This window comes from Drosophila biarmipes, unplaced genomic scaffold, assembly GCF_025231255.1.
Source record: "Drosophila biarmipes strain raj3 unplaced genomic scaffold, RU_DBia_V1.1 ptg000019l, whole genome shotgun sequence".
Lineage (NCBI taxonomy): Eukaryota > Metazoa > Arthropoda > Insecta > Diptera > Drosophilidae > Drosophila > Drosophila biarmipes.
Genome location: NW_026114537.1, coordinates 4,642,461 through 4,714,283, shown reverse-complemented (window position 1 = coordinate 4,714,283; position 71,823 = coordinate 4,642,461). Strand labels below are relative to the sequence as shown.

Genomic DNA, 71,823 nt, shown 5'->3' with positions numbered 1-71,823 from the left:
GGAGACCAAGGATGGAGAAAAAGAGAGCGGAGACTTGGCGAGAAGAGCGAGGGTGCCGTGTGCAAAAGGAAGTAACGGGACGCCGCCCGACTTTGGACGCGGCCGTGAACTTTGGACCGAGAGAGAAGGTGTCACATCTCGGCAGCGGAGCGGCACACAAGCATGCCATATGCGTCACGGGAATCAGCGGGACGACAGCATCAGGCTGGACATCGGCGGGAAAAAGCGCATGAAGGACAAGAGGGTCAAACTGGAGCCATGGACTTTGGACCCGGTGTGAAGAGTTTCGGCGGGCCTTCCGCAATAGGGGAATAACGGTTCCCGGAGGCCCTATATAAGCCCGCAGAAAGGCACGAACCAAGGTCTCCAAGGATTAGTTTAGTACTAACTGGAAACTCGCAGCAGCAGTCTGCCGAAGGAAGGGGGAAGTCGGCACAGCTAAGAGAGCTGTACCGAAAGAGGCCAAGCATCCCGGGGCATAATGCCCAGACGAGGAGACGGGATCGCCGGCCGTATCGGGGTCCAAACCAGGAAACACAGCTTCAGGAGTCTGAAAGGGCAATCATGGTCAACAAAGGCAACCTGCCAAGAGAAAATTAACTGATGAGCACATACAAGGAGTCGGGTGGGAGATCAGAGTACTTACGAAGTGGCAAGGACGAGTGGAAACGCCGGGCTGAGGGGTAAAAAAAAAAACTAAACTCCGGCCGACACGTGCACGGGCATAAACAATTTGAAAAAAACACCATATAACAGGGAAGGGTGCGCCTCAATAGGCGGTCGATTGGCACTGGATGATAGTGCGATCGATTGGCACAAGAAAAGAAAATAGAAATATCGGTGATGATAAACATCGCGGCGAGCAAGTGGCAACGCCGCACCTGCGATATCGATATCGTGAGCAGGCATCAGGCTGGACATCGGCGGGAAAAAGCGCATGAAGGACAAGAGGGTCAAACTGGAGCCATGGACTTTGGACCCGGTGTGAAGAGTTTCGGCGGGCCTTCCGCAATAGGGGAATAACGGTTCCCGGAGGCCCTATATAAGCCCGCAGAAAGGCACGAACCAAGGTCTCCAAGGATTAGTTTAGTACTAACTGGAAACTCGCAGCAGCAGTCTGCCGAAGGAAGGGGGAAGTCGGCACAGCTAAGAGAGCTGTACCGAAAGAGGCCAAGCATCCCGGGGCATAATGCCCAGACGAGGAGACGGGATCGCCGGCCGTATCGGGGTCCAAACCAAGAAACACAGCTTCAGGAGTCTGAAAGGGCAATCATGGTCAACAAAGGCAACCTGCCAAGAGAAAATTAACTGATGAGCACATACAAGGAGTCGGGTGGGAGATCAGAGTACTTACGAAGTGGCAAGGACGAGTGGAAACGCCGGGCTGAGGGGTAAAAAAAAAAACTAAACTCCGGCCGACACGTGCACGGGCATAAACAATTTGAAAAAAACACCATATAACAGGGAAGGGTGCGCCTCAATAGGCGGTCGATTGGCACTGGATGATAGTGCGATCGATTGGCACAAGAAAAGAAAATATAAATATCGGTGATGATAAACATCGCGGCGAGCAAGTGGCAACGCCGCACCTGCGATATCGATATCGTGAGCAGGCCCCCTGGGTATCGATAGCCGATTAGTATCGGTGCCATGCGGAGGACGACCAGCGCTGTGGAAACGTAACAGGGTAAAAGCTTCGAGGGAGCAACGAGGGAGCGCCGAGGTGATCGGGACGAGATGCGCCATGACTCAAGGGCTAGGATACACAAGGGAACGCCGCAGAGTGGGAGCGCTGATTTTTCTTAAATCTTTCCTGAAAGGGTGAATGTGAGGAGTTGAATAATACCACACAAATCCCAGCAGCAGATGGCCGGCTGCTCACCAGGTACGCGGCGAAGAGCGTTTGGAGAACGTGAGAGTTTAGAGTTCAAGAACGGAGAACGTGGGGGTTTGGAGATCAAGGACGAAGAACGTGAGAGTTTGGAGATCAAGGACGGAGAACGTGAGAGTTTGGAGAGCAAGAGAGTTTGGAGAGCAAGAGATTTTGGAGAGCAAGGGAGTTTGGAGAGCAAGAGAGTTTGGAGCGGGTTTGGAGACCAACAGAGTTTGGAGACCAAGGATGGAGAAAAAGAGAGCGGAGACTTGGCGAGAAGAGCGAGGGTGCCGTGTGCAAAAGGAAGTAACGGGACGCCGCCGGACTTTGGACGCGGCCGTGAACTTTGGACCGAGAGAGAAGGTGCCACATCTCGGCAGCGGAGCGGCACACAAGCATGCCATATGCGTCACGGGAATCAGCGGGACGACAGCATCAGGCTGGACATCGGCGGGAAAAAGCGCATGAAGGACAAGAGGGTAAACAATTTGCAAAAAAACCATATAACAGGGAAGGGTGCGCCTCAAAAGGTGGTCGATTGACACTGGATGATAGTGCGATCTATTGGTACAAGAAAAGAAAATGGAAATTTCGGTGATGATAAACATCGCGGCGAGCAAGTGGCAACGCGGCACCAGCGATATCGATATCGTGAGCAGTGCTTTATCGTAAACAATAAACAATGGAAAACCTGGGCACAGTTCATTGAGAGGTTCCATCTTTACTTTCTGCCTAGAGATTTCTTCACAAGGCTGTCGGATCAGGCAGGCAACGAAAACATGGTTTCAGTGAGTCAGTTAAAGACTACATGATCGACATGCAGACGATGTCGAGACCACTAAACTACTCTGCGAGAGACACCTTAAAGATCATCAAGGAAAATTGCACCCCAAGCTTAAGGATCTTCCTTAGGGCGTACAAAGTGCCGGACCTGAACACGTTGATTCTATTAGCTCAGGGATACGATGAAAAGGGTCCAAGGATAGCTCCAAGGATGCCCAAACGATACGAGGAAAAAAGCCCGAGGAGAATTCCAAGGATGCTCAGGGATACAAAGGGAAGAACCCAAGTATAGCACCAAGGATTCCCAAAGGACACGGAGAGAAGGAGCCCGAGGAGAACTCCACGGAAACTCAAAAGATACTGAGGAAAAAGCCCAAGGATAACTCCAAGGATCGCAAAGGATAAAGGGAACTAAAGAAGAAGCACAAGGATGACTCCAAGGATGCTCGAAGGATAATGAGGAAAGACTCCGAGGATCACTCTTAGGCTACTACGGGAAGACTCGAACGATTCTACAAGGCACTACAATACAACCATACATATATAGTACAAGGAACACGTCCAGGATAACGAACGCAGAAAGGCACGAACCAAGGTCTCCAAGGATTAGTTTAGTACTAACTGGAAACACGCAGCAGCAGTCTGCCGAAGGAAGGGGGAAGTCGGCACAGCTAAGAGAGCTGTACCGAAAGAGGCCAAGCATCCCGGGGCATAATGCCCAGACGAGGAGACGGGATCGCCGGCCGGATCGGGATCCAAACCAGGAAACACAGCTTCAGGAGTCTGAAAGGGCAATCATGATCAACAAAGGCAACCTGCCAAGAGAAAATTAACTGATGAGCACATACAAGGAGTCGGGTGGGAGATCAGAGTACTTAGGAAGTGGCAAGGACGAGTGGAAACGCCGGGTTGAGGGGTAAAAAAAACTAAACTGCGGCCGACACGTGCACGGGCATAAACAATTTGCAAAATCACCATATAACAGGGAAGGGTGCGCCTCAATAGGCGGTCGATTGGCACTGGATGATAGTGCGATCGATTGGCACAAGAAAAGAAAATGGAAATAGCAACGCCGCACCTGCGATATCGATATCGTGAGCAGGCCCCCTGGGTATCGATAGCTGATTAGTATCGGTGCCCAGTGGAGATTTAAAGGTGCTATGCGGAGGACGACCAGCGCTGTGGAAACGTAACAGGGTAAAAGCTTCGAGTATACGTCGAGGGAGCAACGATGGAGCGCCGAGGTGATCGGGACGAGATGCGCCATGACTCAAGGGCTAGGATACACAAGGGAACGCCGCAGAGTGGGAGCGCCGAATTTTTTTAAATCTTTCCCGAAGGGGTGAATGTGAGGAGTTGAATAACACCACACAAATCCCAGCAGCAGATGGCCGGCTGCTCACCAGGTACGCGGCGAAGAGCGTTTGGAGAACGTGAGAGTTTGGAGATCAAGGACGGAGAACGTGAGAGTTTGGATAGTAAGAGATTTTGTAGAGGAAGAGATTTTGGAGAGCAAGGGAGTTTGGAGAGCAACAGAGTTTGGAGACCAAGGATGGAGAAAAAGAGAGCGGAGACTTGGCGAGAAGAGCGAGGGTGCCGTGTGCAAAAGGAAGTAACGGGACGCCGTCGGACTTTGGACGCGGCCGTGAACTTTGGACCGAGAGAGAAGGTGCCACATCTCGGCAGCGGAGCGGCACACAAGCATGCCATATGCGTTACGGGAATCAGCGGGACGACAGCATCAGGCTGGACATCGGCGGGAAAAAGCGCATGAAGGACAAGAGGGTAAACAATTTGCAAAAACACCATATAACAGGGAAGGGTGCGCCTCAATAGGCGGTCGATTGGCACTGGATGATAGTGCGATCTATTGGTACAAGAAAAGAAAATGGAAATATCGGTGATGATAAACATCGTCAACAATAAACAATGGAAAACCTGGGCACAGTTCATTGAGAGGTTCCATCTTTACTTTCTGCCTAGAGATTTCTTCACAAGGCTGTCGGATCAGGCAGGCAACGAAAACATGGTTTCAGTGAGTCAGTTAAAGACTACATGATCGACATGCAGACGATGTCGAGACCACTAAACTACTCTGCGAGAGACACCTTAAAGATCATCAAGGAAAATTGCACCCCAAGCTTAAGGATCTTCCTTAGGGCGTACAAAGTGCCGGACCTGAACACGTTGATTCTATTAGCTCAGGGATACGAGGAAAAGGGTCCAAGAATAGCTCCAAGGATGGCCAAAGGATACGAGGAAAAAAGCCCGAGGAGAATTCCAAGGATGCTCAGGGATACGAAGGGAAGAACCCAAGTATAGCACCAAGGATTCCCAAAGGACACGGAGAGAAGGAGCCCGAGGAGAACTCCACGGAGACTCAAAAGATACTGAGGAAAAAGCCCAAGGATAACTCCAAGGATCGCAAAGGATAAAGGGAACTAAAGTAGAAGCACAAGGATGACTCCAAGGATGCTCGAAGGATAATGAATAAAGACTCCGAGGATCACTCTTAGGCTACTACGGGAAGACTCGAACGATTCTACAAGGCACTACAATACAACCATACATATATAGTACAAGGAACACGTCCAGGATAACGAACGCAGAAAGGCACGAACCAAGGTCTCCAAGGATTAGTTTAGTACTAACTGGAAACACGCAGTCTGCCGAAGGAAGGGGGAAGTCGGCACAGCTAAGAAAGCTGTACCGAAAGAGGCCAAGCATCCCGGGGCATAATGCCCAGACGAGGAGACGGGATCGCCGGCCGGATCGGGGTCCAAACCAGGAAACACAGCTTCAGGAGTCTGAAAGGGCAATCATGGTCAACAAAGGCAACCTGCCAAGAGAAAATTAACTGATGAGCACATACAAGGAGTCGGGTGGGAGATCAGAGTACTTACGAAGTGGCAAGGACGAGTGGAAACGCCGGGCTGAGGGGTAAAAAAAACTAAACTGCGGCCGACACGTGCACGGGCATAAACAATTTGCAAAATCACCATATAACAGGGAAGGGTGCGCCTCAATAGGCGGTCGATTGGCACTGGATGATAGTGCGATCGATTGTCACAAGAAAAGAAAATGGAAATATCGGTGATGATAAACATCGCGGCGAGCAAGTGGCAACTCCGCACCTGCGATATCGATATCGTGAGCAGGCCCCCTGGGTATCGATAGCCGATTAGTATCGGTGCCCAGTGGAGATTTAAAGGTGCTATGCGGAGGACGACCAGCGCTGTGGAAACGTAACAGGGTAAAAGCTTCGAGGATACGTCGAGGGAGCAACGATGAAGCGCCGAGGTGATCGGGACGAGATGCGCCATGACTCAAGGGCTAGGATACACAAGGGAACGCCGCAGAGTGGGAGCGCCGATTTTTCTTATATCTTTCCTGAAGGGGTGAATGTGAGGAGTTGAATAACACCACACAAATCCCAGCAGCAGATGGCCGGCTGCTCACCAGGTACGCGGCGAAGAGCGTTTGGAGAACGTGAGAGTTTGGAGATCAAGGACGGAGAACTTGAGAGTTTGGATAGTAAGAGATTTTGGAGAGCAAGAGATTTTGGAGAGCAAGGGAGTTTGGAGAGCAACAGAGTTTGGAGACCAAGGATGGAGAAAGATAGAGCGGAGACTTGGAGAGGAGAGCGAGGGTGCCGTGTGCAAAAGGAAGTAACGGGACGCCGCCGAACTTTGGACGCGGCCGTGAACTTTGGACCGAGAGAGAAGGTGCCACATCTCGGCAGCGGAGCGGTACACAAGCATGCCATATGCGTCACGGAAATCAGCGGGACGACAGCATCAGGCTGGACATCGGCGGGAAAAAGCGCATGAAGGACAAAAGGGTCAAACTGGAGCCATGGACTTTGGACCCGGTGTGGAGAGTTTCGGCGGGCCGTCCGCAAAAGGGGAATAACGGTTCCCGGAGGCCCGATATAAGCCCGCAGTGCGCTGGCAGGCGGATAAGTCAGTCGATTACGGTCAGTCGAGGAGTTAAGACAAGCAGTCGATCAAATACCGAGTAAACATAAACCCAACCAAGTAAACTACGAGGGAGCCACCACAAGGCGAGTCGTCGAAAGCAGCACCGTGGGAGCCTACAAGGAGCAAGATTGACACGTCGAGACGTTCGGGATCAGGAGTCTCCGGACTGAGACAAAGGTGGCTGAGGTCTGAAGGGGCACTACACGGCTAAGTCAAGGTGGTCTGCTTATTTCTGCCAACGAGGTCTTGGCGTTACGTCTGGAGGATCTACCAGACTGGGAGCAGTGAAGGCCGGCGACAAGAAATCGTGAGCTCGGTGGTAAGCCTGTCGAACCCCATTGTACCTCGCCCCAAGCACTACTTTGGCGTGTCCCGGCGGGAGCCCCGTGCGCCAAGTGGAGTTGAGCAAGTCCTGGCGCGACAAGCCAGAAGGGAGAGAAGTCCCGGATATGCCTACGAACCCAACACAGAAGTCCACCAGCCAGCTGGCAAGGAGAATCGAGCCCGCAGGAACGGCACGGACAGTACGCGAAAGGGTAAGGCTACGGTGGAACGTTCGTTTATACCAGGCGTAGAAGCGAAGTGAAAAGCGAGGCAGCTTCCTTTCAGATCCTGGAGAACTCGTCAGTCTGTTCACCCTAGTCTAAAAACGGTGACGCTACCCTTAGCCCGCACGGCTGACCCCATAACGAGTCTGAATCGTGGCCGAGCAGTCACCGAGCCAAACGCGTCAGGAACAAGCAGCGGACAAGGATCTTCAGGGAGCGACAAAACTGGAACACCGTGACAACGAGGCAAGCGAACATCGAGACAACCCATACCGGCGGAGACAGCGAGACAAGAAAATTATAAAGCCGACCGCAGTTATACCCGCAATGAACCCACTAGGAACCCGTGAATTCTGTGCTTTCTCAATGAACTATTGGGCGGTTACGTTTATACAAATTTGGTGGGACGAACACACACAATCTACTGAGCTAGCCGCACGAATCTCGTAGCGAACAGAAAGCAAACAAATCAGTTCGTTACATCTGGCGCAGTGAAAGCAAAATAAACATAATGGGAAAAAAGTGGATTTACCGCCTTAAGAAGGAGGTCTTCGCCCAGGTCACACAAAGACTTAATGACGCCCTGGACGGCAGATTAGAGGACATGAGGAAGATATTGTCGGAGTATTACTCCGAGACAGAGAATGACCCACAACTTGCCGACATCTGGGCTGAGCTGGAAGCTGTGTATTACGGCAGAGCCGTGCCGAGCATCACGCTAACGAACGCTGAAGGGGATAACCTAGTAGCAAGCTTGAGCGTCGACAACTTGCAAAGGGAGGCTTACAGGAGAGATTCAAGCCAGGACAGGAAGACAACAGTGCTGACCTCTAGACCCAGCCAGTCAGATTATGCAAGGGTCGCTAAACAAGTCCGAGAGTGGTTATTCAGGTTTGACGGGGCGGAGAAACCGTTCGAGTTTCTGGTACAAGTAGAATGGTCCGCCAACGCCTACGGTTTAGACCTAGACATGATCTCCCAAGCGATGCCGGAGTTGCTGAAAGGAAGGGCGTTGAAGTGGTTTATCGTCAACAATAAAAAATGGAAAACCTGGGCACAGTTCATTAAGAGCTTCCATCTTTACTTTCTGCCGAGAGATTTCTTCACAAGGCTGTCGGATCAGGCAGGCAACGAAAACATGGTTTCATTGAGTCAGTTAAAGACTACATGATCGACATGCAGACGATGTCGAGGCCACTAAACTACTCTGCGAGAGACACCTTAAAGATCATCAAGGAAAACTGCACCCCAGGCTTAAGGATCTTCCTTAGGGCGTACAAAGTGCCGGACCTGAACACGTTGATTCTATTAGCTCAGATACGAGGAAAAGGGTCCAGGGATAGCTCCAAGGATGCCCAAAGGATACGAGGAAAAAAGCCCGAGGAGAATTCCAAGGATGCTCAGGGATACGAAGGGAAGAACCCAAGTATAGCACCAAGGATTCCCAAAGGACACGGAGAGAAGGAGCCCGAGGAGAACTCCACGGAGACTCAAAAGATACTGAGGAAAAAGCCCAAGGATAACTCCAATGATCGCAAAGGATAAAGAGAACTAAAGAAGAAGCACAAGGATGACTTCAAGGATGCTCGAAGGATAATGAGGAAAGACTCCGAGGATCACTCCTAGGCTACTACGGGAAAACTCGAACGATTCTACAAGGCACTACAATACAACCATACATATATAGTACAAGGAACACGTCAAGGATAACGAACGCAGAAAGGCACGAACCAAGGTCTCCAAGGATTAGTTTAGTACTAACTGGAAACACGCAGCAGCAGTCTGCCGAAGGAAGGGGGAAGTCGGCACAGCTAAGAGAGCTGTACCGAAAGAGGCCAAGCATCCCGGGGCATAATGCCCAGACGAGGAGACGGGATCGCCGGCCGTATCGGGGTCCAAACCAGGAAACACAGCTTCAGGAGTCTGAAAGGGCAATCATGGTCAACAAAGGCAACCTGCCAAGAGAAAATTAACTGATGAGCACATACAAGGAGTCGGGTGGGAGATCAGAGTACTTACGAAGTGGCAAGGACGAGTGGAAACGCCGGGCTGAGGGGTAAAAAAAACTAAACTGCGGCCGACACGTGCACGGGCATAAACAATTTGCAAAATCACCATATAACAGGGAAGGGTGCGCCTCAATAGGCGGTCGATTGGCACTGGATGATAGTGCGATCGATTGGCACAAGAAAAGAAAATGGAAATATCGGTGATGATAAACATCGCGGCGAGCAAGTGGCAACGCCGCACCTGCGATATCGATATCGTGAGCAGGCCCCCTGGGTATCGATAGCCGATTAGTATCGGTGCCCAGTGGAGATTTAAAGGTGCTATGCGGAGGACGACCAGCGCTGTGGAAACGTAACAGGGTAAAAGCTTCGAGGATACGTCGAGGGAGCAACGAGGGAGCGCCGAGGTGATCGGGACGAGATGCGCCGTGACTCAAAGGCTAGGATACACAAGGAAACGCCGCAGAGTGGGAGCGCTGATTTTTCTTAAATCTTTCCTGAAGGGGTGAATGTGAGGAGTTGAATAACACCACACAAATCCCAGCAGCAGATGGCCGGCTGCTCACCAGGTACGCGACGAAGATCTTTTGGAGAACGTGGGGGTTTGAAGATCAAGGACGAAGAACGTGAGAGTTTGGAGATCAAGGACGGAGAACGTGAGAGTTTGGAGAGCAAGAGAGTTTGGAGAGCAAGGAAGTTTGGAGAGCAAAAGAGTTTGGAGCGGGTTTGGAGACCAACAGAGTTTGGAGACCAAGGATGGAGAAAAAGAGAGCGGAGACTTGGCGAGAAGAGCGAGGGTGCCGTGTGCAAAAGGAAGTAACGGGACGCCGCCGGACTTTGGACGCGGCCGTGAACTTTGGACCGAGAGAGAAGGTGCCACATCTCGGCAGCGGAGCGGCACACAAGCATGCCATATGCGTCACGGGAATCAGCGGGACGACAGCATCAGGCTGGACATCGGCGGGAAAAAGCGCATGAAGGACAAGAGGGTCAAACTGGAGCCATGGACTTTGGACCCGGTGTGGAGAGTTTCGGCGGGCCGTCCGCAAAAGGGGAATAACGGTTCCCGGAGGCCCTATATAAGCCCGCAGTGCGCTGGCAGGCGGATCAGTCAGTCGATTACGGTCAGTCGAGGAGTTAAGACAAGCAGTCGATCAAATACCGAGTAAACATAAACCCAACCAAGTAAACTACGAGGGAGCCACCACAAGGCGAGTCGTCGAAAGCAGCACCGTGGGAGCCTACAAGGAGCAAGATTGACACGTCGAGACGTTCGGGATCAGGAGTCTCAGGACTGAGAAAAAGGTGACTGAGGTCTGAAGGGGCACTACACGGCTAAGTCAAGGTGGTCTGCTTATTTCTGCCAACGAGGTCTTGGCGTTACGTCTGGAGGATCTACCAGACTGGGAGCAGTGAAGGCCGGCGACAAGAAATCGTGAGCTCGGTGGTAAGCCTGTCGAACCCCATTGTACCTCGCCCCAAGCACTACTTTGGCGTGTCCCGGCGGGAGCCCCGTGCGCCAAGTGGAGTTGAGCAAGTCCTGGCGCGACAAGCCAGAAGGGAGAGAAGTCCCGGATATGCCTACGAACCCAACACAGAAGTCCACCAGCCAGCTGGCAAGGAGAATCGAGCCCGCAGGAACGGCACGGACAGTACGCGAAAGGGTTAGGCTAGGGTGGAACGTTCGTTTATACCAGGCGTAGAAGCGAAGTGAAAAGCGAGGCAGCTTCCTTTCAGATCCTGGAGAACTCGTCAGTCTGTTCACCCTAGTCTAAAAACGGTGACGCTACCCTTAGCCCGCACGGCTGACCCCATAACGAGTCTGAATCGTGGCCGAGCAGTCACCGAGCCAAACGCGTCAGGAACAAGCAGCGGACAAGGATCTTCAGGGAGCGACAAAACTGGAACACCGTGACAACGAGGCAAGCGAACATCGAGACAACCCATACCGGCGGAGACAGCGAGACAAGAAAATTATAAAGCCGACCGCAGTTATACCCGCAATGAACCCACTACGAACCCGTGAATTCTGTGCTTTCTCAATGAACTATTGGGCGGTTACGTTTATACAAATTTGGTGGGACGAACACACACAATCTACTGAGCTAGCCGCACGAATCTCGTAGCGAACAGAAAGCAAACAAATCAGTTCGTTACATCTGGCGCAGTGAAAGCAAAATAAACATAATGGGAAAAAAGTGGATTTACCGCCTTAAGAAGGAGGTCTTCGCCCAGGTCACACAAAGACTTAATGACGCCCTGGACGGCAGATTAGAGGACATGAGGAAGACATTGTCGGAGTATTACTCCGAGACAGAGAATGACCCACAACTTGCCGACATCTGGGCTGAGCTGGAAGCTGTGTATTACGGCAGAGCCGTGCCGAGCATCACGCTAACGAACGCTGAAGGGGATAACCTAGAAGCAAGCTTGAGCGTCGACAACTTGCAAAGGGAGGCTTACAGGAGAGATTCAAGCCAGGACAGGAAGACAACAGTGCTGACCTCTAGACCCAGCCAGTCAGATAATGCAAGGGTCACTAAACAAGTCCGAGAGTGGTTATTCAGGTTTGACGGGGCGGAGAAACCGTTCGAGTTTCTGGTACAAGTAGAATGGTCCGCCAACGCCTACGGCTTAGACCTAGACATGATCTCCCAAGCGATGCCGGAGTTGCTGAAAGGAAGGGCGTTGAAGTGGTTTATCGTCAACAATAAAAAATGGAAAACCTGGGCACAGTTCATTAAGAGCTTCCATCTTTACTTTCTGCCGAGAGATTTCTTCACAAGGCTGTCGGATCAGGCAGGCAACGAAAACATGGTTTCATTGAGTCAGTTAAAGACTACATGATCGACATGCAGACGATGTCGAGGCCACTAAACTACTCTGCGAGAGACACCTTAAAGATCATCAAGGAAAACTGCACCCCAGGCTTAAGGATCTTCCTTAGGGCGTACAAAGTGCCGGACCTGAACACGTTGATTCTATTAGCTCAGATACGAGAAAAGGGTCCAGGGATAGCTCCAAGGATGCCCAAAGGATACGAGGAAAAAAGCCCGAGGAGAATTCCAAGGATGCTCAGGGATACGAAGGGAGGAACCCAAGTATAGCACCAAGGATTCCCAAAGGACACGGAGAGAAGGAGCCCGAGGAGAACTCCACGGAGACTCAAAAGATACTGAGGAAAAAGCCCAAGGATAACTCCAATGATCGCAAAGGATAAAGGGAACTAAAGAAGAAGCACAAGGATGACTTCAAGGATGCTCGAAGGATAATGAGGAAAGACTCCGAGGATCACTCCTAGGCTACTACGGGAAAACTCGAACGATTCTACAAGGCACTACAATACAACCATACATATATAGTACAAGGAACACGTCAAGGATAACGAACGCAGAAAAGCACGAACCAAGGTCTCCAAGGATTAGTTTAGTACTAACTGGAAACACGCAGCAGCAGTCTGCCAAGCATCCCGGGGCATAATGCCCAGACGAGGAGACGGGATCGCCGGCCGGATCGGGGTCCAAACCAGGAAACACAGCTTCAGGAGTCTGAAAGGGCAATCATGGTCAACAAAGGCAACCTGCCAAGAGAAAATTAACTGATGAGCACATACAAGGAGTCGGGTGGGAGATCAGAGTACTTACGAAGTGGCAAGGACGAGTGGAAACGCCGGGCTGAGGGGTAAAAAAAACTAAACTGCGGCCGACACGTGCACGGGCATAAACAATTTGCAAAATCACCATATAACAGGGAAGGGTGCGCCTCAATAGGCGGTCGATTGGCACTGGATGATAGTGCGATCGATTGGCACAAGAAAAGAAAATGGAAATATCGGTGATGATAAACATCGCGGCGAGCAAGTGGCAACGCCGCACCTGCGATATCGATATCGTGAGCAGGCACCCTGGGTATCGATAGCCGATTAGTATCGGTGCCCAGTGGAGATTTAAAGGTGCTATGCGGAGGACGACCAGCGCTGTGGAAACGTAACAGGGTAAAAGCTTCGAGGATACGTCGAGGGAGCAACGAGGGAGCGCCGAGGTGATCGGGACGAGATGCGCCGTGACTCAAAGGCTAGGATACACAAGGAAACGCCGCAGAGTGGGAGCGCTGATTTTTCTTAAATCTTTCCTGAAGGGGTGAATGTGAGGAGTTGAATAACACCACACAAATCCCAGCAGCAGATGGCCGGCTGCTCACCAGGTACGCGACGAAGATCTTTTGGAGAACGTGGGGGTTTGAAGATCAAGGACGAAGAACGTGAGAGTTTGGAGATCAAGGACGGAGAACGTGAGAGTTTGGAGAGCAAGAGAGTTTGGAGAGCAAGGAAGTTTGGAGAGCAAAAGAGTTTGGAGCGGGTTTGGAGACCAACAGAGTTTGGAGACCAAGGATGGAGAAAAAGAGAGCGGAGACTTGGCGAGAAGAGCGAGGGTGCCGTGTGCAAAAGGAAGTAACGGGACGCCGCCGGACTTTGGACGCGGCCGTGAACTTTGGACCGAGAGAGAAGGTGCCACATCTCGGCAGCGGAGCGGCACACAAGCATGCCATATGCGTCACGGGAATCAGCGGGACGACAGCATCAGGCTGGACATCGGCGGGAAAAAGCGCATGAAGGACAAGAGGGTCAAACTGGAGCCATGGACTTTGGACCCGGTGTGGAGAGTTTCGGCGGGCCGTCCGCAAAAGGGGAATAACGGTTCCCGGAGGCCCTATATAAGCCCGCAGTGCGCTGGCAGGCGGATCAGTCAGTCGATTACGGTCAGTCGAGGAGTTAAGACAAGCAGTCGATCAAATACCGAGTAAACATAAACCCAACCAAGTAAACTACGAGGGAGCCACCACAAGGCGAGTCGTCGAAAGCAGCACCGTGGGAGCCTACAAGGAGCAAGATTGACACGTCGAGACGTTCGGGATCAGGAGTCTCAGGACTGAGAAAAAGGTGACTGAGGTCTGAAGGGGCACTACACGGCTAAGTCAAGGTGGTCTGCTTATTTCTGCCAACGAGGTCTTGGCGTTACGTCTGGAGGATCTACCAGACTGGGAGCAGTGGTGGTAAGCCTGTCGAACCCCATTGTACCTCGCCCCAAGCACTACTTTGGCGTGTCCCGGCGGGAGCCCCGTGCACCAAGTGGAGTTGAGCAAGTCCTGGCGCGACAAGCCAGAAGGGAGAGAAGTCCCGGATATGCCTACGAACCCAACACAGAAGTCCACCAGCCAGCTGGCAAGGAGAATCGAGCCCGCAGGAACGGCACGGACAGTACGCGAAAGGGTTAGGCTAGGGTGGAACGTTCGTTTATACCAGGCGTAGAAGCGAAGTGAAAAGCGAGGCAGCTTCCTTTCAGATCCTGGAGAACTCGTCAGTCTGTTCACCCTAGTCTAAAAACGGTGACGCTACCCTTAGCCCGCACGGCTGACCCCATAACGAGTCTGAATCGTGGCCGAGCAGTCACCGAGCCAAACGCGTCAGGAACAAGCAGCGGACAAGGATCTTCAGGGAGCGACAAAACTGGAACACCGTGACAACGAGGCAAGCGAACATCGAGACAACCCATACCGGCGGAGACAGCGAGACAAGAAAATTATAAAGCCGACCGCAGTTATACCCGCAATGAACCCACTACGAACCCGTGAATTCTGTGCTTTCTCAATGAACTATTGGGCGGTTACGTTTAAACAAATTTGGTGGGACGAACACACACAATCTACTGAGCTAGCCGCACGAATCTCGTAGCGAACAGAAAGCAAACAAATCAGTTCGTTACATCTGGCGCAGTGAAAGCAAAATAAACATAATGGGAAAAAAGTGGATTTACCGCCTTAAGAAGGAGGTCTTCGCCCAGGTCACACAAAGACTTAATGACGCCCTGGACGGCAGATTAGAGGACATGAGGAAGACATTGTCGGAGTATTACTCCGAGACAGAGAATGACCCACAACTTGCCGACATCTGGGCTGAGCTGGAAGCTGTGTATTACGGCAGAGCCGTGCCGAGCATCACGCTAACGAACGCTGAAGGGGATAACCTAGTAGCAAGCTTGAGCGTCGACAACTTGCAAAGGGAGGCTTACAGGAGAGATTCAAGCCAGGACAGGAAGACAACAGTGCTGACCTCTAGACCCAGCCAGTCAGATTATGCAAGGGTCACTAAACAAGTCCGAGAGTGGTTATTCAGGTTTGACGGGGCGGAGAAACCGTTCGAGTTTCTGGTACAAGTAGAATGGTCCGCCAACGCCTACGGCTTAGACCTAGACATGATCTCCCAAGCGATGCCGGAGTTGAAAGGAAGGGCGTTGAAGTGGTTTATCGTCAACAATAAAAAATGGAAAACCTGGGCACAGTTCATTAAGAGCTTCCATCTTTACTTTCTGCCGAGAGATTTCTTCACAAGGCTGTCGGATCAGGCAGGCAACGAAAACATGGTTTCATTGAGTCAGTTAAAGACTACATGATCGACATGCAGACGATGTCGAGGCCACTAAACTACTCTGCGAGAGACACCTTAAAGATCATCAAGGAAAACTGCACCCCAGGCTTAAGGATCTTCCTTAGGGCGTACAAAGTGCCGGACCTGAACACGTTGATTCTATTAGCTCAGATACGAGGAAAAGGGTCCAGGGATAGCTCCAAGGATGCCCAAAGGATACGAGGAAAAAAGCCCGAGGAGAATTCCAAGGATGCTCAGGGATACGAAGGGAGGAACCCAAGTATAGCACCAAGGATTCCCAAAGGACACGGAGAGAAGGAGCCCGAGGAGAACTCCACGGAGACTCAAAAGATACTGAGGAAAAAGCCCAAGGATAACTCCAATGATCGCAAAGGATAAAGGGAACTAAAGAAGAAGCACAAGGATGACTTCAAGGATGCTCGAAGGATAATGAGGAAAGACTCCGAGGATCACTCCTAGGCTACTACGGGAAAACTCGAACGATTCTACAAGGCACTACAATACAACCATACATATATAGTACAAGGAACACGTCAAGGATAACGAACGCAGAAAAGCACGAACCAAGGTCTCCAAGGATTAGTTTAGTACTAACTGGAAACACGCAGCAGCAGTCTGCCGAAGGAAGGGGGAAGTCGGCACAGCTAAGAGAGCTGTACCGAAAGAGGCCAAGCATCCCGGGGCATAATGCCCAGACGAGGAGACGGGATCGCCGGCCGGATCGGGGTCCAAACCAGGAAACACAGCTTCAGGAGTCTGAAAGGGCAATCATGGTCAACAAAGGCAACCTGCCAAGAGAAAATTAACTGATGAGCACATACAAGGAGTCGGGTGGGAGATCAGAGTACTTACGAAGTGGCAAGGACGAGTGGAAACGCCGGGCTGAGGGGTAAAAAAAACTAAACTGCGGCCGACACGTGCACGGGCATAAACAATTTGCAAAATCACCATATAACAGGGAAGGGTGCGCCTCAATAGGCGGTCGATTGGCACTGGATGATAGTGCGATCGATTGGCACAAGAAAAGAAAATGGAAATATCGGTGATGATAAACATCGCGGCGAGCAAGTGGCAACGCCGCACCTGCGATATCGATATCGTGAGCAGGCACCCTGGGTATCGATAGCCGATTAGTATCGGTGCCCAGTGGAGATTTAAAGGTGCTATGCGGAGGACGACCAGCGCTGTGGAAACGTAACAGGGTAAAAGCTTCGAGGATACGTCGAGGGAGCAACGAGGGAGCGCCGAGGTGATCGGGACGAGATGCGCCGTGACTCAAAGGCTAGGATACACAAGGAAACGCCGCAGAGTGGGAGCGCTGATTTTTCTTAAATCTTTCCTGAAGGGGTGAATGTGAGGAGTTGAATAACACCACACAAATCCCAGCAGCAGATGGCCGGCTGCTCACCAGGTACGCGACGAAGATCTTTTGGAGAACGTGGGGGTTTGAAGATCAAGGACGAAGAACGTGAGAGTTTGGAGATCAAGGACGGAGAACGTGAGAGTTTGGAGAGCAAGAGAGTTTTGAGCGGGTTTGGAGACCAACAGAGTTTGGAGACCAAGGATGGAGAAAAAGAGAGCGGAGACTTGGCGAGAAGAGCGAGGGTGCCGTGTGCAAAAGGAAGTAACGGGACGCCGCCGGACTTTGGACGCGGCCGTGAACTTTGGACCGAGAGAGAAGGTGCCACATCTCGGCAGCGGAGCGGCACACAAGCATGCCATATGCGTCACGGGAATCAGCGGGACGACAGCATCAGGCTGGACATCGGCGGGAAAAAGCGCATGAAGGACAAGAGGGTCAAACTGGAGCCATGGACTTTGGACCCGGTGTGGAGAGTTTCGGCGGGCCGTCCGCAAAAGGGGAATAACGGTTCCCGGAGGCCCGATATAAGCCCGCAGTGCGCTGGCAGGCGGATCAGTCAGTCGATTACGGTCAGTCGAGGAGTTAAGACAAGCAGTCGATCAAATACCGAGTAAACATAAACCCAACCAAGTAAACTACGAGGGAGCCACCACAAGGCGAGTCGTCGAAAGCAGCACCGTGGGAGCCTACAAGGAGCAAGATTGACACGTCGAGACGTTCGGGATCAGGAGTCTCAGGACTGAGAAAAAGGTGACTGAGGTCTGAAGGGGCACTACACGGCTAAGTCAAGGTGGTCTGCTTATTTCTGCCAACGAGGTCTTGGCGTTACGTCTGGAGGATCTACCAGACTGGGAGCAGTGAAGGCCGGCGACAAGAAATCGTGAGCTCGGTGGTAAGCCTGTCGAACCCCATTGTACCTCGCCCCAAGCACTACTTTGGCGAGTCCCGGCGGGAGCCCCGTGCGCCAAGTGGAGTTGAGCAAGTCCTGGCGCGACAAGCCAGAAGGGAGAGAAGTCCCGGATATGCCTACGAACCCAACACAGAAGTCCACCAGCCAGCTGGCAAGGAGAATCGAGCCCGCAGGAACGGCACGGACAGTACGCGAAAGGGTTAGGCTAGGGTGGAACGTTCGTTTATACCAGGCGTAGAAGCGAAGTGAAAAGCGAGGCAGCTTCCTTTCAGATCCTGGAGAACTCGTCAGTCTGTTCACCCTAGTCTAAAAACGGTGACGCTACCCTTAGCCCGCACGGCTGACCCCATAACGAGTCTGAATCGTGGCCAAGCAGTCACCGAGCCAAACGCGTCAGGAACAAGCAGCGGACAAGGATCTTCAGGGAGCGACAAAACTGGAACACCGTGACAACGAGGCAAGCGAACATCGAGACAACCCATACCGGCGGAGACAGCGAGACAAGAAAATTATAAAGCCGACCGCAGTTATACCCGCAATGAACCCACTACGAACCCGTGAATTCTGTGCTTTCTCAATGAACTATTGGGCGGTTACGTTTAAACAAATTTGGTGGGACGAACACACACAATCTACTGAGCTAGCCGCACGAATCTCGTGGCGAACAGAAAGCAAACAAATCAGTTCGTTACATCTGGCGCAGTGAAAGCAAAATAAACATAATGGGAAAAAAGTGGATTTACCGCCTTAAGAAGGAGGTCTTCGCCCAGGTCACACAAAGACTTAATGACGCCCTGGACGGCAGATTAGAGGACATGAGGAAGACATTGTCGGAGTATTACTCCGAGACAGAGAATGACCCACAACTTGCCGACATCTGGGCTGAGCTGGAAGCTGTGTATTACGGCAGAGCCGTGCCGAGCATCACGCTAACGAACGCTGAAGGGGATAACCTAGTAGCAAGCTTGAGCGTCGACAACTTGCAAAGGGAGGCTTACAGGAGAGATTCAAGCCAGGACAGGAAGACAACAGTGCTGACCTCTAGACCCAGCCAGTCAGATTATGCAAGGGTCACTAAACAAGTCCGAGAGTGGTTATTCAGGTTTGACGGGGCGGAGAAACCGTTCGAGTTTCTGGTACAAGTAGAATGGTCCGCCAACGCCTACGGCTTAGACCTAGACATGATCTCCCAAGCGATGCCGGAGTTGCTGAAAGGAAGGGCGTTTAAGTGGTTTATCGTCAACAATAAAAAATGGAAAACCTGGGCACAGTTCATTAAGAGCTTCCATCTTTACTTTCTGCCGAGAGATTTCTTCTCAAGGCTGTCGGATCAGGCAGGCAACGAAAACATGGTTTCATTGAGTCAGTTAAAGACTACATGATCGACATGCAGACGATGTCGAGGCCACTAAACTACTCTGCGAGAGACACCTTAAAGATCATCAAGGAAAACTGCACCCCAGGCTTAAGGATCTTCCTTAGGGCGTACAAAGTGCCGGACCTGAACACGTTGATTCTATTAGCTCAGATACGAGGAAAAGGGTCCAGGGATAGCTCCAAGGATGCCCAAAGGATACGAGGAAAAAAGCCCGAGGAGAATTCCAAGGATGCTCAGGGATACGAAGGGAGGAACCCAAGTATAGCACCAAGGATTCCCAAAGGACACGGAGAGAAGGAGCCCGAGGAGAACTCCACGGAGACTCAAAAGATACTGAGGAAAAAGCCCAAGGATAACTCCAATGATCGCAAAGGATAAAGGGAACTAAAGAAGAAGCACAAGGATGACTTCAAGGATGCTCGAAGGATAATGAGGAAAGACTCCGAGGATCACTCCTAGGCTACTACGGGAAAACTCGAACGATTCTACAAGGCACTACAATACAACCATACATATATAGTACAAGGAACACGTCAAGGATAACGAACGCAGAAAGGCACGAACCAAGGTCTCCAAGGATTAGTTTAGTACTAACTGGAAACACGCAGCAGCAGTCTGCCGAAGGAAGGGGGAAGTCGGCACAGCTAAGAGAGCTGTACCGAAAGAGGCCAAGCATCCCGGGGCATAATGCCCAGACGAGGAGACGGGATCGCCGGCCGTATCGGGGTCCAAACCAGGAAACACAGCTTCAGGAGTCTGAAAGGGCAATCATGGTCAACAAAGGCAACCTGCCAAGAGAAAATTAACTGATGAGCACATACAAGGAGTCGGGTGGGAGATCAGAGTACTTACGAAGTGGCAAGGACGAGTGGAAACGCCGGGCTGAGGGGTAAAAAAAACTAAACTGCGGCCGACACGTGCACGGGCATAAACAATTTGCAAAATCACCATATAACAGGGAAGGGTGCGCCTCAATAGGCGGTCGATTGGCACTGGATGATAGTGCGATCGATTGGCACAAGAAAAGAAAATGGAAATATCGGTGATGATAAACATCGCGGCGAGCAAGTGGCAACGCCGCACCTGCGATATCGATATCGTGAGCAGGCCCCCTGGGTATCGATAGCCGATTAGTATCGGTGCCCAGTGGAGATTTAAAGGTGCTATGCGGAGGACGACCAGCGCTGTGGAAACGTAACAGGGTAAAAGCTTCGAGGATACGTCGAGGGAGCAACGAGGGAGCGCCGAGGTGATCGGGACGAGATGCGCCGTGACTCAAAGGCTAGGATACACAAGGAAACGCCGCAGAGTGGGAGCGCTGATTTTTCTTAAATCTTTCCTGAAGGGGTGAATGTGAGGAGTTGAATAACACCACACAAATCCCAGCAGCAGATGGCCGGCTGCTCACCAGGTACGCGACGAAGATCTTTTGGAGAACGTGGGGGTTTGAAGATCAAGGACGAAGAACGTGAGAGTTTGGAGATCAAGGACGGAGAACGTGAGAGTTTGGAGAGCAAGAGAGTTTTGAGCGGGTTTGGAGACCAACAGAGTTTGGAGACCAAGGATGGAGAAAAAGAGAGCGGAGACTTGGCGAGAAGAGCGAGGGTGCCGTGTGCAAAAGGAAGTAACGGGACGCCGCCGGACTTTGGACGCGGCCGTGAACTTTGGACCGAGAGAGAAGGTGCCACATCTCGGCAGCGGAGCGGCACACAAGCATGCCATATGCGTCACGGGAATCAGCGGGACGACAGCATCAGGCTGGACATCGGCGGGAAAAAGCGCATGAAGGACAAGAGGGTCAAACTGGAGCCATGGACTTTGGACCCGGTGTGGAGAGTTTCGGCGGGCCGTCCGCAAAAGGGGAATAACGGTTCCCGGAGGCCCGATATAAGCCCGCAGTGGGCTGGCAGGCGGATCAGTCAGTCGATTACGGTCAGTCGAGGAGTTAAGACAAGCAGTCGATCAAATACCGAGTAAACATAAACCCAACCAAGTAAACTACGAGGGAGCCACCACAAGGCGAGTCGTCGTAAGCAGCACCGTGGGAGCCTACAAGGAGCAAGATTGACACGTCGAGACGTTCGGGATCAGGAGTCTCAGGACTGAGAAAAAGGTGACTGAGGTCTGAAGGGGCACTACACGGCTAAGTCAAGGTGGTCTGCTTATTTCTGCCAACGAGGTCTTGGCGTTACGTCTGGAGGATCTACCAGACTGGGAGCAGTGAAGGCCGGCGACAAGAAATCGTGAGCTCGGTGGTAAGCCTGTCGAACCCCATTGTACCTCGCCCCAAGCACTACTTTGGCGTGTCCCGGCGGGAGCCCCGTGCGCCAAGTGGAGTTGAGCAAGTCCTGGCGCGACAAGCCAGAAGGGAGAGAAGTCCCGGATATGCCTACGAACCCAACACAGAAGTCCACCAGCCAGCTGGCAAGGAGAATCGAGCCCGCAGGAACGGCACGGACAGTACGCGAAAGGGTTAGGCTAGGGTGGAACGTTCGTTTATACCAGGCGTAGAAGCGAAGTGAAAAGCGAGGCAGCTTCCTTTCAGATCCTGGAGAACTCGTCAGTCTGTTCACCCTAGTCTAAAAACGGTGACGCTACCCTTAGCCCGCACGGCTGACCCCATAACGAGTCTGAATCGTGGCCGAGCAGTCACCGAGCCAAACGCGTCAGGAACAAGCAGCGGACAAGGATCTTCAGGGAGCGACAAAACTGGAACACCGTGACAACGAGGCAAGCGAACATCGAGACAACCCATACCGGCGGAGACAGCGAGACAAGAAAATTATAAAGCCGACCGCAGTTATACCCGCAATGAACCCACTACGAACCCGTGAATTCTGTGCTTTCTCAATGAACTATTGGGCGGTTACGTTTAAACAAATTTGGTGGGACGAACACACACAATCTACTGAGCTAGCCGCACGAATCTCGTAGCGAACAGAAAGCAAACAAATCAGTTCGTTACATCTGGCGCAGTGAAAGCAAAATAAACATAATGGGAAAAAAGTGGATTTACCGCCTTAAGAAGGAGGTCTTCGCCCAGGTCACACAAAGACTTAATGACGCCCTGGACGGCAGATTAGAGGACATGAGGAAGACATTGTCGGAGTATTACTCCGAGACAGAGAATGACCCACAACTTGCCGACATCTGGGCTGAGCTGGAAGCTGTGTATTACGGCAGAGCCGTGCCGAGCATCACGCTAACGAACGCTGAAGGGGATAACCTAGTAGCAAGCTTGAGCGTCGACAACTTGCAAAGGGAGGCTTACAGGAGAGATTCAAGCCAGGACAGGAAGACAACAGTGCTGACCTCTAGACCCAGCCAGTCAGATTATGCAAGGGTCACTAAACAAGTCCGAGAGTGGTTATTCAGGTTTGACGGGGCGGAGAAACCGTTCGAGTTTCTGGTACAAGTAGAATGGTCCGCCAACGCCTACGGCTTAGACCTAGACATGATCTCCCAAGCGATGCCGGAGTTGCTGAAAGGAAGGGCGTTGAAGTGGTTTATCGTCAACAATAAAAAATGGAAAACCTGGGCACAGTTCATTAAGAGCTTCCATCTTTACTTTCTGCCGAGAGATTTCTTCTCAAGGCTGTCGGATCAGGCAGGCAACGAAAACATGGTTTCATTGAGTCAGTTAAAGACTACATGATCGACATGCAGACGATGTCGAGGCCACTAAACTACTCTGCGAGAGACACCTTAAAGATCATCAAGGAAAACTGCACCCCAGGCTTAAGGATCTTCCTTAGGGCGTACAAAGTGCCGGACCTGAACACGTTGATTCTATTAGCTCAGATACGAGGAAAAGGGTCCAGGGATAGCTCCAAGGATGCCCAAAGGATACGAGGAAAAAAGCCCGAGGAGAATTCCAAGGATGCTCAGGGATACGAAGGGAGGAACCCAAGTATAGCACCAAGGATTCCCAAAGGACACGGAGAGAAGGAGCCCGAGGAGAACTCCACGGAGACTCAAAAGATACTGAGGAAAAAGCACAAGGATAACTCCAATGATCGCAAAGGATAAAGGGAACTAAAGAAGAAGCACAAGGATGACTTCAAGGATGCTCGAAGGATAATGAGGAAAGACTCCGAGGATCACTCCTAGGCTACTACGGGAAAACTCGAACGATTCTACAAGGCACTACAATACAACCATACATATATAGTACAAGGAACACGTCAAGGATAACGAACGCAGAAAGGCACGAACCAAGGTCTCCAAGGATTAGTTTAGTACTAACTGGAAACACGCAGCAGCAGTCTGCCGAAGGAAGGGGGAAGTCGGCACAGCTAAGAGAGCTGTACCGAAAGAGGCCAAGCATCCCGGGGCATAATGCCCAGACGAGGAGACGGGATCGCCGGCCGTATCGGGGTCCAAACCAGGAAACACAGCTTCAGGAGTCTGAAAGGGCAATCATGGTCAACAAAGGCAACCTGCCAAGAGAAAATTAACTGATGAGCACATACAAGGAGTCGGGTGGGAGATCAGAGTACTTACGAAGTGGCAAGGACGAGTGGAAACGCCGGGCTGAGGGGTAAAAAAAACTAAACTGCGGCCGACACGTGCACGGGCATAAACAATTTGCAAAATCACCATATAACAGGGAAGGGTGCGCCTCAATAGGCGGTCGATTGGCACTGGATGATAGTGCGATCGATTGGCACAAGAAAAGAAAATGGAAATATCGGTGATGATAAACATCGCGGCGAGCAAGTGGCAACGCCGCACCTGCGATATCGATATCGTGAGCAGGCCCCCTGGGTATCGATAGCCGATTAGTATCGGTGCCCAGTGGAGATTTAAAGGTGCTATGCGGAGGACGACCAGCGCTGTGGAAACGTAACAGGGTAAAAGCTTCGAGGATACGTCGAGGGAGCAACGAGGGAGCGCCGAGGTGATCGGGACGAGATGCGCCGTGACTCAAAGGCTAGGATACACAAGGAAACGCCGCAGAGTGGGAGCGCTGATTTTTCTTAAATCTTTCCTGAAGGGGTGAATGTGAGGAGTTGAATAACACCACACAAATCCCAGCAGCAGATGGCCGGCTGCTCACCAGGTACGCGACGAAGATCTTTTGGAGAACGTGGGGGTTTGAAGATCAAGGACGAAGAACGTGAGAGTTTGGAGATCAAGGACGGAGAACGTGAGAGTTTGGAGAGCAAGAGAGTTTTGAGCGGGTTTGGAGACCAACAGAGTTTGGAGACCAAGGATGGAGAAAAAGAGAGCGGAGACTTGGCGAGAAGAGCGAGGGTGCCGTGTGCAAAAGGAAGTAACGGGACGCCGCCGGACTTTGGACGCGGCCGTGAACTTTGGACCGAGAGAGAAGGTGCCACATCTCGGCAGCGGAGCGGCACACAAGCATGCCATATGCGTCACGGGAATCAGCGGGACGACAGCATCAGGCTGGACATCGGCGGGAAAAAGCGCATGAAGGACAAGAGGGTCAAACTGGAGCCATGGACTTTGGACCCGGTGTGGAGAGTTTCGGCGGGCCGTCCGCAAAAGGGGAATAACGGTTCCCGGAGGCCCGATATAAGCCCGCAGTGGGCTGGCAGGCGGATCAGTCAGTCGATTACGGTCAGTCGAGGAGTTAAGACAAGCAGTCGATCAAATACCGAGTAAACATAAACCCAACCAAGTAAACTACGAGGGAGCCACCACAAGGCGAGTCGTCGAAAGCAGCACCGTGGGAGCCTACAAGGAGCAAGATTGACACGTCGAGACGTTCGGGATCAGGAGTCTCAGGACTGAGAAAAAGGTGACTGAGGTCTGAAGGGGCACTACACGGCTAAGTCAAGGTGGTCTGCTTATTTCTGCCAACGAGGTCTTGGCGTTACGTCTGGAGGATCTACCAGACTGGGAGCAGTGAAGGCCGGCGACAAGAAATCGTGAGCTCGGTGGTAAGCCTGTCGAACCCCATTGTACCTCGCCCCAAGCACTACTTTGGCGTGTCCCGGCGGGAGCCCCGTGCGCCAAGTGGAGTTGAGCAAGTCCTGGCGCGACAAGCCAGAAGGGAGAGAAGTCCCGGATATGCCTACGAACCCAACACAGAAGTCCACCAGCCAGCTGGCAAGGAGAATCGAGCCCGCAGGAACGGCACGGACAGTACGCGAAAGGGTTAGGCTAGGGTGGAACGTTCGTTTATACCAGGCGTAGAAGCGAAGTGAAAAGCGAGGCAGCTTCCTTTCAGATCCTGGAGAACTCGTCAGTCTGTTCACCCTAGTCTAAAAACGGTGACGCTACCCTTAGCCCGCACGGCTGACCCCATAACGAGTCTGAATCGTGGCCAAGCAGTCACCGAGCCAAACGCGTCAGGAACAAGCAGCGGACAAGGATCTTCAGGGAGCGACAAAACTGGAACACCGTGACAACGAGGCAAGCGAACATCGAGACAACCCATACCGGCGGAGACAGCGAGACAAGAAAATTATAAAGCCGACCGCAGTTATACCCGCAATGAACCCACTACGAACCCGTGAATTCTGTGCTTTCTCAATGAACTATTGGGCGGTTACGTTTAAACAAATTTGGTGGGACGAACACACACAATCTACTGAGCTAGCCGCACGAATCTCGTAGCGAACAGAAAGCAAACAAATCAGTTCGTTACATCTGGCGCAGTGAAAGCAAAATAAACATAATGGGAAAAAAGTGGATTTACCGCCTTAAGAAGGAGGTCTTCGCCCAGGTCACACAAAGACTTAATGACGCCCTGGACGGCAGATTAGAGGACATGAGGAAGACATTGTCGGAGTATTACTCCGAGACAGAGAATGACCCACAACTTGCCGACATCTGGGCTGAGCTGGAAGCTGTGTATTACGGCAGAGCCGTGCCGAGCATCACGCTAACGAACGCTGAAGGGGATAACCTAGTAGCAAGCTTGAGCGTCGACAACTTGCAAAGGGAGGCTTACAGGAGAGATTCAAGCCAGGACAGGAAGACAACAGTGCTGACCTCTAGACCCAGCCAGTCAGATTATGCAAGGGTCACTAAACAAGTCCGAGAGTGGTTATTCAGGTTTGACGGGGCGGAGAAACCGTTCGAGTTTCTGGTACAAGTAGAATGGTCCGCCAACGCCTACGGCTTAGACCTAGACATGATCTCCCAAGCGATGCCGGAGTTGCTGAAAGGAAGGGCGTTGAAGTGGTTTATCGTCAACAATAAAAAATGGAAAACCTGGGCACAGTTCATTAAGAGCTTCCATCTTTACTTTCTGCCGAGAGATTTCTTCTCAAGGCTGTCGGATCAGGCAGGCAACGAAAACATGGTTTCATTGAGTCAGTTAAAGACTACATGATCGACATGCAGACGATGTCGAGGCCACTAAACTACTCTGCGAGAGACACCTTAAAGATCATCAAGGAAAACTGCACCCCAGGCTTAAGGATCTTCCTTAGGGCGTACAAAGTGCCGGACCTGAACACGTTGATTCTATTAGCTCAGATACGAGGAAAAGGGTCCAGGGATAGCTCCAAGGATGCCCAAAGGATACGAGGAAAAAAGCCCGAGGAGAATTCCAAGGATGCTCAGGGATACGAAGGGAGGAACCCAAGTATAGCACCAAGGATTCCCAAAGGACACGGAGAGAAGGAGCCCGAGGAGAACTCCACGGAGACTCAAAAGATACTGAGGAAAAAGCACAAGGATAACTCCAATGATCGCAAAGGATAAAGGGAACTAAAGAAGAAGCACAAGGATGACTTCAAGGATGCTCGAAGGATAATGAGGAAAGACTCCGAGGATCACTCCTAGGCTACTACGGGAAAACTCGAACGATTCTACAAGGCACTACAATACAACCATACATATATAGTACAAGGAACACGTCAAGGATAACGAACGCAGAAAGGCACGAACCAAGGTCTCCAAGGATTAGTTTAGTACTAACTGGAAACACGCAGCAGCAGTCTGCCGAAGGAAGGGGGAAGTCGGCACAGCTAAGAGAGCTGTACCGAAAGAGGCCAAGCATCCCGGGGCATAATGCCCAGACGAGGAGACGGGATCGCCGGCCGTATCGGGGTCCAAACCAGGAAACACAGCTTCAGGAGTCTGAAAGGGCAATCATGGTCAACAAAGGCAACCTGCCAAGAGAAAATTAACTGATGAGCACATACAAGGAGTCGGGTGGGAGATCAGAGTACTTACGAAGTGGCAAGGACGAGTGGAAACGCCGGGCTGAGGGGTAAAAAAAACTAAACTGCGGCCGACACGTGCACGGGCATAAACAATTTGCAAAATCACCATATAACAGGGAAGGGTGCGCCTCAATAGGCGGTCGATTGGCACTGGATGATAGTGCGATCGATTGGCACAAGAAAAGAAAATGGAAATATCGGTGATGATAAACATCGCGGCGAGCAAGTGGCAACGCCGCACCTGCGATATCGATATCGTGAGCAGGCCCCCTGGGTATCGATAGCCGATTAGTATCGGTGCCCAGTGGAGATTTAAAGGTGCTATGCGGAGGACGACCAGCGCTGTGGAAACGTAACAGGGTAAAAGCTTCGAGGATACGTCGAGGGAGCAACGAGGGAGCGCCGAGGTGATCGGGACGAGATGCGCCGTGACTCAAAGGCTAGGATACACAAGGAAACGCCGCAGAGTGGGAGCGCTGATTTTTCTTAAATCTTTCCTGAAGGGGTGAATGTGAGGAGTTGAATAACACCACACAAATCCCAGCAGCAGATGGCCGGCTGCTCACCAGGTACGCGACGAAGATCTTTTGGAGAACGTGGGGGTTTGAAGATCAAGGACGAAGAACGTGAGAGTTTGGAGATCAAGGACGGAGAACGTGAGAGTTTGGAGAGCAAGAGAGTTTTGAGCGGGTTTGGAGACCAACAGAGTTTGGAGACCAAGGATGGAGAAAAAGAGAGCGGAGACTTGGCGAGAAGAGCGAGGGTGCCGTGTGCAAAAGGAAGTAACGGGACGCCGCCGGACTTTGGACGCGGCCGTGAACTTTGGACCGAGAGAGAAGGTGCCACATCTCGGCAGCGGAGCGGCACACAAGCATGCCATATGCGTCACGGGAATCAGCGGGACGACAGCATCAGGCTGGACATCGGCGGGAAAAAGCGCATGAAGGACAAGAGGGTCAAACTGGAGCCATGGACTTTGGACCCGGTGTGGAGAGTTTCGGCGGGCCGTCCGCAAAAGGGGAATAACGGTTCCCGGAGGCCCGATATAAGCCCGCAGTGGGCTGGCAGGCGGATCAGTCAGTCGATTACGGTCAGTCGAGGAGTTAAGACAAGCAGTCGATCAAATACCGAGTAAACATAAACCCAACCAAGTAAACTACGAGGGAGCCACCACAAGGCGAGTCGTCGAAAGCAGCACCGTGGGAGCCTACAAGGAGCAAGATTGACACGTCGAGACGTTCGGGATCAGGAGTCTCAGGACTGAGAAAAAGGTGACTGAGGTCTGAAGGGGCACTACACGGCTAAGTCAAGGTGGTCTGCTTATTTCTGCCAACGAGGTCTTGGCGTTACGTCTGGAGGATCTACCAGACTGGGAGCAGTGAAGGCCGGCGACAAGAAATCGTGAGCTCGGTGGTAAGCCTGTCGAACCCCATTGTACCTCGCCCCAAGCACTACTTTGGCGTGTCCCGGCGGGAGCCCCGTGCGCCAAGTGGAGTTGAGCAAGTCCTGGCGCGACAAGCCAGAAGGGAGAGAAGTCCCGGATATGCCTACGAACCCAACACAGAAGTCCACCAGCCAGCTGGCAAGGAGAATCGAGCCCGCAGGAACGGCACGGACAGTACGCGAAAGGGTTAGGCTAGGGTGGAACGTTCGTTTATACCAGGCGTAGAAGCGAAGTGAAAAGCGAGGCAGCTTCCTTTCAGATCCTGGAGAACTCGTCAGTCTGTTCACCCTAGTCTAAAAACGGTGACGCTACCCTTAGCCCGCACGGCTGACCCCATAACGAGTCTGAATCGTGGCCAAGCAGTCACCGAGCCAAACGCGTCAGGAACAAGCAGCGGACAAGGATCTTCAGGGAGCGACAAAACTGGAACACCGTGACAACGAGGCAAGCGAACATCGAGACAACCCATACCGGCGGAGACAGCGAGACAAGAAAATTATAAAGCCGACCGCAGTTATACCCGCAATGAACCCACTACGAACCCGTGAATTCTGTGCTTTCTCAATGAACTATTGGGCGGTTACGTTTAAACAAATTTGGTGGGACGAACACACACAATCTACTGAGCTAGCCGCACGAATCTCGTGGCGAACAGAAAGCAAACAAATCAGTTCGTTACATCTGGCGCAGTGAAAGCAAAATAAACATAATGGGAAAAAAGTGGATTTACCGCCTTAAGAAGGAGGTCTTCGCCCAGGTCACACAAAGACTTAATGACGCCCTGGACGGCAGATTAGAGGACATGAGGAAGACATTGTCGGAGTATTACTCCGAGACAGAGAATGACCCACAACTTGCCGACATCTGGGCTGAGCTGGAAGCTGTGTATTACGGCAGAGCCGTGCCGAGCATCACGCTAACGAACGCTGAAGGGGATAACCTAGTAGCAAGCTTGAGCGTCGACAACTTGCAAAGGGAGGCTTACAGGAGAGATTCAAGCCAGGACAGGAAGACAACAGTGCTGACCTCTAGACCCAGCCAGTCAGATTATGCAAGGGTCACTAAACAAGTCCGAGAGTGGTTATTCAGGTTTGACGGGGCGGAGAAACCGTTCGAGTTTCTGGTACAAGTAGAATGGTCCGCCAACGCCTACGGCTTAGACCTAGACATGATCTCCCAAGCGATGCCGGAGTTGCTGAAAGGAAGGGCGTTGAAGTGGTTTATCGTCAACAATAAAAAATGGAAAACCTGGGCACAGTTCATTAAGAGCTTCCATCTTTACTTTCTGCCGAGAGATTTCTTCACAAGGCTGTCGGATCAGGCAGGCAACGAAAACATGGTTTCATTGAGTCAGTTAAAGACTACATGATCGACATGCAGACGATGTCGAGGCCACTAAACTACTCTGCGAGAGACACCTTAAAGATCATCAAGGAAAACTGCACCCCAGGCTTAAGGATCTTCCTTAGGGCGTACAAAGTGCCGGACCTGAACACGTTGATTCTATTAGCTCAGATACGAGGAAAAGGGTCCAGGGATAGCTCCAAGGATGCCCAAAGGATACGAGGAAAAAAGCCCGAGGAGAATTCCAAGGATGCTCAGGGATACGAAGGGAGGAACCCAAGTATAGCACCAAGGATTCCCAAAGGACACGGAGAGAAGGAGCCCGAGGAGAACTCCACGGAGACTCAAAAGATACTGAGGAAAAAGCCCAAGGATAACTCCAATGATCGCAAAGGATAAAGGGAACTAAAGAAGAAGCACAAGGATGACTTCAAGGATGCTCGAAGGATAATGAGGAAAGACTCCGAGGATCACTCCTAGGCTACTACGGGAAAACTCGAACGATTCTACAAGGCACTACAATACAACCATACATATATAGTACAAGGAACACGTCAAGGATAACGAACGCAGAAAGGCACGAACCAAGGTCTCCAAGGATTAGTTTAGTACTAACTGGAAACACGCAGCAGCAGTCTGCCGAAGGAAGGGGGAAGTCGGCACAGCTAAGAGAGCTGTACCGAAAGAGGCCAAGCATCCCGGGGCATAATGCCCAGACGAGGAGACGGGATCGCCGGCCGGATCGGGGTCCAAACCAGGAAACACAGCTTCAGGAGTCTGAAAGGGCAATCATGGTCAACAAAGGCAACCTGCCAAGAGAAAATTAACTGATGAGCACATACAAGGAGTCGGGTGGGAGATCAGAGTACTTACGAAGTGGCAAGGACGAGTGGAAACGCCGGGCTGAGGGGTAAAAAAAACTAAACTGCGGCCGACACGTGCACGGGCATAAACAATTTGCAAAATCACCATATAACAGGGAAGGGTGCGCCTCAATAGGCGGTCGATTGGCACTGGATGATAGTGCGATCGATTGGCACAAGAAAAGAAAATGGAAATATCGGTGATGATAAACATCGCGGCGAGCAAGTGGCAACGCCGCACCTGCGATATCGATATCGTGAGCAGGCACCCTGGGTATCGATAGCCGATTAGTATCGGTGCCCAGTGGAGATTTAAAGGTGCTATGCGGAGGACGACCAGCGCTGTGGAAACGTAACAGGGTAAAAGCTTCGAGGATACGTCGAGGGAGCAACGAGGGAGCGCCGAGGTGATCGGGACGAGTTGCGCCGTGACTCAAAGGCTAGGATACACAAGGAAACGCCGCAGAGTGGGAGCGCTGATTTTTCTTAAATCTTTCCTGAAGGGGTGAATGTGAGGAGTTGAATAACACCACACAAATCCCAGCAGCAGATGGCCGGCTGCTCACCAGGTACGCGACGAAGATCTTTTGGAGAACGTGGGGGTTTGAAGATCAAGGACGAAGAACGTGAGAGTTTGGAGATCAAGGACGGAGAACGTGAGAGTTTGGAGAGCAAGAGAGTTTTGAGCGGGTTTGGAGACCAACAGAGTTTGGAGACCAAGGATGGAGAAAAAGAGAGCGGAGACTTGGCGAGAAGAGCGAGGGTGCCGTGTGCAAAAGGAAGTAACGGGACGCCGCCGGACTTTGGACGCGGCCGTGAACTTTGGACCGAGAGAGAAGGTGCCACATCTCGGCAGCGGAGCGGCACACAAGCATGCCATATGCGTCACGGGAATCAGCGGGACGACAGCATCAGGCTGGACATCGGCGGGAAAAAGCGCATGAAGGACAAGAGGGTCAAACTGGAGCCATGGACTTTGGACCCGGTGTGGAGAGTTTCGGCGGGCCGTCCGCAAAAGGGGAATAACGGTTCCCGGAGGCCCGATATAAGCCCGCAGTGGGCTGGCAGGCGGATCAGTCAGTCGATTACGGTCAGTCGAGGAGTTAAGACAAGCAGTCGATCAAATACCGAGTAAACATAAACCCAACCAAGTAAACTACGAGGGAGCCACCACAAGGCGAGTCGTCGAAAGCAGCACCGTGGGAGCCTACAAGGAGCAAGATTGACACGTCGAGACGTTCGGGATCAGGAGTCTCAGGACTGAGAAAAAGGTGACTGAGGTCTGAAGGGGCACTACACGGCTAAGTCAAGGTGGTCTGCTTATTTCTGCCAACGAGGTCTTGGCGTTACGTCTGGAGGATCTACCAGACTGGGAGCAGTGAAGGCCGGCGACAAGAAATCGTGAGCTCGGTGGTAAGCCTGTCGAACCCCATTGTACCTCGCCCCAAGCACTACTTTGGCGTGTCCCGGCGGGAGCCCCGTGCGCCAAGTGGAGTTGAGCAAGTCCTGGCGCGACAAGCCAGAAGGGAGAGAAGTCCCGGATATGCCTACGAACCCAACACAGAAGTCCACCAGCCAGCTGGCAAGGAGAATCGAGCCCGCAGGAACGGCACGGACAGTACGCGAAAGGGTTAGGCTAGGGTGGAACGTTCGTTTATACCAGGCGTAGAAGCGAAGTGAAAAGCGAGGCAGCTTCCTTTCAGATCCTGGAGAACTCGTCAGTCTGTTCACCCTAGTCTAAAAACGGTGACGCTACCCTTAGCCCGCACGGCTGACCCCATAACGAGTCTGAATCGTGGCCGAGCAGTCACCGAGCCAAACGCGTCAGGAACAAGCAGCGGACAAGGATCTTCAGGGAGCGACAAAACTGGAACACCGTGACAACGAGGCAAGCGAACATCGAGACAACCCATACCGGCGGAGACAGCGAGACAAGAAAATTATAAAGCCGACCGCAGTTATACCCGCAATGAACCCACTACGAACCCGTGAATTCTGTGCTTTCTCAATGAACTATTGGGCGGTTACGTTTAAACAAATTTGGTGGGACGAACACACACAATCTACTGAGCTAGCCGCACGAATCTCGTAGCGAACAGAAAGCAAACAAATCAGTTCGTTACATCTGGCGCAGTGAAAGCAAAATAAACATAATGGGAAAAAAGTGGATTTACCGCCTTAAGAAGGAGGTCTTCGCCCAGGTCACACAAAGACTTAATGACGCCCTGGACGGCAGATTAGAGGACATGAGGAAGACATTGTCGGAGTATTACTCCGAGACAGAGAATGACCCACAACTTGCCGACATCTGGGCTGAGCTGGAAGCTGTGTATTACGGCAGAGCCGTGCCGAGCATCACGCTAACGAACGCTGAAGGGGATAACCTAGTAGCAAGCTTGAGCGTCGACAACTTGCAAAGGGAGGCTTACAGGAGAGATTCAAGCCAGGACAGGAAGACAACAGTGCTGACCTCTAGACCCAGCCAGTCAGATTATGCAAGGGTCACTAAACAAGTCCGAGAGTGGTTATTCAGGTTTGACGGGGCGGAGAAACCGTTCGAGTTTCTGGTACAAGTAGAATGGTCCGCCAACGCCTACGGCTTAGACCTAGACATGATCTCCCAAGCGATGCCGGAGTTGCTGAAAGGAAGGGCGTTGAAGTGGTTTATCGTCAACAATAAAAAATGGAAAACCTGGGCACAGTTCATTAAGAGCTTCCATCTTTACTTTCTGCCGAGAGATTTCTTCACAAGGCTGTCGGATCAGGCAGGCAACGAAAACATGGTTTCATTGAGTCAGTTAAAGACTACATGATCGACATGCAGACGATGTCGAGGCCACTAAACTACTCTGCGAGAGACACCTTAAAGATCATCAAGGAAAACTGCACCCCAGGCTTAAGGATCTTCCTTAGGGCGTACAAAGTGCCGGACCTGAACACGTTGATTCTATTAGCTCAGATACGAGGAAAAGGGTCCAGGGATAGCTCCAAGGATGCCCAAAGGATACGAGGAAAAAAGCCCGAGGAGAATTCCAAGGATGCTCAGGGATACGAAGGGAGGAACCCAAGAATAGCACCAAGGATTCCCAAAGGACACGGAGAGAAGGAGCCCGAGGAGAACTCCACGGAGACTCAAAAGATACTGAGGAAAAAGCCCAAGGATAACTCCAATGATCGCAAAGGATAAAGGGAACTAAAGAAGAAGCACAAGGATGACTTCAAGGATGCTCGAAGGATAATGAGGAAAGACTCCGAGGATCACTCCTAGGCTACTACGGGAAAACTCGAACGATTCTACAAGGCACTACAATACAACCATACATATATAGTACAAGGAACACGTCAAGGATAACGAACGCAGAAAGGCACGAACCAAGGTCTCCAAGGATTAGTTTAGTACTAACTGGAAACACGCAGCAGCAGTCTGCCGAAGGAAGGGGGAAGTCGGCACAGCTAAGAGAGCTGTACCGAAAGAGGCCAAGCATCCCGGGGCATAATGCCCAGACGAGGAGACGGGATCGCCGGCCGGATCGGGGTCCAAACCAGGAAACACAGCTTCAGGAGTCTGAAAGGGCAATCATGGTCAACAAAGGCAACCTGCCAAGAGAAAATTAACTGATGAGCACATACAAGGAGTCGGGTGGGAGATCAGAGTACTTACGAAGTGGCAAGGACGAGTGGAAACGCCGGGCTGAGGGGTAAAAAAAACTAAACTGCGGCCGACACGTGCACGGGCATAAACAATTTGCAAAATCACCATATAACAGGGAAGGGTGCGCCTCAATAGGCGGTCGATTGGCACTGGATGATAGTGCGATCGATTGGCACAAGAAAAGAAAATGGAAATATCGGTGATGATAAACATCGCGGCGAGCAAGTGGCAACGCCGCACCTGCGATATCGATATCGTGAGCAGGCACCCTGGGTATCGATAGCCGATTAGTATCGGTGCCCAGTGGAGATTTAAAGGTGCTATGCGGAGGACGACCAGCGCTGTGGAAACGTAACAGGGTAAAAGCTTCGAGGATACGTCGAGGGAGCAACGAGGGAGCGCCGAGGTGATCGGGACGAGTTGCGCCGTGACTCAAAGGCTAGGATACACAAGGAAACGCCGCAGAGTGGGAGCGCTGATTTTTCTTAAATCTTTCCTGAAGGGGTGAATGTGAGGAGTTGAATAACACCACACAAATCCCAGCAGCAGATGGCCGGCTGCTCACCAGGTACGCGACGAAGATCTTTTGGAGAACGTGGGGGTTTGAAGATCAAGGACGAAGAACGTGAGAGTTTGGAGATCAAGGACGGAGAACGTGAGAGTTTGGAGAGCAAGAGAGTTTTGAGCGGGTTTGGAGACCAACAGAGTTTGGAGACCAAGGATGGAGAAAAAGAGAGCGGAGACTTGGCAAGAAGAGCGAGGGTGCCGTGTGCAAAAGGAAGTAACGGGACGCCGCCGGACTTTGGACGCGGCCGTGAACTTTGGACCGAGAGAGAAGGTGCCACATCTCGGCAGCGGAGCGGCACACAAGCATGCCATATGCGTCACGGGAATCAGCGGGACGACATCATCAGGCTGGACATCGGCGGGAAAAAGCGCATGAAGGACAAGAGGGTCAAACTGGAGCCATGGACTTTGGACCCGGTGTGGAGAGTTTCGGCGGGCCGTCCGCAAAAGGGGAATAACGGTTCCCGGAGGCCCGATATAAGCCCGCAGTGCGCTGGCAGGCGGATCAGTCAGTCGATTACGGTCAGTCGAGGAGTTAAGACAAGCAGTCGATCAAATACCGAGTAAACATAAACCCAACCAAGTAAACTACGAGGGAGCCACCACAAGGCGAGTCGTCGAAAGCAGCACCGTGGGAGCCTACAAGGAGCAAGATTGACACGTCGAGACGTTCGGGATCAGGAGTCTCAGGACTGAGAAAAAGGTGACTGAGGTCTGAAGGGGCACTACACGGCTAAGTCAAGGTGGTCTGCTTATTTCTGCCAACGAGGTCTTGGCGTTACGTCTGGAGGATCTACCAGACTGGGAGCAGTGAAGGCCGGCGACAAGAAATCGTGAGCTCGGTGGTAAGCCTGTCGAACCCCATTGTACCTCGCCCCAAGCACTACTTTGGCGTGTCCCGGCGGGAGCCCCGTGCGCCAAGTGGAGTTGAGCAAGTCCTGGCGCGACAAGCCAGAAGGGAGAGAAGTCCCGGATATGCCTACGAACCCAACACAGAAGTCCACCAGCCAGCTGGCAAGGAGAATCGAGCCCGCAGGAACGGCACGGACAGTACGCGAAAGGGTTAGGCTAGGGTGGAACGTTCGTTTATACCAGGCGTAGAAGCGAAGTGAAAAGCGAGGCAGCTTCCTTTCAGATCCTGGAGAACTCGTCAGTCTGTTCACCCTAGTCTAAAAACGGTGACGCTACCCTTAGCCCGCACGGCTGACCCCATAACGAGTCTGAATCGTGGCCGAGCAGTCACCGAGCCAAACGCGTCAGGAACAAGCAGCGGACAAGGATCTTCAGGGAGCGACAAAACTGGAACACCGTGACAACGAGGCAAGCGAACATCGAGACAACCCATACCGGCGGAGACAGCGAGACAAGAAAATTATAAAGCCGACCGCAGTTATACCCGCAATGAACCCACTACGAACCCGTGAATTCTGTGCTTTCTCAATGAACTATTGGGCGGTTACGTTTAAACAAATTTGGTGGGACGAACACACACAATCTACTGAGCTAGCCGCACGAATCTCGTAGCGAACAGAAAGCAAACAAATCAGTTCGTTACATCTGGCGCAGTGAAAGCAAAATAAACATAATGGGAAAAAAGTGGATTTACCGCCTTAAGAAGGAGGTCTTCGCCCAGGTCACACAAAGACTTAATGACGCCCTGGACGGCAGATTAGAGGACATGAGGAAGACATTGTCGGAGTATTACTCCGAGACAGAGAATGACCCACAACTTGCCGACATCTGGGCTGAGCTGGAAGCTGTGTATTACGGCAGAGCCGTGCCGAGCATCACGCTAACGAACGCTGAAGGGGATAACCTAGTAGCAAGCTTGAGCGTCGACAACTTGCAAAGGGAGGCTTACAGGAGAGATTCAAGCCAGGACAGGAAGACAACAGTGCTGACCTCTAGACCCAGCCAGTCAGATTATGCAAGGGTCACTAAACAAGTCCGAGAGTGGTTATTCAGGTTTGACGGGGCGGAGAAACCGTTCGAGTTTCTGGTACAAGTAGAATGGTCCGCCAACGCCTACGGCTTAAACCTAGACATGATCTCCCAAGCGATGCCGGAGTTGCTGAAAGGAAGGGCGTTGAAGTGGTTTATCGTCAACAATAAAAAATGGAAAACCTGGGCACAGTTCATTAAGAGCTTCCATCTTTACTTTCTGCCGAGAGATTTCTTCACAAGGCTGTCGGATCAGGCAGGCAACGAAAACATGGTTTCATTGAGTCAGTTAAAGACTACATGATCGACATGCAGACGATGTCGAGGCCACTAAACTACTCTGCGAGAGACACCTTAAAGATCATCAAGGAAAACTGCACCCCAGGCTTAAGGATCTTCCTTAGGGCGTACAAAGTGCCGGACCTGAACACGTTGATTCTATTAGCTCAGATACGAGGAAAAGGGTCCAGGGATAGCTCCAAGGATGCCCAAAGGATACGAGGAAAAAAGCCCGAGGAGAATTCCAAGGATGCTCAGGGATACGAAGGGAGGAACCCAAGTATAGCACCAAGGATTCCCAAAGGACACGGAGAGAAGGAGCCCGAGGAGAACTCCACGGAGACTCAAAAGATACTGAGGAAAAAGCCCAAGGATAACTCCAATGATCGCAAAGGATAAAGGGAACTAAAGAAGAAGCACAAGGATGACTTCAAGGATGCTCGAAGGATAATGAGGAAAGACTCCGAGGATCACTCCTAGGCTACTACGGGAAAACTCGAACGATTCTACAAGGCATACATATATAGTACAAGGAACACGTCAAGGATAACGAACGCAGAAAAGCACGAACCAAGGTCTCCAAGGATTAGTTTAGTACTAACTGGAAACACGCAGCAGCAGTCTGCCGAAGGAAGGGGGAAGTCGGCACAGCTAAGAGAGCTGTACCGAAAGAGGCCAAGCATCCCGGGGCATAATGCCCAGACGAGGAGACGGGATCGCCGGCCGGATCGGGGTCCAAACCAGGAAACACAGCTTCAGGAGTCTGAAAGGGCAATCATGGTCAACAAAGGCAACCTGCCAAGAGAAAATTAACTGATGAGCACATACAAGGAGTCGGGTGGGAGATCAGAGTACTTACGAAGTGGCAAGGACGAGTGGAAACGCCGGGCTGAGGGGTAAAAAAAACTAAACTGCGGCCGACACGTGCACGGGCATAAACAATTTGCAAAATCACCATATAACAGGGAAGGGTGCGCCTCAATAGGCGGTCGATTGGCACTGGATGATAGTGCGATCGATTGGCACAAGAAAAGAAAATGGAAATATCGGTGATGATAAACATCGCGGCGAGCAAGTGGCAACGCCGCACCTGCGATATCGATATCGTGAGCAGGCACCCTGGGTATCGATAGCCGATTAGTATCGGTGCCCAGTGGAGATTTAAAGGTGCTATGCGGAGGACGACCAGCGCTGTGGAAACGTAACAGGGTAAAAGCTTCGAGGATACGTCGAGGGAGCAACGAGGGAGCGCCGAGGTGATCGGGACGAGATGCGCCGTGACTCAAAGGCTAGGATACACAAGGAAACGCCGCAGAGTGGGAGCGCTGATTTTTCTTAAATCTTTCCTGAAGGGGTGAATGTGAGGAGTTGAATAACACCACACAAATCCCAGCAGCAGATGGCCGGCTGCTCACCAGGTACGCGACGAAGATCTTTTGGAGAACGTGGGGGTTTGAAGATCAAGGACGAAGAACGTGAGAGTTTGGAGATCAAGGACGGAGAACGTGAGAGTTTGGAGAGCAAGAGAGTTTGGAGAGCAAGGGAGTTTGGAGAGCAAGAGAGTTTTGAGCGGGTTTGGAGACCAACAGAGTTTGGAGACCAAGGATGGAGAAAAAGAGAGCGGAGACTTGGCGAGAAGAGCGAGGGTGCCGTGTGCAAAAGGAAGTAACGGGACGCCGCCGGACTTTGGACGCGGCCGTGAACTTTGGACCGAGAGAGAAGGTGCCACATCTCGGCAGCGGAGCGGCACACAAGCATGCCATATGCGTCACGGGAATCAGCGGGACGACAGCATCAGGCTGGACATCGGCGGGAAAAAGCGCATGAAGGACAAGAGGGTCAAACTGGAGCCATGGACTTTGGACCCGGTGTGGAGAGTTTCGGCGGGCCGTCCGCAAAAGGGGAATAACGGTTCCCGGAGGCCCTATATAAGCCCGCAGTGCGCTGGCAGGCGGATCAGTCAGTCGATTACGGTCAGTCGAGGAGTTAAGACAAGCAGTCGATCAAATACCGAGTAAACATAAACCCAACCAAGTAAACTACGAGGGAGCCACCACAAGGCGAGTCGTCGAAAGCAGCACCGTGGGAGCCTACAAGGAGCAAGATTGACACGTCGAGACGTTCGGGATCAGGAGTCTCAGGACTGAGAAAAAGGTGACTGAGGTCTGAAGGGGCACTACACGGCTAAGTCAAGGTGGTCTGCTTATTTCTGCCAACGAGGTCTTGGCGTTAAGTCTGGAGGATCTACCAGACTGGGAGCAGTGAAGGCCGGCGACAAGAAATCGTGAGCTCGGTGGTAAGCCTGTCGAACCCCATTGTACCTCGCCCCAAGCACTACTTTGGCGTGTCCCGGCGGGAGCCCCGTGCGCCAAGTGGAGTTGAGCAAGTCCTGGCGCGACAAGCCAGAAGGGAGAGAAGTCCCGGATATGCCTACGAACCCAACACAGAAGTCCACCAGCCAGCTGGCAAGGAGAATCGAGCCCGCAGGAACGGCACGGACAGTACGCGAAAGGGTTAGGCTAGGGTGGAACGTTCGTTTATACCAGGCGTAGAAGCGAAGTGAAAAGCGAGGCAGCTTCCTTTCAGATCCTGGAGAACTCGTCAGTCTGTTCACCCTAGTCTAAAAACGGTGACGCTACCCTTAGCCCGCACGGCTGACCCCATAACGAGTCTGAATCGTGGCCGAGCAGTCACCGAGCCAAACGCGTCAGGAACAAGCAGCGGACAAGGATCTTCAGGGAGCGACAAAACTGGAACACCGTGACAACGAGGCAAGCGAACATCGAGACAACCCATACCGGCGGAGACAGCGAGACAAGAAAATTATAAAGCCGACCGCAGTTATACCCGCAATGAACCCACTACGAACCCGTGAATTCTGTGCTTTCTCAATGAACTATTGGGCGGTTACGTTTAAACAAATTTGGTGGGACGAACACACACAATCTACTGAGCTAGCCGCACGAATCTCGTAGCGAACAGAAAGCAAACAAATCAGTTCGTTACATCTGGCGCAGTGAAAGCAAAATAAACATAATGGGAAAAAAGTGGATTTACCGCCTTAAGAAGGAGGTCTTCGCCCAGGTCACACAAAGACTTAATGACGCCCTGGACGGCAGATTAGAGGACATGAGGAAGACATTGTCGGAGTATTACTCCGAGACAGAGAATGACCCACAACTTGCCGACATCTGGGCTGAGCTGGAAGCTGTGTATTACGGCAGAGCCGTGCCGAGCATCACGCTAACGAACGCTGAAGGGGATAACCTAGTAGCAAGCTTGAGCGTCGACAACTTGCAAAGGGAGGCTTACAGGAGAGATTCAAGCCAGGACAGGAGGACAACAGTGCTGACCTCCTGACCCAGCCAGTCAGATTATGCAAGGGTTACTAAACAAGTCCGAGAGTGGTTATTCAGGTTTGACGGGGCGGAGAAACCGTTCGAGTTTCTGGTACAAGTAGAATGGTCCGCCAACGCCTACGGCTTAGACCTAGACATGATCTCCCAAGCGATGCCGGAGTTGCTGAAAGGAAGGGCGTTGAAGTGGTTTATCGTCAACAATAAAAAATGGAAAACCTGGGCACAGTTCATTAAGAGCTTCCATCTTTACTTTCTGCCGAGAGATTTCTTCACAAGGCTGTCGGATCAGGCAGGCAACGAAAACATGGTTTCATTGAGTCAGTTAAAGACTACATGATCGACATGCAGACGATGTCGAGGCCACTAAACTACTCTGCGAGAGACACCTTAAAGATCATCAAGGAAAACTGCACCCCAGGCTTAAGGATCTTCCTTAGGGCGTACAAAGTGCCGGACCTGAACACGTTGATTCTATTAGCTCAGATACGAGGAAAAGGGTCCAGGGATAGCTCCAAGGATGCCCAAAGGATACGAGGAAAAAAGCCCGAGGAGAATTCCAAGGATGCTCAGGGATACGAAGGGAGGAACCCAAGTATAGCACCAAGGATTCCCAAAGGACACGGAGAGAAGGAGCCCGAGGAGAACTCCACGGAGACTCAAAAGATACTGAGGAAAAAGCCCAAGGATAACTCCAATGATCGCAAAGGATAAAGGGAACTAAAGAAGAAGCACAGGGATGACTTCAAGGATGCTCGAAGGATAATGAGGAAAGACTCCGAGGATCACTCCTAGGCTACTACGGGAAAACTCGAACGATTCTACAAGGCACTACAATACGACCATACATATATAGTACAAGGAACACGTCAAGGATAACGAACGCAGAAAAGCACGAACCAAGGTCTCCAAGGATTAGTTTAGTACTAACTGGAAACACGCAGCAGCAGTCTGCCGAAGGAAGGGGGAAGTCGGCACAGCTAAGAGAGCTGTACCGAAAGAGGCCAAGCATCCCGGGGCATAATGCCCAGACGAGGAGACGGGATCGCCGGCCGGATCGGGGTCCAAACCAGGAAACACAGCTTCAGGAGTCTGAAAGGGCAATCATGGTCAACAAAGGCAACCTGCCAAGAGAAAATTAACTGATGAGCACATACAAGGAGTCGGGTGGGAGATCGGAGTACTTAGGAAGTGGCAAGGACGAGTGGAAACGCCGGGCTGAGGGGTAAAAAAAAATCCCGGCCGACACGTGCACGGGCATAAACAATTTGCAAAATCACCATATAACAGGGAAGGGTGCGCCTCAATAGGCGGTCGATTGGCACTGGATGATAGTGCGATCGATTGGCACAAGAAAAGAAAATGGAAATATCGGTGATGATAAACATCGCGGCGAGCAAATGGCAACGCCGCACTTGCGATATCGATATCGTAAGCAGGCCCCCTGGGTATCGATAGCCGATTAGTATCGGTGCCCAGTGGAGATTTAAAGGTGCTATGCAGAGGACGACCAGCACCGTGGAAACGTGACAGGGTAAAAGCTTCGAGGATACGTCGAGGGAGCAACGAGGGAGCGCCGAGGTGATCGGGACGAGATGGGCCATGACTCAAGGGCTAGGATACACAAGGGAACGCTGCAGAGTGGGAGCGCTGATTTTTCTTAGATCTTTCTGGTCAGGCAACGAAAACAGGGTTTCAGTGAGTCAGTTAAAAACTACATGATCGACATGCAGACGATGTCGAGGCCACTAAACTACTCTGCGAGAGACACCTTAAAGATCATCAAGGAAAACTGCACCCCAGGCTTAAGGATCTTCCTTAGGGCGAACAAAGTGCCGGACCTGAACACGTTGATTCTATTAGCTCAGATACGAGGAAAAGGGTCCAGGGATAGCTCCAAGGATGCCCAAAGGATACGAGGAAAAAAGCCCGAGGAGAATTCCAAGGATGCTCAGGGATACGAAGGGAAGAACCCAAGTATAGCACCAAGGATTCCCAAAGGACACGGAGAGAAGGAGCCCGAGGAGAACTCCACGGAGACTCAAAAGATACTGAGGAAAAAGCCCAATGATAACTCCAATGATCGCAAAGGATAAAGGGAACTAACGAAGAAGCACAAGGATGACTTCAAGGATGCTCGAAGGATAATGAGGAAAGACTCCGAGGATCACTCCTAGGCTACTACGGGAAAACTCGAACGATTCTACAAGGCACTACAATACAACCATACATATATAGTACAAGGAACACGTCAAGGATAACGAACGCAGAAAGGCACGAACCAAGGTCTCCAAGGATTAGTTTAGTACTAACTGGAAACACGCAGCAGCAGTCTGCCGAAGGAAGGGGGAAGTCGGCACAGCTAAGAGAGCTGTACCGAAAGAGGCCAAGCATCCCGGGGCATAATGCCCAGACGAGGAGACGGGATCGCCGGCCGGATCGGGGTCCAAACCAGGAAACACAGCTTTAGGAGTCTGAAAGGGCAATCATGGTCAACAAAGGCAACCTGCCAAGAGAAAATTAACTGATGAGCACATACAAGGAGTCGGGTGGGAGATCAGAGTACTTACGAAGTGGCAAGGACGAGTGGAAACGCCGGGCTGAGGGGTAAAAAAAAACTAAACTCCGGCCGACACGTGCACGGGCATAAACAATTTGCAAAATCACCATATAACAGGGAAGGGTGCGCCTCAATAGGCGGTCGATTGGCACTGGATGATAGTGCGATCGATTGGCACAAGAAAAGAAAATGGAAATATCGGTGATGATAAACATCGCGGCGAGCAAGTGGCAACGCCGCACCTGCGATATCGATATCGTGAGCAGGCCCCCAGTGTATCGATAGTATCGGTGCCCAGTGGAGATTTAAAGGTGCTATGCGGAGGACGACCAGCGCTGTGGAAACGTAACAGGGTAAAAGCTTCGAGGATACGTCGAGGGAGCAACGAGGGAGCGCCGAGGTGATCGGGACGAGATGCGCCATGACTCAAAGGCTAGGATACACAAGGAAACGCCGCAGAGTGGGAGCGCTGATTTTTCTTAAATCCTTCCTGAAGGGGTGAATGTGAGGAGTTGAATAACACCACACAAATCCCAGCAGCAGATGGCCGGCTGCTCACCAGGTACGCGACGAAGATCTTTTGGAGAACGTGGGGGTTTGGAGATCAAGGACGAAGAACGTGAGAGTTTGGAGATCAAGGACGGAGAACGTGAGAGTTTGGAGAGCAAGAGAGTTTGGAGAGCCAGAGAGTTTGGAGAGCAAGAGAGTTTGGAGCGGGTTTGGAGACCAACAGAGTTTGGAGACCAAGGATGGAGAAAAAGAGAGCGGAGACTTGGCGAGAAGAGCGAGGGTGCCGTGTGCAAAAGGAAGTAACGGGACGCCGCCGGACTTTGGACGCGGCCGTGAACTTTGGACCGAGAGAGAAGGTGCCACATCTCGGCAGCGGAGCGGCACACAAGCATGCCATATGCGTCACGGGAATCAGCGGGACGACAGCATCAGGCTGGACATCGGCGGGAAAAAGCGCATGAAGGACAAGAGGGTCAAACTGGAGCCATGGACTTTGGACCCGGTGTGGAGAGTTTCGGCGGGCCGTCCGCAAAAGGGGAATAACGGTTCCCGGAGGCCCTATATAAGCCCGCAGTGCGCTGGCAGGCGGATCAGTCAGTCGATTACGGTCAGTCGAGGAGTTAAGACAAGCAGTTGATCAAATACCGGGTAAACATAAACCCAACCAAGTAAACTACGAGGGAGCCACCACAAGGCGAGTCGTCGAAAGCAGCACCGTGGGAGCCTACAAGGAGCAAGATTGACACGTCGAGACGTTCGGGATCAGGAGTCTCCGGACTGAGACAAAGGTGGCTGAGGTCTGAAGGGGCACTACACGGCTTAGTCAAGGTGGTCTGCTTATTTCTGCCAAGACCTCGCGTTACGTCTGGAGGCTCTACCAGACTGGGAGCAGTGAAGGCCGGCGACAAGAAATCGTGAGCTCGGTGGTAAGCCTGTCGAACCCCATTGTACCTCCCCCCAAGCACTACTTTGGCGTGTCCCGGCGGGAGCCCCGTGCGCCAAGTGGAGTTGAGCAAGTCCTGGCGCGACGAGCCCGAAGGGAGAGAAGTCCCGGGTATGCCTAGGAACAAAACACAGAAGTCCACCAGCCAGCTGGCAAGGAGAATCGAGCCCGCAGGAACGGCACAGACAGTACGCGAAAGGGTGAGGCTAGGGTGGAACGTTCGTTTATACCAGGCGTAGAAGCGAAGTGAAAAGCGAGGCTGCTTCCTTTCAGATCCTGGAAAACTCGTCAGTCTGTTCACTCTAGTCTAAGAACGGTGACGCTACCCTTAGCCCGCACGGCTGACCCCATAACGAGTCTGAATCGTGGCCGAGCAGTCACCGAGCCAAACGCGTCAGGAACAAGCAGCGGCGGAGACAGCGAGACAAGCAAATTATAAAGCCGACCGCAGTTGTACCCGCAATAAACCCACTACGAACCCGTGAATTCTCTGCTTTCTCAATGAACTACTGGGCGGTTACGTTTATACAAATATGGTGGGACGAACACACACAATCTACTGAGCGAGCCGCACGAATCTTGTAGCGTGCAGAAAGCAAACAAATCAGTTCGTTACATCTGGCGCAGTAAAAGCAAAATAAACATAATGGAAAAGAAGTGGATTTACCGCCTTAAGAAGGAGGACTTCGCCCAGGTCGCACAAAGACTTAATGACGCCCTGGACGGCAGATTAGAGGACAAGAGGAAGACATTGTCGGAGTATTACTCCGAGACAGAGAATGACCCACAACTTTCCGACATCTGGGATGAGCTGGAAGCTGTGTATTACGGCAGAGCCGGCCCGAGCATCACGCTAACGAACGCTGAAAGAAATAACCTAGTAGCAAGCTTGAGTGTCGACAACTTGCAAAGGGAGACTTACAGGAGAGATTCAAGCCAGGACAGGAAGACAACAGTGCTGACCTCTAGACCCAGCCAGTCAGATTATGCAAGGGTCGCTAAACAAGTCCGAGAGTGGTCATTCAGGTTCGACGGGGCGGAGAAACCGTTCAAGTTTCTGGTACAAGTAGAATGGTCCGCCAACACCTACGGTTTAGACCTAGACATGATCCCCCGAGCGATGCCGGAGTTGCTGAAAGGAAGGGCGTTGAAGTGGTTTATCGCCAACAATAAACAATGGAAAACCTGGGCAAGGTTCATTGAGATCTTCCATCTTTACTTTCTGCCGAGAGATTTTTTCACAAGGCTGTCGGATCAGGCAGGCAACGAAAACATGGTTTCAGTGAGTCAGTTAAAGACTACATGATCGACATGCGGACGATGTCGAAGCCACTAAACTACTCTGCGAGAGACACCTTAAAGATCATTAAGGAAAACTGCATCCCAAGCTTAAGGATCTTCCTTAGGGCGTACAAAGTGCCGGACCTGAACATGTTGATTCTATTAGCTCAGGGATACGAGGAAAAGGGTCCAAGGATAGCTCCAAGGATGCCCAAAGGATACGAGGAAAAGAGCCCGAGGAGAATTCCAAGGATGCTCAGGGATAAGAAAGGAAGAACCCAAGTATAGCACCAAGGATTCCCAAAGGACACGGAGAGAAGGAGCCCGAGGAGAACAAGGATAACTCCAAAGATCGCAAAGGATAAAGGGAACTAAAGAAGAAGCACAAGGATGACTTCAAGGATGCTCGAAGGGTAATGAGGAAAGACTCCGAGGATCACTCCTAGGCTACTACGGGAAAACTCGAACGATTCTACAAGGCACTACAATACAACCATACATATATAGTACAAGGAACACGTCAAAGATAACGAACGCAGAAAGGCACGAACCAAGGTCTCCAAGGATTAGTTTAGTACTAACTGGAAACACGCAGCAGCAGTCTGCCGAAGGAAGGGGGAAGTCGGCACAGCTAAGAGAGCTGTACCGAAAGAGGCCAAGCATCCCGGGGCATAATGCCCAGACGAGGAGACGGGATCGCCGGCCGGATCGGGGTCCAAGCCAGGAAACACAGCTTCAGGAGTCTGAAAGGGCAATCATGGTCAACAAAGGCAACCTGCCAAGAAAAAATTAACTGATGAGCACATACAAGGAGTCGGGTGGGAGATCAGAGTACTTACGAAGTGGCAAGGACGAGTGGAAACGCCGGGCTGAGGGGTAAAAAAAAACTAAACTCCGGCCGACACGTGCGCAACAAAAGGGGAATAACGGTTCCCGGAGGCCCTATATAAGCCCGCAGAAAGGCACGAACCAAGGTCTCCAAGGATTAGTTTAGTACTAACTGGAAACACGCAGCAGCAGTCTGCCGAAGGAAGGGGGAAGTCGGCACAGCTAAGAGAGCTGTACCGAAAGAGGCCAAGCATCCCGGGGCATAATGCCCAGACGAGGAGACGGGATCCCCGGCCGGATCGGGGTCCAAACCAGGAAACACAGCTTCAGGAGTCTGAAAGGGCAATCATGGTCAACAAAGGCAACCTGCCAAGAGAAAATTAACTGATGAGCACATACAAGGAGTCGGGTGGGAGATCAGAGTACTTACGAAGTGGCAAGGACGAGTGGAAACGCCGGGCTGAGGGGTAAAAAAAACTAAACTGCGGCCGACACGTGCACGGGCATAAACAATTTGCAAAATCACCATTTGACAGGGAAGGGTGCGCCTCAATAGGTGGTCGATTGGCACTGGATGATAGTGCGATCGATTGGCACTAGAAAAGAAAATGGAAATATCGGTGATGATAAACATCGCGGCGAGCAAGTGGCAACGCCGCACCTGCGATATCGATATCGTGAGCAGGCCCCCTGGGTATCGATAGCCGATTAGTATCGGTGCCCAGTGGAGACTTAAAGGAGCTATGCGGAGGACGACCAGCGCTGTGGAAACGTAACAGGGTAAAAGCTTCGAGGATACGTCGAGGGAGCAACGAGGGAGCGCCGAGGTGAGAGATGCGCCATGACTCAAGGGCTAGGATACACAAGGGAACGCTGCAGAGTGGGAGCGCTGATTTTTCTTAGATCTTTCAGGTCAGGCAACGAAAACAGGGTTTCATTGAGTCAGTTAAAGACTACATGATCGACATGCGGACGATGTCGAGGACACTAAACTACTCTGCGAGAGACACCTTAAAGATCATCAAGGAAAACTGCACCCCAAGCTTAAGGATCTTCCTTAGGGCGTACAAAGTGCCGGACCTGAACACGTTGATTCTATTAGCTCAGATACGAGGAAAAGGGTCCAGGGATAGCTCCAAGGATGCCCAAAGGATACGAGGAAAAAAGCCCGAGGAGAATTCCAAGGATGCTCAGGGATACGAAGGGAAGAACCCAAGTATAGCACCAAGGATTCCCAAAGGACACGGAGAGAAGGAGCCCGAGGAGAACTCCACGGAGACTCAAAAGATACTGAGGAAAAAGCCCAATGATAACTCCAATGATCGCAAAGGATAAAGGGAACTAACGAAGAAGCACAAGGATGACTCCAAGGATGCTCGAAGGATAATGAGGAAAGACTCCGAGGATCACTCCTAGGCTACTACGGGAAAACTCGAACGATTCTACAAGGCACTACAATACAACCATACATATATAGTACAAGGAACACGTCAAGGATAACGAACGCAGAAAGGCACGAACCAAGGTCTCCAAGGATTAGTTTAGTACTAACTGGAAACACGCAGCAGCAGTCTGCCGAAGGAAGGGGGAAGGGGCTGAGGGGTAAAAAAAACTAAACTGCGGCCGACACGTGCACGGGCATAAACAATTTGCAAAATCACCATATGACAGGGAAGGGTGCGCCTCAATAGGCGGTCGATTGGCACTGGATGATAGTGCGATCGATTGGCACTAGAAAAGAAAATGGAAATATCGGTGATGATAAACATCGCGGCGAGCAAGTGGCAACGCCGCACCTGCGATATCGATATCGTGAGCAGGCCCCCTGGGTATCGATAGCCGATTAGTATCGGTGCCCAGGGGAGATTTAAAGGTGCTATGCGGAGGACGACCAGCGCTGTGGAAACGTAACAGGGTAAAAGCATCGAGGATACGTGGAGGGAGCAACGAGGGAGCGCCGAGGTGATCGGGACGAGATGCTCCATGACTCAAGGGCTAGGATACACAAGGGAACGCTGCAGAGTGGGAGCGCTGATTTTTCTTAAATCTTTCCTGAAGGGGTGAATGTGAGGAGTTGAATAACACCACACAAATCCCAGCAGCAGATGGCCGGCTGCTCACCAGTACGCGGCGAAGAGCGTTTGGAGAACGTGATAGTTTGGAGAGCAAGAACGGAGAACGTGGGGGTTTGGAGATCAAGGACGGAGAATGTGAGAGTTTGGAGAGCAAGAAAGTTTGGAGAGCAAGAGATTTTGGAGAGCAAGGGAGTTTAGAGAGCAAGAGAGTTTGGAGCGGGTTTGGAGACCAACAGAGTTTGAAGACCAAGGATGGAGAAAAAGAGAGCGGATACTTGGCGAGAAGAGCGAGGGTGCCGTGTACAAAAGGAAGTAACGGGACGCCGCCGGATTTTGGACGCGGCCGTGAACTTTGGACCGAGAGAGAAGGTGCCACATCTTGGCAGCGGAGCGGCACACAAGCATGCCATATGCGTCACGGGAATCAGCGAGACGACAGCATTAGGCTGGACATCGGCGGGAAAAAGCGCATGAAGGACAAGAGGGTCAAACTGGAGCCATGGACTTTGGACCCGGTGTGGAGAGTTTCGGCGGGCCGTCCGCAAAAGGAATAACGGTTCCCGGAGGCCCTATATAAGCCCGCAGAAAGGCACGAACCAAGGTCTCCAAGGATTAGTTTAGTACTAACTGGAAACACGCAGCAGCAGTCTGCCGAAGGAAGGGGGAAGTCGGCACAGCTAAGAGAGCTGTACCGAAAGAGGCCAAGCATCCCGGGGCATAATGCCCAGACGAGGAGACGGGATCGCCGGCCGAATCGGGGTCCAAACCAGGAAACACAGCTTCAAGAGTTTGAAAGGGCAATCATGGTCAAACAAAGGCAACCGGCCAAGAGAAAATTAACTGATGAGCACATACAAGGAGTCGGGTGGGAGATCAGAGTACTTACGAAGTGGCAAGGAAGAGTGGAAACGCCGGGCTGAGGGGTAAAAAAAAACTAAACTCCGGCCGACACGTGCACGGGCATAAACAATTTGAAAAAAACACGATATAACAGGGAAGGGTGCGCCTCAATAGGCGGTCGATTGGCACTGGATGATAGTGCACAAGAAAAGGAAATGGAAATATCGGTGATGATAAACATCGCGGCGAGCAAGTGGCAACGCCGCACCTGCGATATCGATATCGTGAGCAGGCCCCCTGGGTATCGATAGCCGATTAGTATCGGTGCCCAGTGGAGATTTAAAGGTGCTATGCGGAGGACGACCAGCGCTGTGGAAACGTAACAGGGTACGAGGATACGTCGAGGGAGCAACGAGGGAGCGCCGAGGTGATCGGGAAGAGATGCGCCATGACTCAAGGGTTAGGATACACAAGGGAACGCTGCAGAGTGGGAGCGCTGATTTTTCTTAAATCTTTCCTAAAGGGGTGAATGTGAGGAGTTGAATAACACCACACAAATCCCAGCAGCAGATGGCCGGCTGCTCACCAGGTACGCGGCGAAGAGCGTTTGGAGATCAAGAACGGAGAACGTGGGGGTTTAGAGATCAAGGACGAAGAACGTGAGAGTTTGGAGATCAAGGACGGAGAACGTGAGAGTTTGGAGAGCAAGAGAGTTTGGAAAGCAAGAGATTTTGGAGAGCAAGGGAGTTTGGAGAGCAAGAGAGTTTGGAGCGAGGTTGAAGACCAAGGATGGAGAAAAAAAAAGCGGAGACTTGGCGAGAAGAGCGAGGGTGCCGTGTGCAAAAGGAAGTAACGGGACGCCGCCGGACTTTGGACGCGGCCGTGAGCTTTGGACCGAGAGAGAAGGTGCCACATCTCGGCAGCGGAGCCGCACACAAGCACGCCATATGCGTCACGGGAATCAGCGGGACGACAGCATCAGGCTGGACATCGGCGGGAAAAAGCGCATGAAGGACAAGAGGGTCAAACTGGAGCCACGGACTTTGGACCCGGTGTGGAAGTTTCGGCGGGCCGTCCGCAAAAGGGGAATAACGGTTCCCGGAGGCCCTATATAAGCCCGCAGAAAGGCACGAACCAAGGTCTCCAAGGATTAGTTTAGTACTAACTGGAAACACGCAGCAGCAGTCTGCCGAAGGAAGGGGGAAGTATGCACAGCTAAGAGAGCGAAAGAGGCCAAGCATCCCGGGGCATAATGCCCATACGAGGAGACGGGATCGCCGGCCGGATCGGGGTCCAAATCAGGAGTCTGAAAGGGCAATCATGGTCAACAAAGGCAACCTGCCAAGAGAAAATTAACTGATGAGCACATACAAGGAGTCGGGTGGGAGATCAGAGTACTTACGAAGTGGCAAGGACGAGTGGAAACGCCGGGCTGAGGGGTAAAAAAAACTAAACTGCGGCCGACACGTGCACGGGCATAAACAATTTGCAAAATCACCATTTGACAGGGAAGGGTGCGCCTCAATAGGTGGTCGATTGGCACTGGATGATAGTGCGATCGATTGGCACTAGAAAAGAAAATGGAAATATCGGTGATGATAAACATCGCGGCGAGCAAGTGGCAACGCCGCACCTGCGATATCGATATCGTGAGCAGGCCCCCTGGGTATCGATAGCCGATTAGTATCGGTGCCCAGTGGAGACTTAAAGGAGCTATGCGGAGGACGACCAGCGCTGTGGAAACGTAACAGGGTAAAAGCTTCGAGGATACGTCGAGGGAGCAACGAGGGAGCGCCGAGGTGAGAGATGCGCCATGACTCAAGGGCTAGGATACACAAGGGAACGCTGCAGAGTGGGAGCGCTGATTTTTCTTAGATCTTTCAGGTCAGGCAACGAAAACAGGGTTTCATTGAGTCAGTTAAAGACTACATGATCGACATGCGGACGATGTCGAGGACACTAAACTACTCTGCGAGAGACACCTTAAAGATCATCAAGGAAAACTGCACCCCAAGCTTAAGGATCTTCCTTAGGGCGTACAAAGTGCCGGACCTGAACACGTTGATTCTATTAGCTCAGATACGAGGAAAAGGGTCCAGGGATAGCTCCAAGGATGCCCAAAGGATACGAGGAAAAAAGCCCGAGGAGAATTCCAAGGATGCTCAGGGATACGAAGGGAAGAACCCAAGTATAGCACCAAGGATTCCCAAAGGACACGGAGAGAAGGAGCCCGAGGAGAACTCCACGGAGACTCAAAAGATACTGAGGAAAAAGCCCAATGATAACTCCAATGATCGCAAAGGATAAAGGGAACTAACGAAGAAGCACAAGGATGACTCCAAGGATGCTCGAAGGATAATGAGGAAAGACTCCGAGGATCACTCCTAGGCTACTACGGGAAAACTCGAACGATTCTACAAGGCACTACAATACAACCATACATATATAGTACAAGGAACACGTCAAGGATAACGAACGCAGAAAGGCACGAACCAAGGTCTCCAAGGATTAGTTTAGTACTAACTGGAAACACGCAGCAGCAGTCTGCCGAAGGAAGGGGGAAGGGGCTGAGGGGTAAAAAAAACTAAACTGCGGCCGACACGTGCACGGGCATAAACAATTTGCAAAATCACCATATGACAGGGAAGGGTGCGCCTCAATAGGCGGTCGATTGGCACTGGATGATAGTGCGATCGATTGGCACTAGAAAAGAAAATGGAAATATCGGTGATGATAAACATCGCGGCGAGCAAGTGGCAACGCCGCACCTGCGATATCGATATCGTGAGCAGGCCCCCTGGGTATCGATAGCCGATTAGTATCGGTGCCCAGGGGAGATTTAAAGGTGCTATGCGGAGGACGACCAGCGCTGTGGAAACGTAACAGGGTAAAAGCATCGAGGATACGTGGAGGGAGCAACGAGGGAGCGCCGAGGTGATCGGGACGAGATGCTCCATGACTCAAGGGCTAGGATACACAAGGGAACGCTGCAGAGTGGGAGCGCTGATTTTTCTTAAATCTTTCCTGAAGGGGTGAATGTGAGGAGTTGAATAACACCACACAAATCCCAGCAGCAGATGGCCGGCTGCTCACCAGTACGCGGCGAAGAGCGTTTGGAGAACGTGATAGTTTGGAGAGCAAGAACGGAGAACGTGGGGGTTTGGAGATCAAGGACGGAGAATGTGAGAGTTTGGAGAGCAAGAAAGTTTGGAGAGCAAGAGATTTTGGAGAGCAAGGGAGTTTAGAGAGCAAGAGAGTTTGGAGCGGGTTTGGAGACCAACAGAGTTTGAAGACCAAGGATGGAGAAAAAGAGAGCGGATACTTGGCGAGAAGAGCGAGGGTGCCGTGTACAAAAGGAAGTAACGGGACGCCGCCGGATTTTGGACGCGGCCGTGAACTTTGGACCGAGAGAGAAGGTGCCACATCTTGGCAGCGGAGCGGCACACAAGCATGCCATATGCGTCACGGGAATCAGCGAGACGACAGCATTAGGCTGGACATCGGCGGGAAAAAGCGCATGAAGGACAAGAGGGTCAAACTGGAGCCATGGACTTTGGACCCGGTGTGGAGAGTTTCGGCGGGCCGTCCGCAAAAGGAATAACGGTTCCCGGAGGCCCTATATAAGCCCGCAGAAAGGCACGAACCAAGGTCTCCAAGGATTAGTTTAGTACTAACTGGAAACACGCAGCAGCAGTCTGCCGAAGGAAGGGGGAAGTCGGCACAGCTAAGAGAGCTGTACCGAAAGAGGCCAAGCATCCCGGGGCATAATGCCCAGACGAGGAGACGGGATCGCCGGCCGAATCGGGGTCCAAACCAGGAAACACAGCTTCAAGAGTTTGAAAGGGCAATCATGGTCAAACAAAGGCAACCGGCCAAGAGAAAATTAACTGATGAGCACATACAAGGAGTCGGGTGGGAGATCAGAGTACTTACGAAGTGGCAAGGAAGAGTGGAAACGCCGGGCTGAGGGGTAAAAAAAAACTAAACTCCGGCCGACACGTGCACGGGCATAAACAATTTGAAAAAAACACGATATAACAGGGAAGGGTGCGCCTCAATAGGCGGTCGATTGGCACTGGATGATAGTGCACAAGAAAAGGAAATGGAAATATCGGTGATGATAAACATCGCGGCGAGCAAGTGGCAACGCCGCACCTGCGATATCGATATCGTGAGCAGGCCCCCTGGGTATCGATAGCCGATTAGTATCGGTGCCCAGTGGAGATTTAAAGGTGCTATGCGGAGGACGACCAGCGCTGTGGAAACGTAACAGGGTACGAGGATACGTCGAGGGAGCAACGAGGGAGCGCCGAGGTGATCGGGAAGAGATGCGCCATGACTCAAGGGTTAGGATACACAAGGGAACGCTGCAGAGTGGGAGCGCTGATTTTTCTTAAATCTTTCCTAAAGGGGTGAATGTGAGGAGTTGAATAACACCACACAAATCCCAGCAGCAGATGGCCGGCTGCTCACCAGGTACGCGGCGAAGAGCGTTTGGAGATCAAGAACGGAGAACGTGGGGGTTTAGAGATCAAGGACGAAGAACGTGAGAGTTTGGAGATCAAGGACGGAGAACGTGAGAGTTTGGAGAGCAAGAGAGTTTGGAAAGCAAGAGATTTTGGAGAGCAAGGGAGTTTGGAGAGCAAGAGAGTTTGGAGCGAGGTTGAAGACCAAGGATGGAGAAAAAAAAAGCGGAGACTTGGCGAGAAGAGCGAGGGTGCCGTGTGCAAAAGGAAGTAACGGGACGCCGCCGGACTTTGGACGCGGCCGTGAGCTTTGGACCGAGAGAGAAGGTGCCACATCTCGGCAGCGGAGCCGCACACAAGCACGCCATATGCGTCACGGGAATCAGCGGGACGACAGCATCAGGCTGGACATCGGCGGGAAAAAGCGCATGAAGGACAAGAGGGTCAAACTGGAGCCACGGACTTTGGACCCGGTGTGGAAGTTTCGGCGGGCCGTCCGCAAAAGGGGAATAACGGTTCCCGGAGGCCCTATATAAGCCCGCAGAAAGGCACGAACCAAGGTCTCCAAGGATTAGTTTAGTACTAACTGGAAACACGCAGCAGCAGTCTGCCGAAGGAAGGGGGAAGTATGCACAGCTAAGAGAGCGAAAGAGGCCAAGCATCCCGGGGCATAATGCCCATACGAGGAGACGGGATCGCCGGCCGGATCGGGGTCCAAATCAGGAGTCTGAAAGGGCAATCATGGTCAACAAAGGCAACCTGCCAAGAGAAAATTAACTGATGAGCACATACAAGGAGTCGGGTGGGAGATCAGAGTACTTACGAAGTGGCAAGGACGAGTGGAAACGCCGGGCTGAGGGGTAAAAAAAACTAAACTGCGGCCGACACGTGCACGGGCATAAACAATTTGCAAAATCACCATATAACAGGGAAGGGTGCGCCTCAATAGGCGGTCGATTGGCACTGGATGATAGTGCGATCGATTGGCACAAGAAAAGAAAATGGAAATATCGGTGATGATAAACATCGCGGCGAGCAAGTGGCAACGCCGCACCTGCGATATCGATATCGTGAGCAGTGGTTTATCGCCAACAATAAACAATGGAAAACCTGGGCAGAATTCATTGAGAATTTCCATCTTTACTTTCTGCCGAGAGATTTCTTCACAAGGCTGTCGGATCAGGTCAGGCAACGAAAACAGGGTTTCAGTGAGTCATTTAAAGACTACATGATCGACATGCGGACGATGTCGAGGACACTAAACTACTCTGCGAGAGACACCTCAAAGATCATCAAGGAAAACTGCACCCCAAACTTAAGGATCTTCCTTAGGGCGTACAAAGTGCCGGACCTGAACACGTTGATTCTATTAGCTCAGGGATACGAGGAAAAGGGTCCAAGGATAGCTCCAAGGATGCCCAAAGGATACGAGGAAAAGAGCCCGAGGAGAATTCCAAGGATGCTCAGGGATACGAAGGGAAGAGCCCAAGGATAGCACCAAGGATTCCCAAAGGACACGGAGAGAAGGAGCCCGAGGAGAACAAGGATAACTCCAAAGATCGCAAAGGATAAAGGGAACTAAAGAAGAAGCACAAGGATGACTTCAAGGATGCTCGAAGGATAATGAGGAAAGACTCCGAGGATCACTCCTAGGCTACTACGGGAAAACTCGAACGCTTCTACAAGGCACTACAATACAACCATACATATATAGTACAAGGAACACGTCAAAGATAACGAACGCAGAAAGGCACGAACCAAGGTCTCCAAGGATTAGTTTAGTACTAACTGGAAACACGCAGCAGCAGTCTGCCGAAGGAAGGGGGAAGTCGGTACAGCTAACGCGGCGCATAACGCCCAGACGAGGAGACGGGATCGCCGGCCGGATCGGGGTCCAAACCAGGAAACACAGCTTCAGGAGTCTGAAAGGGCAATCATGGTCAACAAAGGCAACCTGCCAAGAGAAAATTAACTGATGAGCACATACAAGGAGTCGGGTGGGAGATCAGAGTACTTACGAAGTGGCAAGGACGAGTGGAAACGCCGGGCTGAGGGGTAAAAAAAACTAAACTGCGGCCAACACGTGCACGGGCATAAACAATTTGCAAAATCACCATATAACAGGGAAGGGTGCGCCTCAATAGGCGGTCGATTGGCACTGGATGATAGTGCGATCGATTGGCACAAGAAAAGAAAATGGAAATATCGGTGATGATAAACATCGCGGCGAGCAAGTGGCAACGCCGCACCTGCGATATCGATATCGTGAGCAGGCCCCCTGGGTATCGATAGCCGATTAGTATCGGTGCCCAGTGGAGATTTAAAGGTGCTATGCGGAGGACGACCAGCGCTGTGGAAACGTAACAGGGTAAAAGCTTCGAGGATACGTCGAGGGAGCAACGAGGGAGCGCCGAGGTGATCGGGACGAGATGCGCCATGACTCAAAGGCTAGGATACACAAGGAAACGCCGCAGAGTGGGAGCGCTGATTTTTCTTAAATCTTTCCTGAAGGGGTGAATGTGAGGAGTTGAATAACACCACACAAATCCCAGCAGCAGATGGCCGGCTGCTCACCAGTACGCGGCGAAGAGCGTTTGGAGAACGTGATAGTTTGGAGATCAAGAACGGAGAACGTGGTGGTTTGGAGATCAAGGACGAAGAACGTGAGAGTTTGGAGATCAAGGACGGAGAATAAGAGAGTTTGGAGAGCAAGAAAGTTTGGAGAGCAAGAGATTTTGGAGAGCAAGGGAGTTTGGAAAGCAAGAGAGTTTGGAGCGGGTTTGGAGACCAACAGAGTTTGGAGACCAAGGATGGAGAAAAAGAGAGCGGATACTTGGCGAGAAGAGCGAGGGTGTCGTGTACAAAAGGAAGTAGCGGGACGCCGCCGGATTTTGGACGCGGCCGTGAACTTTGGACCGAGAGAGAAGGTGCCACATCTCGGCAGCGGAGCGGCACACAAGTATGCCATATGCGTCACGGGAATCAGCGGGTCGACAGCATCAGGCTGGACATCGGCGGGAAAAAGCGCATGAAGGACAAGAGGGTCAAACTGGAGCCATGGACTTTGGACCCGGTGTGGAAGTTTCGGCGGGCCGTCCGCAAAAGGGGAATAACGGTTCCCGGAGGCCCTATATAAGCCCGCAGAAAGGCACGAACCAAGGTCTCCAAGGATTAGTTTAGTACTAACTGGAAACACGCAGCAGCAGTCTGCCGAAGGAAGGGGGAAGTCGGCACAGCTAAGAGAGCTGTACCGAAAGAGGCCAAGCATCCCGGGGCATAATGCCCAGACGAGGAGACGGGATCGCCGGCCGGATCGGGGTCCAAACCAGGAAACACAGCTTCAGGAGTCTGAAAGGGCAATCATGGTCAACAAAGGCAACCTGCCAAGAGAAAATTAACTGATGAGCACATACAAGGAGTCGGGTGGGAGATCAGAGTACTTACGAAGTGGCAAGGACGAGTGGAAACGCCGGGCTGAGGGGTAAAAAAAACTAAACTGCGGCCGACACGTGCACGGGCATAAACAATTTGCAAAATCACCATATAACAGGGAAGGGTGCGCCTCAATAGGCGGTCGATTGGCACTGGATGATAGTGCGATCGATTGGCACAAGAAAAGAAAATGGAAATATCGGTGATGATAAACATCGCGGCGAGCAAGTGGCTACGCCGCACCTGCGATATCGATATCGTGAGCAGGCCCCCTGGGTATCGATAGCCGATTAGTATCGGTGCCCAGTGGAGATTTAAAGGTGCTATGCGGAGGACGACCAGCGCTGTGGAAACGTAACAGGGTAAAAGCTTCGAGGATACGTCGAGGGAGCAACGAGGGAGCGCCGAGGTGATCGGGACGAGATGCGCCATGACTCAAAGGCTAGGATACACAAGGAAACGCCGCAGAGTGGGAGCGCTGATTTTTCTTAAATCTTTCCTGAAGGGGTGAATGTGAGGAGTTGAATAACACCACACAAATCCCAGCAGCAGATGGCCGGCTGCTCACCAGGTACGCGACGAAGATCTTTTGGAGAACGTGGGGGTTTGGAGATCAAGGACGAAGAACGTGAGAGTTTAGAGATCAAGGACGGAGAACGTGAGAGTTTGGAGAGCAAGAGAGTTTGGAGCGGGTTTGGAGACCAACAGAGTTTGGAGACCAAGGATGGAGAAAAAGAGAGCGGAGACTTGGCGAGAAGAGCGAGGGCGCCGTGTGCAAAAGGAAGTAACGGGACGCCGCCGGACTTTGGACGCGGCCGTGAACTTTGGACCGAGAGAGAAGGTGCCACATCTCGGCAGCGGAGCGGCACACAAGCATGCCATATGAGTCACGGAAATCAGCGGGACGACAGCATCAGGCTGGACATCGGCGGGAAAAAGCGCATGAAGGACAAGAGGGTCAAACTGGAGCCATGGACTTTGGACCCGGTGTGGAGAGTTTCGGCGGGCCGTCCGCAAAAGGGGAATAACGGTTCCCGGAGGCCCTATATAAGCCCGCAGTGCACTGACAGGCGGATCAGTCAGTCGATTACGGTCAGTCGAGGAGTTCAGTCAAGCAGTCGATCAAATACCGAGTAAACATAAACCCAACCAAGTAAACTACGAGGGAGCCACCACAAGGCGAGTCGTCGAAAGCAGCACCGTGGGAGCCTACAAGGAGCAAGATTGAGACGTCGAGACGTTCGGGATCAGGAGTTTTCGGACTGAGACAAAGGAGCAGTGAAGGCCGGCGACAAGAAATCGTGAGCTCGGTGGTAAGCCTGTCGAACACCATTGTACCTCGCCCCAAGCACTACTTTGGCGTGTCCCGGCGGGAGCCCCGTGCGCCAAGTGGAGTTGAGCAAGTCCTGGCGCGACGAGCCCGAAGGGAGAGAAGTCCCGGGTATGCCTACGAACCCAACACAGAAGTCCACCAGCCAGCTGGCAAGGAGAATCGAGCCCGCAGGAACGGCACAGACAGTACGCGAAAGGGTGAGGCTAGGGTGGAACGTTCGTTTATACCAGGCGTAGAAGCGAAGTGAAAAGCGAGGCTGCTTCCTTTCAGATCCTGGAGAACTCGTCAGTCTGTTCACTCTAGTCTAAGAACGGTGACGCTACCCTTAGCCCGCACGGCTGACCCCATAACGAGTCTGAATCGTGGCCGAGCAGTCACCGAGCCAAACGCGTCACGAACAAGCAGCGGCGGAGACAGCGAGACAAGCAAATTATAAAGCCGACCGCAGTTATACCCGCAATAAACCCACTACGAACCCGTGAATTCTGTGCTTTCTCAATGAACTACTGGGCGGTTACGTTTATACAAATTTGGTGGGACGAACACACACAATCTACTGAGCGAGCCGCACGAATCTTGTAGCGTGCAGAAAGCAAACAAATCAGTTCGTTACATCTGGCTCAGTGAAAGCAAAATAAACAGGATGGAAAAGAAGTGGATTTACCGCCTTAAGAAGGAGGACTTCGCCCAGGTCGCACAAAGACTTAATGACGCCCTGGACGGCAGATTAGAGGACATGAGGAAGACATTGTCGGAGTATTACTCCGAGACAGAGAATGACCCACAACTTTCCGACATCTGGGCTGAGCTGGAAGCTGTGTATTACGGCAGAGCCGGCCCGAGCATCACGCTAACGAACGCTGAAAGAAATAACCTAGTAGCAAGCTTGAGCGTCGACAACTTGCAAAGGGAGGCTTACAGGAGAGATTCAAGCCAGGACAGGAAGACTACAGTGCTGACCTCTAGACCCAGCCAGTCAGATTATGCAAGGGTCTCTAAACAAGTCCGCGAGTGGTCATTCAGGTTCGACGGGGCGGAGAAACCGTTCGAGTTTCTGGTACAAGTAGAATAGTCCGCCAACACCTACGGTTTAGACCTAGACATGATCTCCCAAGCGACGCCGGAGTTGCTAAAAGGAAGGGCGTTGAAGTGGTTTATCGTCAACAATAAACAATGGAAAACCTGGGCACAGTTCATTGAGAGCTTCCATCTTTACTTTCTGCCGAGAGATTTCTTCACAAGGCTGTCGGATCAGGCAGGCAACGAAAACATGGTTTCAGTGAGTCAGTAAAAGACTACATGATCGACATGCAGACGATGTCGAGGACACTAAACTACTCTGCGAGAGACACCTTAAAGATCATCAAGGAAAACTGCATCCCAAGCTTAAGGATCTTCCTTAGGGCGTACAAAGTGCCGGACCTGAACATGTTGATTCTATTAGCTCAGGGATACGAGGAAAAGGGTCCAAGGATAGCTCCAAGGATGCCCAAAGGATACGAGGAAAAGAGCCCGAGGAGAATTCCAAAGATGCTCAGGGATACGAAGGGAAGAACCCAAGTATAGCACCAAGGATTCCCAAAGGACACGGAGAGAAGGAGCCCGAGGAGAACAAGGATAACTCCAAGGATCGCAAAGGATAAAGGGAACTAAAGAAGAAGCACAAGGATGACTTCAAGGATGCTCAGAGGATAATGAGGAAAGACTCCGAGGATCACTCTTAGGCTACTACGGGAAAACTCGAACGCTTCTACAAGGCACTACAATACAACCATACATATATAGTACAAGGAACACGTCAAAGATAACGAACGCAGAAAGGCACGAACCAAGGTCTCCAAGGATTAGTTTAGTACTAACTGGAAACACGCAGCAGCAGTCTGCCGAAGGAAGGGGGAAGTCGACACAGCTAAGAGAGCTGTACCGAAAGAGGCCAAGCATCCCGGGGCATAATGCCCAGACGAGGAGACGGGATCGCCGGCCGGATCGGGGTCCAAACCAGGAAACACAGCTTCAGGAGTCTGAAAGGGCAATCATGGTCAACAAAGGCAACCTGCCAAGAGAAAATTAACTGATGAGCACATACAAGGAGTCGGGTGGGAGATCAGAGTACTTACGAAGTGGCAAGGACGAGTGGAAACGCCGGGCTGAGGGGTAAAAAAAACTAAACTGCGGCCGACACGTGCACGGGCATAAACAATTTGCAAAATCACCATATAACAGGGAAGGGTGCGCCTCAATAGGCGGTCGATTGGCACTGGATGATAGTGCGATCGATTGGCACAAGAAAAGAAAATGGAAATATCGGTGATGATAAACACGCGGCGAGCAAGTGGCAACGCCGCACCTGCGATATCGATATCGTGATCAGTGGTTTATCGCCAACAATAAACAATGGAAAACCTGGGCAGAATTCATTGAGAACTTCCATCTTTACTTTCTGCCGAGAGATTTCTTCACAAGGCTGTCGGATCAGGTCAGGCAACGAAAACAGGGTTTCAGTGAGTCATTTAAAGACTACATGATCGACATGCGGACGATGTCGAGGACACTAAACTACTCTGCGAGAGACACCTTAAAGATCATCAAGGAAAACTGCACCCCAAACTTAAGGATCTTCCTTAGGGCGTACAAAGTGCCGGACCTGAACACGTTGATTCTATTAGCTCAGGGATACGAGGAAAAGGGTCCAAGGATAGCTCCAAGGATGCCCAAAGGATACGAGGAAAAGAGCCCGAGGAGAATTCCAAGGATGCTCAGGGATACGAAGGGAAGAGCCCAAGGATAGCACCAAGGATTCCCAAAGGACACGGAGAGAAGGAGCCCGAGGAGAACTCCACGGAAACTCAAAAGATATTGAGGAAAAAGCCCAAGGATAACTCCAAGGATCGCAAAGGATAAAGGGAACTAAAGAAGAAGCACAAGGATGACTCCAAGGATGCTCGAAGGATAATGAGGAAAGACTCCGAGGATCACTCTTAGGCTACTACGGGAAAACTCGAACGATTCTACAAGGCACTACAATACAACCATACATATATAGTACAAGGAACACGTCAAGGATAACGAACGCAGAAAGGCACGAACCAAGGTCTCCAAGGATTAGTTTAGTACTAACTGGAAACACGTAGCAGCAGTCTGCCGAAGGAAGGGGGAAGTCGGTACAGCTAAGCCGGCGCATAATGCCCAGACGAGGAGACGGGATCGCCGGCCGGATCGGGGTCCAAACCAGGAAACACAGCTTCAGGAGTCTGAAAGGGCAATCATGGTCAACAAAGGCAACCTGCCAAGAGAAAATTAACTGATAAGCACATACAAGGAGTCGGGTGGGAGATCAGAGTACTTACGAAGTGGCAAGGACGAGTGGAAACGCCGGGCTGAGGGGTAAAAAAAACTAAACTGCGGCCGACACGTGCACGGGCATAAACAATTTGCAAAATCACCATATAACAGGGAAGGGTGCGCCTCAATAGGCGGTCGATTGGCACTGGGTGATAGTGCGATCGATTGGCACAAGAAAAGAAAATGGAAATATCGGTGATGATAAACATCGCGGCGAGCAAGTGGCAACGCCGCACCTGCGATATCGATATCGTGAGCAGTGGTTTATCGCCAACAATAAACAATGGAAAACCTGGGCAGAATTCATTGAGAACTTCCTTCTTTACTTTCTGCCGAGAGATTTCTTCACAAGGCTGTCGGATCAGGTCAGGCAACGAAAACAGGGTTTCAGTGAGTCATTTAAAGACTACATGATCGACATGCGGACGATGTCGAGGACACTAAACTACTCTGCGAGAGACACCTTAAAGATCATCAAGGAAAACTGCACCCCAAACTTAAGGATCTTCCTTAGGGCGTACAAAGTGCCGGACCTGAACACGTTGATTCTATTAGCTCAGGGATACGAGGAAAAGGGTCCAAGGATAGCTCCAAGGATGCCCAAAGGATACGAGGAAAAGAGCCCGAGGAGAATTCCAAGGATGCTCAGGGATACGAAGGGAAGAGCCCAAGGATAGCACCAAGGATTCCCAAAGGACACGGAGAGAAGGAGCCCGAGGAGAACTCCACGGAAACTCAAAAGATACTGAAGAAAAAGCCCAAGGATAACTCCAAGGATCGCAAAGGATAAAGGGAACTAAAGAAGAAGCACAACGATGACTCCAAGGATGCTCGAAGGATAATGAGGAAAGACTCCGAGGATCACTCTTAGGCTACTACGGGAAAACTCGAACGATTCTACAAGGCACTACAATACAACCATACATATATAGTACAAGGAACACGTCAAGGATAACAAACGCAGAAAGGCACGAACCAAGGTCTCCAAGGATTAGTTTAGTACTAACTGGAAACACGTAGCAGCAGTCTGCCGAAGGAAGGAGGAAGTCGGTACAGCTAAGCCGGCGCATAATGCCTAGACGAGGAGACGGGATCGCCGGCCGGATCGGGGTCCAAACCAGGAAAAACAGCTTCAGGAGTCTGAAAGGGCAATCATGGTCAACAAAGGCAACCTGCCAAGAGAAAATTAACTGATGAGCACATACAAGGAGTCGGGTGGGAGATCAGAGTACTTACGAAGTGGCAAGGACGAGTGGAAACGCCGGGCTGAGGGGTAAAAAAAACTAAACTGCGGCCGACACGTGCACGGGCATAAACAATTTGCAAAATCACCATATAACAGGGAAGGGTGCGCCTCAATAGGCGGTCGATTGGCACTGGATGATAGTGCGATCGATTGGCACAAGAAAAGAAAATGGAAATATCGGTGATGATAAACATCGCGGCGAGCAAGTGGCAACGCCGCACCTGCGATATCGATATCGTGAGCAGTGGTTTATCGCCAACAATAAACAATGGAAAACCTGGGCAGAATTCATTGAGAACTTCCATCTTTACTTTCTGCCGAGAGATTTCTTCACAAGGCTGTCGGATCAGGTCAGGCAACCAAAACAGGGTTTCAGTGAGTCATTTAAAGACTACATGATCGACATGCGGACGATGTCGAGGACACTAAACTACTCTGCGAGAGACACCTTAAAGATCATCAAGGAAAACTGCACCCCAAACTTAAGGATCTTCCTTAGGGTGTACAAAGTGCCGGACCTGAACACGTTGATTCTATTAGCTCAGGGATACGAGGAAAAGGGTCCAAGGATAGCTCCAAGGATGCCCAAAGGATACGAGGAAAAGAGCCCGAGGAGAATTCCAAGGATGCTCAGGGATACGAAGGGAAGAGCCCAAGGATAGCACCAAGGATTCCCAAAGGACACGGAGAGAAGGAGCCCGAGGAGAACTCCACGGAAACTCAAAAGATACTGAGGAAAAAGCCCAAGGATAACTCCAAGGATCGCAAAGGATAAAGGGAACTAAAGAAGAAGCACAAGGATGACTCCAAGGATGCTCGAAGGATAATGAGGAAAAACTCCGAGGATCACTCTTAGGCTACTACGGGAAAACTCGAACGATTCTACAAGGCACTACAATACAACCATACATATATAGTACAAGGAACACGTCAAGGATAACGAACGCAGAAAGGCACGAACCAAGGTCTCCAAGGATTAGTTTAGTACTAACTGGAAACACGCAGCAGCAGTCTGCCGAAGGAAGGGGGAAGTCGGCACAGCTAAGAGAGCTGTACCGAAAGAGGCCAAGCATCCCGGGGCATAATGCCCAGACGAGGAGACGGGATCGCCGGCCGGATCGGGGTCCAAACCAGGAAACACAGCTTTAGGAGTCTGAAAGGGCAATCATGGTCAACAAAGGCAACCTGCCAAGAGAAAATTAACTGATGAGCACATACAAGGAGTCGGGTGGGAGATCAGAGTACTTACGAAGTGGCAAGGACGAGTGGAAACGCCGGGCTGAGGGGTAAAAAAAAACTAAACTCCGGCCGACACGTGCACGGGCATAAACAATTTGCAAAATCACCATATAACAGGGAAGGGTGCGCCTCAATAGGCGGTCGATTGGCACTGGATGATAGTGCGATCGATTGGCACAAGAAAAGAAAATGGAAATATCGGTGATGATAAACATCGCGGCGAGCAAGTGGCAACGCCGCACCTGCGATATCGATATCGTGAGCAGGCACCCTGGGTATCGATAGCCGATTAGTATCGGTGCCCAGTGGAGATTTAAAGGTGCTATGCGGAGGACGACCAGCGCTGTGGAAACGTAACAGGGTAAAAGCTTCGAGGATACGTCGAGGGAGCAACGAGGGAGCGCCGAGGTGATCGGGACGAGATGCGCCATGACTCAAAGGCTAGGATACACAAGGAAACGCCGCCGAGGGGGAGCGCTGATTTTTCTTAAATCTTTCCTGAAGGGGTGAATGTGAGGAGTTGAATAACACCACACAAATCCCAGCAGCAGATGGCCGGCTGCTCACCAGGTACGCGACGAAGATCTTTTGGAGAACGTGGGGGTTTGGAGATCAAGGACGAAGAACGTGAGAGTTTAGAGATCAAGGACGGAGAACGTGAGAGTTTGGAGAGCAAGAGAGTTTGGAGCGGGTTTGGAGACCAACAGAGTTTGGAGACCAAGGATGGAGAAAAAGAGAGCGGAGACTTGGCGAGAAGAGCGAGGGTGCCGTGTGCAAAAGGAAGTAACGGGACGCCGCCGGACTTTGGACGCGGCCGTGAACTTTGGACCGAGAGAGAAGGTGCCACATCTCGGCAGCGGAGCGGCACACAAGCATGCCATATGCGTCACGGAAATCAGCGGGACGACAGCATCAGGCTGGACATCGGCGGGAAAAAGCGCATGAAGGACAAGAGGGTCAAACTGGAGCCATGGACTTTGGACCCGGTGTGGTGAGTTTTGGCGGGCCGCCCGCAAAAGGGGAATAACGGTTCCTGAAGGCCCTATATAAGCCCGCAGGGCGCTGGCAGGGGATCAGTCAGTCGATTACGGTCAGTCGACGAGGTCCTGGCGTTACGCCTGGAAGGTCTACCAGACTTGGAGCAGTGAAGGCCGGCGACAATAAATCTTTAGATCGGAGCCTGTCGAAACCCAGTGTACCTCGCCCCAAGCACTGCTTTGGCGTGCCCCGGCGTGAGCCCCGAGCACCAAGTGCAGTTGCGCAGGTCCTGGCGCGAAGAGCCAGAAGGGAGAGAAGTCCCGGATCGGGGCGACAGAACCCAGAGAGTAACGAGCCAGAAGGGAGAGAAGTCCCGGATCAGCGTATGCCTACGAACCCAACACAGAAGTCACGCTACGCATCGGCACCCAGTCAGGAGCAGTTCGCAGGACGCCGCCACCAGCAAGCAGGACACCACACCACAACAGGAACGCAGGAACGGCACGGACAGTACGCGAAATGGTGAGGCTAGGGTAGAACGTTCGTTTATACGAGGCGTAGAAGCGAAGTGAAGAGCGATGCATCTTCCTGGCGTTCCGCCTTGACAGAGAAAGGGACAGGCGGTCGTGTGTCGTGAGGAGCGATTCTGGAGGGAACGTCAGTCTGTTCAACCTAGTGTGAGAACGGTGACGCTTTCCTAAGCCCGCATGGCTGACCCCATAACGAGTCTGAATCGTGGCCGAGCAGTCACCGAGCCAAACGCGTCAGAAACAAGCAGCGGACAAAGATCTTTAGGGAGCGACAAAACTTGAACACCGTGACAACGAGGCAAGCGAACATCGAGACAACCCATACAGTCGGAAACAGCGAGAAAAGCAAATTATTAAGCCGACCGCAGTTATACTCGCAATAAACCCACTACGAACCCGTGAATTCGGTGCTTTCTCACTGAACTACTCAAAGTTTAACCATCAACCACTCCGCTTATTCACATGATACGACACCGACTATTTGATCAAAAATCACATTTTAACCATCCCCGTATTCACCAGACGTAGAGGACATTCAAAAGGCTTGCACCGGCATACTGGCGGCTATACCGGTCAACGAGCTAAAACACTCGTTCGACATGCTTTTGGACCATGCAAGACACTGTATTAAAGCAAAAGAACACTATTTTGAATAAAATAAATTAATTTTGTCGAAAAAACAATTTGTTCTTTCTTTTTCTTACAAGTCCTGTTTACTTTGGAACTCACCTTGTATGTTTATGAACAGAATCACTACCCGAATCCTCCGTGCAGATTCTTGAGCTTCTTGCACAGCGCAAGTTTGTTTCAGCAGGTCCACGCTAAGGCCCCCTAGCGCTCAAATTTTTGGAAAATTTTAATGAGAGTGTGTCCATTAAAAACTACTGCCAAATATGTTAAATATTTAGTAAAATTATTAGATATTGCACACCACCTGCAGCAAAATCAGCCGTTTTCACTTTATGCTTGATGGAGCTAGCAAAAAAAAAGGTTTCCTGGAAGCATATTTCCATCCCCCTCGCACTCATTTTATCTAAGTTTCGGGTATCGAATTGTCGATGAAATCGATGCAGTTAAGGATCTCTACCGTACTAAAGTATGTTTATGCAGACAACATTTAAAAACCGCTCAGTTCAGACGCTATATTCTTTAGCTCCTAAATATCAAATCGGATAAAAATTGCAAAAGGAAGCTATTAATAAGGAAAATTCTTTAAATGTAAAAGCTATTGAGATGAGGCACATTCCAAGGCGAAATTTTTTTTATATATTTTAATTATAGTTGGGTCAAATTGAAAGCGCTTGTCGAATGGAAGCATGCACCCCACAGATTATGGTTGAAATATAAACAAATTTATTGTTTCTTAAGATATTTTCCTCCATTTTGTTTGTTGTAATTTCATGATGTCTCTTAGCACTACTTTAGCCACATTTTATTTTATAAAATCGGCAAGGGTATACAAAATTTTAGCTTTTGAATCGGTATTAAAGCAGAGGTTTAAGTTTCGTGAACAGTACATCAATTTTTTCAATGCAATTTTTCCTTTATAGAGTAAAAAGCACGGGCTATCATTCCAGTAGTTTTTGGTAACATTTTTCGTTTTTACACCCTTGTAGCGGGTAAACTAATTTCAGTCAGGAGTTTGCAACGCAGTGAAGGTGACGCTTAAGACCCCATAAAGTGTAGAGTGCAGTAAAGAGCAGCAGTTTCTTCAGATCGTACTCCATGAAAATTTACACATTTTATAAAATTATAGCAAAAAATATATACTATTTTTTATATTTTTTTCGGCCAAATCCTAATATACGCGTTTACTTTATCGAATAGCATACGTTAAAAAAAAGCATATCAACAATGTGACCCAAACAAAGGCTGCCATCTGCGTTTAAAGAAAAACCACCACGTGCGTATATGTCCACACTTCCTTCAAATAACGGTTGACGATGGCCAAGCCTATATCCAAAGGTTGTGCTCTAATTGATTTGCAAGCAGTCATCAATTTCAGGATTGCACAAGCGCTCATGACTGCATCACTGGCAAATGTCGGCTTCATACACTGATGCATCCAAGCAACCTTTCTATATTAACTTCGATTCCATCCGACGCTCCTTTGCTTATGTCCGCCTTAATTCCACACAGAATATATTCCTATACCAGCACGAATTCCCTAAGCTCCCGAATTTACAGTTTCGGACTTTGTACAAAAGGTCCATTCAACAAACAATTCCGACTATTGGGTATTTTATTCCGATTTGATTGGCAAACGCTCCACCAATACCGAGGCTGCCAAAAGATCCAAATTTTACGAAAGTGCCACTTTCTACTGCTTAGCGCCCAGAAACGGCTCTAGGAAGTACATATGCACATATACTGCTCCAATGGCTTAGCACTAAATCATTCCAAGGACACATGTCGCAGGTGCAAAGATAATATAAACTGCAATATGAGTAACGGCCATATAACGGAAAATCTTTGTTGTGGATTATCGATGTGGATTTCCGATCTTGCTAGTGTGCGTCGTCCTCTGTGTGTGATCTGCTGCAAAAAGGGCCTAATGCCGATGTCAATAGCATGTAGGCCAGAGGTCTAGTTGCTCAACCGGGGGATTTCAGTTCGGAGCTAAACTCCGACTGGAGACAACTTTTATTTATTTTAAACAATTTAATAAAATGAACATGGTGTTTAAAGCAATCTCCATGGTGTCAAGCCAAGGTTTTCGTTGATTTAAAAAAAATCATAAATGTTTATTTAATAATCAATCGATATTTTTGTCGATTGTTTCTGTCGAATATCGATAATAGATGGTTACATTAAATATCAACAATTCGATCAACCAAAGTACAAAAGTCACATTCTTCATTTGGTTGTCGAGAAGTACACATCTAAAAGCTCTCTTACTTTTTGCAACTTTAGCAATGAATATTAATCGAAAAAAGGGAAGACGCCTATTGAGCGGCGATAAATGTTACCTGGCACTGTAAGAGATCAAAGCGGGATATTTCATGCATATAATATTTCAAGTTTCCTTCTAATGATGAATTTCTTTTCATAGAATGAACAAAGCAATGCGGCTTTATGGAAGATTTTGTGGCAAACTTCGGTTCACTCTATTTATCTAAACCTGAAAATATCGGTCAAACGTATTTAAAAACAAGAAAGGAAGTTAACTTCGGCAAGCAGAAGTTGGTGTACCCTTGCAGTTATAAGAAATAATTAACGTTAGTAATGTTTAAAGGATTGTTATTATTATTATTATTATCTAATGCTAACTTTTAGTTAAAACTTTAAGCTAACAGTGGGTTTATTCTAGAGCTATAGCAACAAAAGGCCTTAAGCTCGCTTATGGTAATTTAGTAGTGATGATTATATTTTACAATTTATTATATCTTATATAATATGTTCGAATTATTAAGAAAGAGTAAGATTTTTTTGGTATTGATTAAAGTAGGATTTGATATAATGTGGAAAGGGTTTTGGGAGTTGAACGATGCAGTTCTTTGGAGAGTAAGGGCGGGGCATGAGGTAATAATATGGGTTAGGCTTATTGGGCTGATGTTGCACAGGGGGCAGATAGAGGAAAGGTTTTTATCAATGTAATGCGCATTGGTGAACTTGGTGTGTCCAAGTCGTATTCTGTTAATAATAATTTGTTGTCTTCTATTCATTTCGTGTTTGTGTGGGAATGTTAGGGGTTTTACAAGTTGGTACCAAGGAGATGCTGTTTCCAAGGTTTTTATCAGTTCATTATCTAAGCATTGTTTTAGGTGGCGAGCGATGTCAGTAAAATTGTAGTTAGGGGTGTATATAAGGGGGGATTGAAGGCTAAGTTTGGCAAATGAGTCAGCAGTTTCGTTGCCTTTTATTCCTATGTGGCTAGGAATCCAAATAAGGCTTATTTTTGGGAAGTTTTTGGTTATGATGTTTCTTGTTAATGTAATATAGTAGGAGTGTTTATTAAGGGTTTTAATCGAGTTAAGGGAGGAGAGGGAGTCGGTGCAGATTGCGTGTTTTCCAGACTTTCCTTGACAGAGTTTTGTGGCTTCTAGGATGGCAATGATCTCGCTTGTATAGGAGGAAGAGTACATTGGTAGTATACCGGATTTTAAAAGGTTATTTTCATCAGTAATACTGAATCCAGATATACCATCAGCCTTAGAACCGTCAGTATATACAAATTTGTGTTGTGGGTATGAGGATTGTAAGGACCTGAAAAGTTGTTGGTAAGTTGTTGCAGGGGTATTTTGTTTATTATAAGATGACAGGCTGGTGTCGATAGCTTTATGTATGGTAGTCATATTAAATTTTTTACAGTTACTGATTCGGATAGGAGAAACGGGGAGGGATAGGTGGTTGCATGCTAGGATTATTCTGTCTATGGTACTAGGGTATCTGTATTTTCTTTTATGTGGCTTTATTATTTTAGTTATAAGGGTGCCGTGAGCGAAAAGGATATTTTTACTTAATATTTTTACTTCCTGTAAGGAAGTTTCGTTTTTGTTCTAATGTGTTTGTTTTAGTTTCTAGTAGTAAGTTGTTTACTGGTGTGGTTCGGTAAGCTCCTAAGGCTGCTCTTAGAGCTGCGTTTATTGTTGTTTTTAAGCAGTTTAATTTAGATTTGGGACAATATCCGTAGAAAGGCAGGCAATAATCGATTTTAGAAATGAGGATAGATTTAATAGTATTGATAAGAGTGGTTGTGTTACTGTTATATTTAAGGGAAGAGAGATGTTTAATAATATTTAGAGTTTTTGATAGTTCTGTTTTTAATTTTGTAATATGGGTGTTCCAGGTGTATTTGTTGTTAATAGTAAGTCCTAGTATTCTGAGGGAGTTTGTACTGGGAAGATTTGTGTCGCCTGTACGGATCTTGGCAGAGCAGTTATGTGAAGGACTTCACATTTTTCTTTTGATAGAATTGATCCAGAGTACGTACACCAGTAGTCTATTTGAGTAAACAGGGTTTGGAGGTTGGTAGTGGGGTTTTTTTGTTTATTGTGTTCGATTATAAGATGGAAATCATCTGCGTATGCTGTTAGTTTTATTTCTTTGTGTTGTAAGCTATGAGAAAAAGAATTACTAAGATTGGAGACCCCTGGGGTATGCCATTGTTAAGTGGGAAAAGGCTTGAAAGGTTGTTGCCGGATTTTATGATTATTTTTCTGTTTGTCATAAAGTTAAGTACATAATTTAATATGCGTTTGCCTATTTTCCATTTCTTCAGCTGGTTAATTACGGAGTGGATGCCTATTATGTCAAATGCCTTGTTGAAATCAAGAGAGATCAATGTGACGTGCTTCTTGAGGGAAAGGGATCTTGTTGCTATGTGGTCTACTAAGAGTAG

At 50.6% G+C, this 71,823-nt stretch overlaps 1 protein-coding gene and 1 long non-coding RNA gene across 22 annotated transcripts; one reads left to right on the top strand and one right to left on the bottom strand.

Moving 5' to 3' along the window:
- The first annotated feature begins 14,357 nt into the window (after positions 1-14,357).
- Positions 14,358-60,246, top strand: LOC127012081 (uncharacterized). Of its 14 annotated transcripts, none has more exons than XM_050890291.1 (2): positions 14,358-15,365; positions 60,171-60,246. In XM_050890291.1, the coding sequence occupies exons 1-2, from the start codon at positions 14,986-14,988 to the stop codon at positions 60,217-60,219; spliced, it is 429 nt and encodes a 142-aa protein (XP_050746248.1). In that variant the 5' UTR covers positions 14,358-14,985; the 3' UTR covers positions 60,220-60,246. The 14 variants fall into 14 exon arrangements, with proteins under 14 accessions (XP_050746248.1, XP_050746242.1, XP_050746250.1 ...); XM_050890285.1 differs by lacking the exon at positions 60,171-60,246 and adding an exon at positions 45,919-46,219; XM_050890293.1 differs by lacking the exon at positions 14,358-15,365 and adding an exon at positions 18,292-19,013.
- LOC127012087 (uncharacterized) lies at positions 37,434-64,560 on the bottom strand. 8 transcript variants are annotated; one of them, XR_007765556.1, is made up of 3 exons: positions 64,254-64,560; positions 51,899-51,968; positions 37,434-37,597 (listed from the first exon to the last, which is right to left on the bottom strand). It is a non-coding gene; the product is annotated as an uncharacterized LOC127012087 (long non-coding RNA). The 8 variants fall into 8 exon arrangements; XR_007765555.1 differs by lacking the exon at positions 51,899-51,968 and adding an exon at positions 48,012-48,081; XR_007765561.1 differs by lacking the exon at positions 64,254-64,560 and adding an exon at positions 63,023-63,178.
- Between the last annotated feature and the right edge of the window lie 7,263 nt (positions 64,561-71,823).

What these genes read in the sequence shown, in the direction of transcription:
- LOC127012081 (XM_050890285.1), top strand. Translation starts at nt 14,986, where the DNA reads ATGGGAAAAAAGTGGATTTACCGCCTTAAGAAGGAGGTCTTCGCCCAG. An exon ending in GTCCGAGAGTGGTTATTCAG is followed by an intron (nt 15,366 to 45,918) that starts GTTTGACGGGGC and finishes GTGGTCATTCAG; the next exon opens with GTTCGACGGGGCGGAGAAAC.